Consider the following 72,089-nt stretch of genomic DNA (forward strand, 5'->3'; position numbering starts at 1 on the left):
AATTCTGTTGATGGGCCTACTGTTATGGATGAAGAAGGAATGATTGTTGATGATATTGGGTCCGATAGTAAAGAAAAATAAGTGGACCCAATTTTTTATATTGGACCAAAAGAGTCAACAATTATAGTTCAAAAAAAAATTTTGAATGTGGCAATGGCTCTCTTTTGGGTTGAAAGAATGAACAAAAGGGTGCTGGACTTTTAAAAAACTTGATCCAAGCGGGCCAACAATTTGGGGCTCGCTTATAATTATGAGTTGTCTAAGTTAGAATTGTCATGGACTTGGGATCCCAATGACACTACAATTTCTTAAGGAGATGATTTCTCAAAAGCAGCCAAAATTCGTCTCTCTTTCTGAAACTGCAATAAGGATCGTGTTGAATGGGTGAGGAATGTTTGAAATTCAAAGGTGCTTTTCTGTTGAAGCTCAACGGAGAAGGGGGGGACTGGCTATGCTCTGGAACACTAAAGAGGAGGTTGAGGTAATTAGCTTCTCTACAAATCATATTGATTTAATTACTAGAGTTCCTAGTTTGATTGAGTGGCAGTTAACTGGTGTCTATGGCGAACCTAAACGCTCACTTCGTGCTCATACCTGGGATTTATTTCAAAGCTTGAAGTAGGACTCTTCTTTACCATGGTGTTTGTTGGGTGATTTTAATAACATGGTGTCACAAGCTGATAAGCGTAGTGGTAGACCCTATCCTTCTTTGCTTGTTGAAGGCTTCCAAAAGACTCTCTCGGATTGCAATCTTGTGGATATAGATCTCTATGGGCATCAATTCACCTGGGAACGAGGTCGTGGTACTGATCGATGGGTTAAGGTAAGATTGGACTAAGGCATGGCTTCTGTTGCATGGTGTAATGTCTTTAGTTTAGCAAAATAATTTAATCTTGATTACTCATCTTCTTAGCATAGTGCTTTATTTTTGGATCTTGTTACTCATGTCTCTTTCTCCGGCCAATTTTTTTTTTTCATTTTGAGAATGCGTGGTTGTCTGAACCTATGTATTTTCAACTTGGTAAAGACAGCTAAGAATCCAAGCTAGGAAGTTCTGTTAAATAAAAAGTGGCTTATTGTGGAGAAATTGTAGCTAAGTGGCGGGATATAATTACTGGAGATTTTAAAGGTAGAATCGCTCAATCAAAATCTACATTCTAAAGGCTTAGAAAGCTAAGGGATGCTCACTCGTGTTCACTATTTTTGGAGGAAAAAAAGAAGCTGGCCAATATCTTCCATCAAAAGGAGGTGTATTAGAGACAAAGATCAAAGTAACTGTGGCTTAAAGATGGTGATCAAAACAGTAAGTATTTTCATGCTTCTGCAACAGCTAGAAGAAAGAAAAATTCCATTCAAAAGCTTCAAGATGATCAAGGGAACTCGACCAATTGGAATAATGGCTTGAATCAGCTTCTTTCGTTGATTGGCATGAGATTGTTGATTGGATCACACCCTCTATTACTCAATCTCAGAACAGTGCCTTATTGGAACCGATTTCTATGGAAGAAGTTAAGGGAGCTTTATTTGGTATGCATCCTGACAAAGCTCCTGGACCTAATGGTATGACCCTTGCTTTTTACCAAATATTCTAGTCCGTTGTTGGAACAGATATTGTTTTTGTGGTTCAAGATTTTTTAATCTCCACCTTCATTCCCAAGGGGCTCAATGATACTAATCATGTTCTCAGGAAAAGAAATCCTTCTGTTATGGGAGATCTCAGACCTATTCCTCTCTACAACATTCTTTATAAGATTATCTTCAAGGTGTTAGCTAATAGATTGAAGGGCCTTCTTGACCATGTTATCTCCCCCTTCCAAAATGCTTTCATTCTTGGGAAATTGATCTCAAATAATGTTTTGGTGTCTTTTGAAGTTTTACATAATTTGAAAAGGAATAATAAAGGGGGAAAAGGTTTTATGGCCCTTAAATTAGACATGATCAAAGCGTATGATAGAATCGAGTGGGACTTAGCTATGCTTTAAGGATGGGATTCCATCATATTGGGTTGTTTTAATCATAAGCAGTGTGTCTTCTGTCAATTATAATGTTGTTCATAGATGATAGAGGATCGGTCCAATCATTCCTTTGCGTGACATTAGACAAGGTGATCCGTTGTCCCCTTATTTGTTCATCTTGTGTGCTGAAGGCCTTTTGTCTCTTATTCGGAGTTTTGAGCAAAGAAAGTGGATTTATGGCTGTAAGATTGCCCGTGGTGTCCCCTCAGTCTCCCATATTCCTTTCGTAGACGATAGCTATCTTTATTGACAAGCCTCGGAGGATGAAGCTTCTTGTGTGATGTCTCTTCTGCATAAATTTGAAACTGCCTCAGGTCAAGAGATGAATTTTGAAAAATCTTTGATATTTTTTTAGTAATAATATTGAGGCTTCCTTGGTTAGAGAATTATGTCAATTATAGGTATGGTCCAAGCTCATGAGCATAGCAAGTACTTGTGTCTTCTGAGACTATGGGTCAAAATAAGATTGTTGTTTTGGGCTTCCTTAAAGAAAAGGTGAGGAAAAGAGTGGAAGGTTGGGATGGAAAATGCTCTCTCGAGCAGGAAAATAAATTCTTATTAAATTTGTGGCTCAAGCGCTCCCAAATTACGACATGAGTGTGTTCCTTTTACCTATCAAATGATGTCATGAAATGGAAAAAAAAAATTATCGAAGTATTTGTAAAGTTCTTCTTATAGACAGGGGAGTGGCATTATTTTGGAAAGTAGGGATAGGATTGTGGCTCATAAACATGCTGGAGGGATGGGTTTTCGTAACTTAAATGATCACAACCTTACTATGTTGGGAAAGCAAGCATGGAGACTCTTGACTAATGAAAAATCCTTGGTTGGAAAGATTTTTAAAGCAAGATATTATCTCAATGGTTCATATATTACTGCTTCTCTTGGGCAGAACCCAAGCTTTGTGTTGCACAGTATTTTTGAAGCTCAATCTCTAATCAAAACTGGGTGTCATTGATGTATTGCAGACGGTAGTTTGGTGAATGTTCTTGATCAAGCTTGGCTTCCTCATGCTAATAACCCATTTATCTCTTCAGACCATCCGACGTTGGATGGAATTTATGTTCAGCGACTGATGTTTTCAGGAAGGAGAGTTTGGGATGATGACATCTTGGATTAGCTTTTAAATGCTCGGGATAAAGAGCTTGTTCAAGCTATTACCTTAAGTGAATGAGTGGACAAGGATTCTAGGTACTGGATTCATGAAGCTTCGGGCCACTATATTGTCAAAATTGCTTACAAAGCTATGAAAGTATCAATGGTCATTGGTCTGAAAATGATAACTCTAGTTTGTGGAGGAATTTATGGAACCTAAAAATTCCATCAAAAGTTTTGAATATTGTGTGGAGATCTTGTTGTGATAGCCTTCCAACTCAAGCAAAGCTGCTTGAGAAACGGGTTGATGTCCCATTGCTTTGTCCCTTTTGTCAAGCTACACCTGAGACCGTGACACATTTGTTGGTGGATTGTGCTTTTGCAAGAATGTGTTGGACTCTTGTTCTGTATGATATTAAAGCTGCAGAAATGTGTTTTGTCAACTGGTTTGTATCTATTTTGCAGTCTTTTCCTTCAGCTGTTATATGTCATCTTGCCATGATTTGTTGGGGCATTTGGAGAGCAAGAAATGACCTGGTTTTGAACAATAAGAAATCTCTTGCTACTGTTGTTGTGTCTTCGACTCATGCTTATTTTAAGCAATGGAAATTAGCTAATGTTCGACCACAAGATGATAACTCTATTGTGAATGGAGTTGTTGAAAAGTATTGGAGCGTACCCAATGAGGATACGATTAAAATCAATGTTGATGCCTCGGTTTTCACTTCAGCAAGTTTTTTTAGGATCGGCTGGATTGCACGGGATCATTTGGGCTCCCTCATTTATGTTGCTGCTATTCGCAAACAAGGTCGGGTTGATCCAGTTTGTGCTGAGGCCGTAGGCTTGAAGGAGGGTTATAGTTGGATAAAAACTTAAAATTTTCAATAGGTTGTTGTGGAATCCGATTGTCAAGTTGTACTTAATTTCCTCCATAGCAATTCTAATATGCCTTCCCTTTTTGGTTCTATTGTGGCGAATTGTAAGTTTCTTTGCCAAGTTTTACCTCAAGTTTTTTGTATTTTTGTCAAACGTTCTGCAAATAAGGTGGCCAATTATTTGGCTCGCTCTGGTTATTTTTCCCCAACTCGTAGTTATAATGGGGGCTTGTCCTTATTGATTCGCAAGCTATTTTTTTTTTTTTTTTTTTTGCTGATTTTCATTAATAAAGTTTACAAACTTCCTTTAAAAAAAACAAAGTTAAAATATTAAAAGATAATAAATATTGGGCAACATCACGTGTAGCTTAGTTGCCAATATTACAATAATTGAACGTTATATATTAATCAATTCATTAGGATATGAATTATAACGCAAAAGGTAAACTTAATTAGTCAAACAAGTAGAGATGATGATATTGAATCTTTGTACATATCATACCAAAATGGATGATGTGTCAAATTTAAAGTATAGTGACCAGGAAATGAGTCATTTTCTTTATGGTGAGACGTGAGCATTTTATTCATTCCCACCTTAAATCTTTACACATTATATATATATATATATATATTTATATAAATCGCATTTGGTGAGTTTAGTTGATAGTAGCTCATTACCAATGTCGAAAATTCCATGCTTATAGCGCTGCCAAAATCAACAATCAAACTATAAAACATTCATTTGAGAGAAACTATTTAGTACAGTTTAGTACTTAAACCAATTCCCATTGGTGAGACTAGCATTTTTACAATTTTTTTTTTTTTTTTGAATAACATTTTTATTATTTATTCTCTTTTTTTTATAGAGAAAATGAATCAAAAATTGGCCTTTAACATTTTTTATCCAGGGTTTAGATTGTTTACTCTAATTCTCGTAATATGTTTGGTGCCTATAAATGATAGTGAGTGTCTAAAACTTCTATTGTTTAATTTGTTTAAAATGCTTATATTTCTAATAATGCTCTACCAAATAGCTCACAGTACTAATATATTTTTATCCTTAAGAGGTTCCAGCATCTATTCTCATACATATGAACTAGCTTATCTAAATCTTAACTACGAATTGAGTCGTGCCCAATTAGCATTGATAGATGTACCAAGCGCCAATTGTTATCATTTAGCATTGCAAGATGTAAGTATAGGTAAAATATGTTTTTCATTTCAAAAATAATTTAGAAACTATGGGTTAAGTTTGGTAATACTTTTATTTTTTTAATTTTTTAATGAATAAAGTAAAAGTAGACTTTTTATTTTTTAAAATTATATTTTTGAAATTCAAAAATATGGTATGTAACTATTTTTATTTTTAATATTAAAAAAAAGAAAATAAAAGTTTGTTTTGTAAATTTTATTTTGGTATTTTGTTTTTATTTAAGTCAAGTCTTGTGTCTGAGGCTGGGGTCCATAGTTGGGGCCGAGTCTAGAGAAAGGGCTAGGGCGAGGGTTCAGGTTCAGATTCAGTTCGAGTTTGGATTCGGGGCTCGCATTTAACTTCAAGGTCATGGTTCGGGTCCCGTTCCGTGTCCGAGTCTATGGTCCAGGGACCGGGACGGGAGTGGAGTCCATGACCTAGTTTGGGTCTAGGTTAGGGGTTCAAGTCTTGGTCCGGGTCTGGGATCCGGGGCTGTAGACTAGGTCCAAGTATGTGGTCTAGATTTGGGTTCGGGTCAAGATCCATGTCCGAGTCCAAGTTCGAGTCTGGGTTTGGGTCCAGGTAAGTTATCATTTTTATCTTTCATGGTTCACATGTTATTTTCTTGATTATAAATTCAATATATAAATTCTACTAAATTTCAAACATATAGTTACTCATGATTATAGTGTTTTCTACACGTGAAAAATAATCATGATTATATTGTTCAAACTATTTAGACTCAGGATTTATCATTGCACAAAATTTATATTGACATGATAATTAGTGATGTTGTTTAATTACACTTGGATAAGTAGAATGTATTTTTTAGGGCATTAGGAAAGTCAACTTGCATCAGATGTGTCGGTGATATATCGAATTAGACTGATATTGACACTGAAAAAGATTTAATAAACTGACAGTCAAATCTTTTTTAATTAAAGCTCACTTAGTTAATCTTTGATTAATTGATCTCTATCCTGAGATGGTTAACCATTAGCTTAATTATACTATACGGGTTCTTAGGCTTGTTCGTTACTAGTTTACACGTAGGACTAGCCAATACATACATGTTGGGAATTTGATAGTGCAATTAAGTGGGAGTGTTAATCATAAATATAGAATCTATAGCTTCAATAAATGTTTTGAAGTGAAATGATGGTTCCCTTAGAGCTTGGCTAAAAGATATAGATGGAAGAGCTCTTATTTTTGTATATATATAGTTCACCAAAATATTTTTTTTTTTTTGGCATAGAAATCTGGCCAACACTCGGTTGCTAGACTGGTGATAGGAGTAATAAGTTTCAGTAAAGTAAGTAGAGAGACACAAGAAATTTATAGTAGTTCACTCCCCGTGTCACGATGGTGATGGAGCTACGTGTACTTCGAGTTTTTATTTCACAAGAATTACCAGAAAACTAGCAAAGCCAAGACCTCCAATTTCTAGAGAGAAAATAGAGAGAGAAGCTCTGATCTTATGGGGAACTAGAAGAATGTGAAAAATGAACTAGAGGAGCTCTCCTTTTTAAGGGAACGAGGTCTTATTAAAATATTAATAAAATAATTTAAAAAATATGAAAAAATCACTTTGGGTTGATCTTGACCATTAATGATGATCTAACAGTGAAAAATTTACTTTTGATAAAATTCTCCAATTTATAGAGTTTTGCTCGTTGGATTATTTTCGGGTATTCTCTGAAAAAAAAAATTGTAATTATCTTGGACATGAATTTTAAATTTGAAATATTCATAATTGCAATATGAGATATGACTTGATAGAATTTTGAAATAGCTTCGAAACACAAGTTGAATCGTGTCACTCAGATCAATATTGAGTGTAACACCTTAATGATTAGGCATGCTATAGTGACTTTTTAATTACAATACACACCTTTGCCAATAAAAGGATTTTATCAAAAATTGTGACAAATTTAAACTTATGAAAACATTATACTTTTATAATCATAACTATATATACTCTTACAAAAGGGTTGCGATCCCATTTTTAAACTTATTTATACAACTAAAATAAACTTTATAAACATGTTGCACAACGACTACAAAATGAAACCCAAGTCGTTTTGAGACGAAACTTTCTAGGTTGTTCCTTCTGAACATGTACAATCATCTCCGAGCTCTAGACTCATTGCTGCTCAGCCTTATCCATTCCTTTACATACACATGCAAGCAATAACTGAGTCACGAACACAGTAAGAAAACCATATAACAAACAATATATTGTCGACTTATATTAAGGCACCCATACACTTATCCACAAGGCTTAACAAATGATTAAGAATGTTCTTAATGAAGGTACGTATGACCCCTTCACCACATGCACACATATCGCTACTGTACTAGTGTTGGTAGGGTTTGAACCTTATCCCGAGTACCACTAAGTGTTGTACCACATGCACTACATACCAAACTCTACTAGTTTTCGTAACACTGGGTTGTACTCTTAAATATCATAGGGTGTACCACATGCACTCAGTACCGTTAATGTACTAGTGTTGGTAGCATATGAATCATATAATACCATGTATACAAAATACATACACACATACGTATATAATGCTAGTCTTACCTCATTTTTGAATTTAAGCGTGTCGGTCGATCTGAATGGAAAATCACACGCTAAACGGAGGCCCTATGTCACAATCACATAAAATGATAAACAACCTTTTAAAACCTTTTTAGGGATCTAAACTCAAAATTATAGGTTTTTCTATCATTAAATAGCATGGCTTAGCCTTATGTATCGAGGAAACATGAGAAAAAAAAATAATGAAATAGGGAAACTACCTAAAAAATAGCAGGTCGTTTCAATAAAAATGGCAGGCCCTTTCTGGGTGTGCACCAGTAAAAATGGTAGGAAGTTTTTGCGAAAACGGACTGCTGTTTTTCACTGCAGAAAAACAACAACTCAAAAAACCACCCCAATTCAAGCTCAAACCTTACCACAAGCTCTAGAATACATATTCACATCATAATAAACTATTTCCAAGTGACAAAACTAGAAATATCTCAATGTTACACAATTTACCATTATTGAACCAAGTTTGAGTTGTTGAACTCAAATTGCTCAACTCAAGAATCAACCATCAAAATAACCTCAAACAAGCCTAAACAACCTCAAATATAACTCAGAAAATAACTCAAGACCAGCTAGGGTTCAGACAAAACCTATCTCTAAATCTTGCATGTTCAAACTAAAAAGAAGTCTTCAAAATTAAAGGAACCAAGTTCTAGGACTTTACCTTGGCTCTTGGCTAACTAATCTCCTTCAATTCTTTGCTATATTTTGCTAGGATTATATGAATTAAGGTTTGGCTCCTTTAGGTTTGGGGTGAGACCGAGAAAGAGAGAGATGAGGTGAGAGAGAGGTTGATAACTTTGATTTTTCTTTTAATGCTTATCCTTAACATAATATTATTTTATTCTAATATAATTATCAACCTAAAACAATAAGATTAGTTTAGGAAGTCTACTTAAAAAAGACTAAATCTTACCAATTGGAGAAATTCCAATTTTACACCTTTGCTTCACAAATAAGCAAATTCTAGGTCTACGGGTAAAATGGTATAAAACCATAACCCCGCCTAACTTCAATATTCCAATTATCAACATATGGATGCCCTACTAACTAAAAAGATTCTAAACTAACCCTTGTGATTAATCGGTCATCTGTCGCATTTTGCATCGTCACCGAGCGAAAATTATAAAAATAGTAAATTTTGCATATAGCATAAATAATACAATCAAAGTTTAATAAAATCTTCAAAATTTAAAAATTATAACTGTAATGCCCATTTTTTAAAATGGGAGCCACAATAAATATAAAATGATGTATAATCATATAATGTTAATAATTATTGCTAATTGTCTTTTCTAATCCATAATCTAATCATGTAGTCATTACAATTATCCCCCGTATAAAAGGATTTTGTCCTCGAAATCTAACTGGGAATTTTTTGGATTTTGAGTCCTCATGATGGACTCTATCTCCTAGATGGCTTCCTCCAGCTTTCTATTCCTCTAGAGTAGTTTGACCAAAGCTATGGTCTTGTTGTGTAGAACATTTTCCTTCCTATCAAGGATTTGAATTGGATGTTCCTCATAGGACAAATCTGATTGTAGTTCTAGGGTTTCGTAGCTCAAGATATGAGTCGGGTGTAACACATATTTCCTAAATATTGAAATATGAAATACATTTTGTACAACCAATAATGCTTGTGGTAAGGCTAGCCAATAAGCTGCCTGCCTGACTTTCTCGAGTATCTCGAATGGCCCTATGAACCTATGGCTTAACTTGCCCTTCTTCCCAAAGCGCCTTTTATTGGTGAATCCTGCAGGAACATGGTCTCCTACATGAAATTCAATATCTTTGCATTTAGGATTTGAGTAACTTTTCTTTCTGCTTTACAAAGCAAGCATCTGAGCCTTGATCTTGCTTATTGCTTCATTTGTCTGCCTGAACTAACTCAGGACCCAAATACTTTCTTTCCCCAATCGCATCCCAGTGAACCAGGGAACGACATTTCTTACCGTACAACATTTCATACGGCGCCATCCCTATTGTACTTTGATAACTATTATTGTAGGAAAATTCTATCAAAGGCAAGTATTTGCTCCATGAACCCTCAAAGTCCATAACACAAGCTCGTAATAAATCTTCCACTATCTGTATTGTCCTCTCGGACTGTCCATCGGTCTGAGGGGGAAAAAGTTACGCTAAACTTTAGCTTTGTACCCATAGCTTTCTAAAGACTCACCCAAAATTTTGATGTAAATTTCGGATCTCTCTCTAAAACGATAGATTTTAGAGCCCCATGAAGATGTACTATTGCTTTTACATATAGCTCCGCATACTAATCAACGGTAAAAGTTTTTTTCATTGGCAAAAAGTGTGTTGACTTTATGAAACGGTCCACTATAACCCATACTAAATCATACATTCCCATGGTTCTAGGTAAACCAACCACAAAGTACATAGTAACATCTTCCAACTTCCACTTAGGAAGTGTTAATGGTTGTAATGACCCTAGCAATTTCTGATGTTCTACTTTGATATATTGACAAGTTAAGCACCTTGACACGTTTTCAACCGTGTCTTTCTTCATTTTGCACCACCAATAATAAGGCTTCAAGTCTTGGTACATTTTGGTGATTCCTAGATGCAATGAATAAGGTGTAGTATGAGCCTCCTCAAATATCTCCTTTCTGAGCTCATCACTGCTCGGAACACAAACTTGAGCCTTAAAAAGTAATATTCCATTATTCAAGATTGAGAAGTCCTTAGGCCGACCCTCCAATACCTCCTCTCGAATCTTAACTAGCTTAGAATCTTCCAACTACACCTTTTTGATCCTTTCGAACAAGTCTGATTGAAGTGTCAAGTTATGAAATTTCCCAACCACCAACTCAATTCCAACTTTAATCATATCTGAAGCCAATTGAGGTACTATCATTATTGTACTAAAAACCTACCAGGGACCTTTTATGCTCAAAGCGTCTGCCACTATATTAGCTTTCTCGAGATTATATAAAATCTCACAGTCATAATCCTTGACTAGTTCTAACCACTGCCTTTGTCTTATATTTAGGTCTTTTTGAGTGAAGAAATACTTGAGACTCTTGTGGTCTGTACAAATCTCAGACTTCTCCCCATACAAATAATGTTCTCATATCTTCAGGGCAAACAAAACTGTAGCTGATTCCAAATCATGTGTCGGACAATGTTGCTTGTAATCCTTTAACTGCTAGAAAGCATAAGCAATGACTTTGTCAGCTTGAATCAAAACAAATCCCAGACCCTGTCTTGATGCATCACAATAAACAACAAACCTTTCTTGGTTTGATGGTAAAGCTAACACTGGTGCTATGATTGATCATTGCTTCAGCTCTTGAAAGCTCGTTTCACACTTGTCAGACCATGTAAACTGTTATTTCTTTTTACTCAATTCCGTCAATGGAATTGAAATCTTAGAGAAACCTTCTACGAAATGTCGATAATACCCTACAATCCCGAGAAAACTTCAAACCTAAGTAACTATTCTTTGCCTTAGCCAATTCTTAGCTGACTCAATGTTTCCCAGATCAACCATAATTCCATCCTTTCTGACAATACGCCCTAGGAAGGATACTTCTAATAAATAGAATTCACACTTTTTAAACTTTGCATACAACTTATGTTCTCTAAGTCGTTGTAAAACAATCCAGAGATGTTTCTCATGCTCCACTTCCGTCTGAGAGTATACAAGGATGCCATCGATAAATACTATAACAAAATTATTGATGAAATCCTTAAACACTCTATTCATGACATCCATAAAGGCTGTCAAAGCATTTGTCAATCCAAATTACATCACCAAAAATTCATAGTTACCATACCTGGTCCGAAATGCAGTCTTCTAGATGTCTTCCTCCTGATTTCTCAGTTGATGATAACCCTAACGTAGGTCAATCGTAGAGAACACTGCCTTACCCCGAAGCTGATCAAACATGTCATCAATTCTAGGCAATGGATACTTGTTTTTGATTGTCAGCTTATTTAACTCATGATAATCTATACACATCCGAAGAGATCCATCTTTCTTCTTTACGAACAACACCAGACCTCCCTAACGCATCAGACTCAACAACCACCGCATCCCAACCTTTACGCTTTATCCAACTAAGCGCCTCCTTAATGCCAATAACCTCAGCTATTTCTGCAGACACACAGCCCCATCTACTTTCAGAAATAGCTTCAAGTAGCTTGCCATGATTATTACGTGCAACACAACCAAAACTAAATTTTTGGTGAGCCTTAAAAGTCGCACCATCGACATTCACCTTGACCGTAAAAACATCAGGTTTACGCCAACAATTATTATGTGAAGTGTCTCCTATAGCAAATAACGCATTAGGGGTCTCAAACTTTGTAATTTTCCATTGGCCAAGGACATGTTTTGCCGACTTTACCACCTCCAAAGCAGTCTGAGATTTGTTCTGCCATTGCACTTCATTGCGAGTATTCCAAATACTCCAACATAACATAGCAGCTTCACCACCACAACCTCACTGCAGTCAGCAAGAAGGTCAAAAAACCAGCTGCTCAACTCGGCATTTGCACCAGCAGTCGACTGGTTTACAGCAGAAAGTGCCCAGCAAGATCGTGAAAAAGAACAGTCCAACAACACATGAAATATTGTCTCCACATGCATATTACACAAAGGACACAAGAGATCAACATTAACATGTTTAGATTGAAGTTGTACCTTAGTTGGGAGGCAACCAGAACAAGCTTTCCAAAGAAAATGATGAACTTTAGAAGGAATGGGCAGCTGCCATAAATTCTTCCAACAATTCTCATCTTGCATAAACAACCAATTCCCTCTAGATGATTGAAGGAACTTGTAGGCACTTTTAACCGAGTAAAATCCCAAAGACTCCATATTCCAATACCAACCATCCATAGCCCGAGAATGACTAAGTTGTATGCTTCTAATCAAATTTATATCTCTCTCTTCAAACATATCATTGAGAATGAAAAACTGTGTTTTTGCAAATGTCAGTTATATATAAGAAAATATAAAAACTGTAAGAGTTTGCAGCAGCAGAAAGTAATTCTGCTACAAAGAAACCGAATGTACGAATATAAAATATTTGCAGAAAAATAAATAACTTGACACAAGAGATTTGTACGTGGTATCAGTGTTCTCTCGAACACTCCTAGTCCACGGGGCCACGCCCAGAGAATGAAATCAATTAATAAAGTATCAAAATTACAAAGACAATTGACTTAAATAAGTTTAGACTCCCTCTAAAGTATTGCCGCAATCCTTTGTAATCCACTTTATGAATCTGACATCTTGAAACACCTTCAAGCCCGAACTCTCTTCGTCTTTGAAGTGTGAGTGCTTACTTCCTCCCGAAGTAAGGCTTTAACAAGTCTTCTCCCGAAGACCAAGTGCTTACTTCCTCCCGAAGTAAGGCTTTATCAAGTCTTCTCCCGAAGACCAAACTCTTGTTCAGTCAAGTAGTTCTTCACAACCTCTAGGATAGAGTAAGAACAGAAATAGAACAACTAGAACCTAGGTGAACAACTAGGCTCTCACAAAACAAAGAAACACTCTCTTCTCTCAAAAGATAAATGTAAAATATGAATAATAGAAGAGGTAATTCGAATGGTTGCTCTCTAGGCTCTATTTATAGATCATAGAAACCAAAGAGGCAACCACAAGTTCGAATTAGCAGCTGTACAAAAACTTTCCAAAAGAAACACGTCTGCTACATCAGATTCGGATGCTGACGCAAAGACCGCCCGAAACGGAAACTTACTAAAATCGGGTCCGATCTTCTTTCAATGCTTGATTCCTGCCAAAAACAGATTAGATATTCTGATTGTATCAAGATACAATCGAAATCAATAAGGAAAAGGCAATAAACAAAGTTTCCCTAAAAAAAACAACTTTCCAAAAGAGAATTCCTTCTCTTTTGAGAAGTTTTCAACAAAGGAAAGTTCAGCTGAAAGTGCAACTTTCCAAACAAGGAAAATGGCAACTAATAACCGAATAAAAGAGGTAAGAATTCGAAAATGAATGCATAGCAATCTTACCATAAAAAGGAAAAATTATTTTGTCACCTAACTTGCCAAAAAAGGACTTTACAATCTCCCCCTTTGGCACTTTAGATGAACAAAATAATTTTTACCATGAAGTACCTGCAATGCAAAGTTAGCAAGAGCAAAAGATACTACTCCTCTGAGTAACACAATTGAGTATCACAATAAAACCAAAGATCATGCTAACTTTAAACATTAAGTTCACACGTACTAACAAACCACAACTCCCCCTGGAAAAAGGGTCCAGAGTTGGGCAACAAACCAAAACATAAATATCTCTCCCCCTTTTTGTTTATCGGAGTGCCAAAGTAAACAAAGAACAAAAAATAGACCCAAGTTTAATTAAAAAAAACAAACTAAGAACACTTTAATCTTTGTAGAGTTTAATCAAAGTGGACCAGCAGAAGTGATATACACATTCTGAAGTTCAGACTTGACTTCCAGGAGTTCTGCTGCAGCAGAGCCTGAACTTGCACCAGCAGAAGCAGCAGCAGCACCAGCCTTTGGCCGTTTTTGAAACACACCATCAAAGTATTCTGAGGGTTGGAATGTAGGTCCAGTGATGGGAGGCTCAAGTGTTTCATGTGATTGGGCCACATTCTTCTGAGAAGATAAAACCTTATAAATTAGATTTGGAAATACAAGTTTGAAGGTTGGCTTTTTACCTCTTCGGAAGGAGACAATCTGGTTTAGAATGTGTGAGGCCAGATCAATGGAAGTTCCAGAAGTGATGCGGTATAGGAGTGTAGCCACTTCTTGAGACACCACGGTCTTGTTAGAATTTGGAACCCAATTGCTTAGTGCAAACCGCATAAGGGAAGCATGAGCAAAAGTGAGGTGAGTGATTCGAAGACTCTCCCCTGGTTTCAATTCTGAACGAGCACCAGTGAGTTCAGAGTGCATCAACTCACGATCCATGGACATCACAGCATTGGATACATTCTCAGGCAATTGCAAAGCTTGAGCAATGTCCTTTTCAGAAAACGAGAACCAATGACCCCTAACATAAACTTTTCGATAAAGTCTAGAGTTCTCATCAAGGAAATCATCAGTAAGATTAGCATAAAAATCCTTAACAATGTTCGCAATGTATCCAATGAAACCAGTAAGAGTGTTTTCCCATTGATGAAATTGAATGTACTTTACAATACCATAAACACGATGGGCATGCAAATCATAATTCCTCTCACTTTCAAACTTACGGGTTGCATATAGATTACAGTCACGCTCATTGTCTCGATAATAAAAACAAGGACAGCCAGAAAGAGAGGAAGGGATATTACCAGATGTAGGATCTTCCATGGGCTGCTTGCCTTTGGCAGCAGCAGAGGCCTTTCTTTGCGTGCGCTTTGAACGAGGAGGCTCTGGCTCGAGTTCTGTGTCCTCACTGTCCTTTTCAGTATGCAGAGATACTGATTTGTCTGAAGAGACTTCCATTGGATCCTCTTCTTCTTAACTGGAACTCGATGAAGCCGAGGGAGGATTATTCTTGAGTTTCTTCTTGGCTGGAGGGACAGTCTTCTCTCGAGATTGAGAGGCTCGAAGTTCTTTCTCAGCCGAGGCTTGCTGGGCTCGAGTTCGAGTGGAAGGGCCTGTTGGAGTGGAGCCAGCCATTGATGCAGCAGGAGGTGGAACAGCCAATGGAGGAGGAGATTCCTTTGAGGATTCAGACGAGGAAGTCCAGGTGCGATAGGGCCTTACCGATTTGCGAGCAACTTGCTTGGGTGGACGTTTTGGCTTCTCGGCTTGAGATTCACGCTGGGGAAGCGATGAATTTCCAGGCTTTGCAACAGCAGGAGGAGGAACTGAGGCAGCAGGGGGTGCACTAGAAGGAGTTGGAACGGTTTCTTCTAACTTTTTAGTGTGCCCTAGATTCTTGGTTCTCACCATTTTGGAACTGAAAGAGAAGATGAATAGTGACAGACAAAGAAACAAGAATGAGGGTTCGGGTAGGTGGTGAATTAAGTGTCAAAATTTGGTTTATATAACCTTGGAATCAAAAACAAGAAGAAGGAAACCAATTTTGAAAATTCAAATGGTAACCGCCAGCCCATGAACCAAAAAAGGAAACCGCCCACTTCTCAACTCCTTTCCCCTTTCCCTTTTTTTTAAAAAAAAATAAATAAAAGGAAACTAGAAATGCCAAAAAAATTTTCCAAAAATAAATCAATCTTTCAAGAATAAAGGCACATTACCATATAAAGATTAATCTTTACTTGGAAAAATATCATAATAAATCAAAGAAAGAATGAATGTTGATACTTACCATTTATGCACAAGATTTTCTTAACCCATGAAGCAAGTCACACGCCTCCCTCCTTTTTTTTTATTTAAATTAAAATCGAAAATAAAATATAATGTGTACAATAAATATATGTGATTCGAACCAAGCAAAAGAAATCAAATATCATTGACAATTGACAAAATAAAATACATGTTATGCTTTTAAGGAAAATAACTAATTAGTATCTCATGAAATAATCATACTTAATTGATGTTGAGGAAAAAGATATGCATGTTACTTAAAATTTTGAACCAGGATTATCAATTTACTTTTAATAGAGGAGACTTACAGATTTGAACACACTTGTCAGACATAAGTGTGTGCAGTGAAAATAGGATCATTGTCCTTGGCAAGATTTTTCATTTTCGCCTTTTTCAATTTGATCCCGCAACTGGATGCTTTCACACCATACTGAAGGTAGCCCTTTTCTATGGTAGTGCATCCTCATCATAGTTGCTAATTACAATGTTCCAGCTTACTCATCAGATGGCTTTCACACCTCAGTATGGGTAGCTCTATTCCAGCAAGGGGCCTGACAAGACTGAAACAAAAATTGCTCAACTCTGTATAAGAACATTATTTAATCCTAGACACACATAAAGAGTAACATGAACCTTTTAGCACAACATCACAAAGTATGATCAGACTGAGATCCTAACTAATTATAAACCAAAAGCATAAACATGATTTGTCAAAATACAATGATAGACGATTAAGAGCTAGAGATGAATCACATAACACTATTGTACAACAATTATGAACAGATAAAATTAAACAATGCAAACTCCCAAAGACTTTCTGAGGGAGTCAAAGCGACTTGCATCTAGGGCCTTTGTGAAAATATCAGCTAATTGTTTTTCAGTATCAACATATTCTAATTGCAATGATTTATTTTCAACAAGTTCCCTGATAAAGTGGTGTCTTATGTCAATGTGCTTTGTTCTAGAATATTGAACAGGATTTTTGGAAATATTTATGGCACTAGTATTGTCACAAAAAATAGTCAAAACACCCAATTAAAACCCATAATCAATCAACATTTGTTTCAACCACAATAGTTGAGTACAACAACTGCCAGCAGCGATGTACTCAGCTTCGGCAGTGGATAAGGAGATGGAATTCTGTTTCTTGCTATGCCAAGATACTAGATTATTCCCAAGAAAGAAACACCCTCCACTTGTGCTCTTTCGATCATTAGCATTTCCTGCCCAATCTGCATCACTAAAACAAGCAAGATTTGAATTGGTATCTTTCGAGTACCAAATTCCATAATCAGGAGTGCTATTAACATATCTAATAATCCTTTTTACAGCTGATACATGAGATTCCATAGGATTACTTTGATATCTAGCACACACTCCCACACCGTAAACGTATATCAGGACGACTAGCAGTTAAATACAAAAGACTTCCAATCATGCTACGATAGAGTGTAGTGTCTACCTTTACTCCATTCTCATCTTTTGTTAATTTCAGTGTGGTGCTCATAGGAGTACTTACCTGCTTAGCCGATTCAAGGCCAAATTTCTTGACAAGGTTCTTAGCATACTTGCTTTGAGATACAAATGTACCTCCTTCCATTTGTCTCACTTGAAGACCCAGAAAGAAATTAAGCTCACCAACCATGCTCATTTCAAATTCACTTTTCATTTGATCAACAAATACCTGCACTTCATGGTTAGATGTAGAACCAAAAACTATATCATCAACATAAATTTGAGCAATGATAAAATCAGATTTTATATGTTTGATGAAAAGAGTTTTATCCAAACTACCTCTGTGATAGCCATGAGAAAGTAAAAATTGAGTCAACCTTTCATACCAAGCTCGAGGAGCTTGTTTCAGACCATACAAAGCTTTTTCAAGTTTGTATACATGGTCTGGAAATTGAGGATCTTCGAATCCTTTTGGTTGCTCAACATAAACTTCCTCATTCAAAATACCATTTAGGAAGGCATATTTCACATCCATTTGAAACAATTTAATATTCAGAATACAAGCAATACACAAAAGTAAACGAATTGATTCTAATCTTGCAACAGGAGCAAAAGTTTCATCAAAATCAATACCTTCTACCTGTGTGTACCCTTGTGCCACCAAACGAGCCTTGTTTCTCACAATTGTACCGAACTCATCACTTTTATTTTTAAACAACCACTTTGTTCCAATAACATTTATACCTTTTGGTCTTCGGACCAAAATCCATACCTTGTTGCGAACAAATTGGTTGAGTTCCTCTTGCATTGCATTGAGCCATTCCTCAAAGGTCATGGCTTCCTTCACATTTTTTCGGTTCATATTGAGAAACAAAGCAAAGAAAGCTGATTAAGTTAATATACCTTCTGCGAGTTACCATGCTTTCTTCAGGATTTCTAAGGATGAGATTTTTGGGATGATTCAGTTTGACTCTGGTACTTGGTTCTTTCTGAATAGAGTCAGTGATGATGTTTGGATGAGTCAAGATAGACGGTTCTGGTTCTCCAGTTTCAGTTGCAGCAGCAGATTCGTCATTTGCAGCATCAACAATGGGTTCTGCTGCATCAGGATCTGCTGTTGCAACTTCTAGAGGAGTATCCATGAGACTATCCATCTTGGCTTCTGTGGAAAACTCTGAAAAATCTCTAAAATCATCAACAACCACATTAGCTGATTCCAAAACAGTTTGAGTTCTCATGTTATAAACACGATAAGCTCTACTGTTTAAGGAATATCCAATAAACACACCAACATCACTTTTAGCATCAAATTTACCAATATGCTCACGATCTCTATAGACATAACACACACATCCAAAAACATGAAAATGACTTACATTGGGGCGCTTACCTTTCCAGATTTCATAAGATGTTTTTGAGGTACCTGGACGAATAAACACTCTGTTTATTATGTAGCAAGCTGTGTTAATAGCTTCAGCCCATAAGCGCTTTGTCAACTTCTTGCTATTTAACATCACTCTTGCCATTTCCTGCAATGTTCGATTCTTCCTCTCAACAACTCCGTTTTGTTGAGGAGTTTTGGGAGCTGAAAATTCATGAGTTATACCTGTAGACTTGCAAAAATCATCATACACAGAATTTTCAAACTCCTTACCATGATCACTTCGAATTCGAACAATTTTCCCAATATTACAACCTTTCTCAACTCTTAATCTCAGACAAAGAGTTTTAAAGGCATCAAAAGTGTCAGATTTTTCTCTTAAGAAATCTACCCAAGTAAAACGAGAGAAATCATCAACACACACAAAGATATATCGTTTACCATTCAAACTTTCAACTTGGATTGGACCCATAAGATCCATGTGAAGCAATTCCAATACCTTTGAGGTATTGATATCAGACACAGGCTTGTGAGTGATTTTTAATTGTTTCCCAAGTTGACACGGTTCACACTTACCTTCACTTTCCTTACCAAGCTTGGGAAGACCTCGAACAATACCTGCATTTGACAATTTTTTCAGGTTTTTAAAATTAATATGCCCAAGCTTGGCATGACACAGATCTGTGGTGTTGTTGATAGCTGAATGACAAGTAAACACAGGGGTTAGAGTGTAACAGTTATCATTGGATCGAAATCCTTGCAAGATACATTCATTGTCATCATTCAGAACATAACAATGATCACTATCAAAAGAAACAGTAAACCCTTGATCACAGATTTGACTGATGCTAAGTAAATTAGCCCTCAGTCCTTCAGCTAACATCACATTTTTCAGTCTAGGTAACCCTTCAAAATTTAGAGTTCCCATACCAACAACTTTTCCAGATAGGCCATTACCAAAAGTGACTTCTCCACATAGCATAGGCCGAATGTTAGTCAAAAAATCCTTGTCACCTGTCATATGTCTAGAGCAACCACTGTCAAAATACCACATTTGAGATGCAGCAGTTTTATCAGAAAAACCAGCTAGACACTTCTTTTTCACCCATATTTGTTTCAAACCTTTATGTTTCTTTTGAGATTTTTTTAAATTATCAAAATAATTTGTTTTAAACAGATTGTTCAACGTGAAACATTTAGGTCTGATATGTCCTTTTCTACCACAAAAATGACAAATGGGAACAACTCTTTTTACCTGAGATCTTACACTTTTCGAAAATCCTGGAGATTTTGCAGCATCAGAAGCTGTTCTTGCTGCCACAGGCTGTGAAACTGTTACGGCAGAGTTTGTAGCCTCAAGATGATTCGTTGGAACACTAGATTTTACAAACTTCGTGACTCCAGAACTTTCCATTCCATTAGAACCAAGGCCTGCGAAACCTCTCTGACCTGCATTCTGAGCTTTTTCAAAAATAGAAGATCCAGGATTAAGCATTTGAACATTTTTCTTAAAGTTTTCAAGTTCCTTCTTTAATAGAGAGATTTTTTCATTTTTATCACAAAAACTTGTCTCATATTCTTTTATTTTCAAATTACACATTTCAATCTGATGAGACAATTTTTTATTCAATTTATTTAACTCTCTATTTTCAGAAGCAACCTGAATCCATTTTTCATACATGACTTTGTATGATTCAGCAAGAGATTCTTCACAGATTTCAGACTCATCTGAATCTGATTCCTCTTGTTTGGTGGTATTATTCAGACATACCAATCTATCTTTCACCTGTGAATCACACAACACATTAGTCATAACAGAGGTTAGGGCAATATTTTCAGCAATATCTTCATCACTTTCGGTTTCATCATCACTCCAAGTGACATTGAAACTTTTCTTATTCTTTTTCAAAGTGTTTGCACACTCAGCTTGAATATGCCCAAAACCTCCACATTCCCTGCACTGAATTCCCTTTTTGTTAGAGACAGATGGTTTAATGAAAGTATTACCTTTTGAACCTTTCGAAATATTCTTTTTATTTCCCATCTTTTTCATATATTTCTGAAAATTCTTAGTTAATAAAGCAATCTCATCATCGCATTCACTATCAGAATTTTCATTATCAGCAACTTTCAAAGCAATACTTTTACCTTTATCAGCAATGGACTTGGGTTTGTCCTTTTGTTTAATCTGTTGATTTAATTCAAAAGTACATAAGGAACCCATCAATTCTTCCACTTTCATAGTGCTAAAATCTTTAGCTTCCTCCATTGCCAAAAGTTTAGTATCAAACCTTTCTGGAAGAACTCTAACAATTTTTCTCACAAGAACAGAATCATCAAGCTTTTCTCCAAGAGCAAAATATTCATTAGCAATGTCAGATAATTTTTCATAGAATTCAGTTAAAGTTTCATTATCAGACATTCTAAGCTCATCAAATTTAGTTTGAAGCATGATAAATCTAGATCTTTTCACATCAGAAGTTCCTTCAAACTGAGTTTGAAGAATCTCCCAAGCTTCCTTAGCAGAAACACAAGATGATATAAGTTTAATGTAACCCTCACCTACACCATTAAAGATAGCATGCAAGGCTTTGCTATTGTAGGCAGATAGTTTATCATCTTCAATAGACCATTCCAGTTCAGATTTTATAATAGTATTACCTGAAGAATCTGTCTCAACTGGAGGAGACCAACCTGATAGAACCATTCTCCACGCCTTCTCATCTTGAGATTTGATGAAGGCCCTCATTCTAACTTTCCAATAAGGATAGTTAGAGTCATTAAGCAACGGTGGTCTAGAACTAGAACTTCCTTCTGCAAAAAATGACATTCTAACAAAAACGTTATAGGACCACACTAAGAGTTTAGTGTCCCGCTCTGATACCAATTGAAAAACTGTGTTTTTGCAAATGTCAGTTATATATAAGAGAAATATAAAAACTGTAAGAGTTTGCAGCAGTAGAAAGTAATTCTGCTACAGCAAAACTGAACAGAAAGAATATAAAATATTTGCAGAAAAATAAATAACTTGACACAAGAGATTTATACGTGGTATTAGTGTTCTCTCGAACACTCCTAGTCCACGGGGCCACGCCTAGAGAATGAAATCAATTAATAAAGTATCAAAATTACAAAGACAATTGACTTAAACAAGTTTAGACTCCCTCTAAAGTATTGCCGCAATCCTTTGTAATCCACTTTATGAATCTGACTTCTTGAAACACCTTCAAGCCCGAACTCCCTTCGTCTTTGAAGTGTGAGTGCTTACTTCCTCCCGAAGTAAGGCTTTAACAAGTCTTCTCCCGAAGACCAAGTGCTTACTTCCTCCCGAAGTAAGGCTTTATCAAGTCTTCTCCCGAAGACCAAACTCTTGTTCAGTCAAGTAGTTCTTCACAACCTCTAGGATAGAGTAAGAACAGAAATAGAACAACTAGAACCTAGGTGAACAACTAGGCTCTCACAAAACAAAGAAACACTCTCTTCTCTCAAAAGATAAATGTAAAAAATGAATAATAGAAGAGGTAATTCGAATGGTTGCTCTCTAGGCTCTATTTATAGATCATAGAAACCAAAGAGGCAACCACAAGTTCGAATTAGCAGCTGTACAAAAACTTTCCAAAAGAAACACGATCTGCTACATCAGATTCGGATGCTGACGCAGCACGGATACGCCGAAACGGGAGACTTACTAAAATCGGGTCCGATCTTCTTTCAATGCTTGATTCCTGCCAAAAACAGATTAGATATTCTGATTGTATCAAGATACAATCGAAATCAATAAGGAAAAGGCAATAAACAAAGTTTCCCTAAAAAAAACAACTTTCCAAAAGAGAATTCCTTCTCTTTTGAGAAGTTTTCAATAAAGGAAAGTTCAGCTGAAAGTGTAACTTTCCAAACAAGGAAAATGGCAACTAATAACCGAATAAAAGAGGTAAGAATTCGAAAATGAATGCATAGCAATCTTACCATAAAAAGGAAAAATTATTTTGTCACCTAACTTGCCAAAAAAAGACTTTACAGAGAAGTTCAACATCCCAAGACCTCTCCCCAACTACCATCAAACTAGAAACATATTGATCAACAAGGCCCGTATTATTGGACAAAACAAACGGATTAGAATCATTGGGTAACCAAGGATCGTGTAAAATGCTAACCGAAGAACCATTAGCAATGGATCTTCTAGCACCATTTTTTACAAGATCTTGAGCAGCCCAAATGCTCCTCCAAATGAAACTTGGGTTTTGTCCTAGCTCGACATTAAGAAATGAACCATGCGGATAATACCTTGCTTTATAGATTTTCGCCACAAGTGTGTCCTCCATAGTAAGCAGTCGCCAACCTTGTTTTCCCAAAAAAGAAAGATTATAATCACGAAGGTCGCGAAAGCCAAGACCACCAACATTTTTATGTTGACAAAGCTTCTTCCAACTAACCCAACTCACTCCCTTACTAGAAGAACTCGATTGGGATTTCCACCAAAACTTCGCCATCATCCCTTCAAGGCTCGACCAGATTTCATGAGTCAAAAGAAAAACACTCATTGCATAATTAGGTAAAGCCTGAGCTACTGACTTGATCAAAACTTCTTTGCCAGCTTTAGACAAAAACTTAGTCTCCCAACTAAAAATTTTCTTCTTCAGTTTTTCCTTCAAAAAGCCAAGAATGGCATTTTTATTTCTTCCCATGATGGATGGAAGACCCAAGTAAAAGCTATCATCCGAAGCCGCATTCAATCGCATAAGACCACACAAACGATCATGCACAGCCACAGTAATATTGTTGCTAAAGAAAACAGAGGACTTAGCAAAGTTTACTTGCTGACCAGAAGCAAGCTCATATCTATGCAAAAGCCGCAACACATTCTGAGCTTCATTCTCATTAGCCTTACAAAACACATAGCTGTCATCCGCGAATAGCATATGAGACACCATAGGAGCACCCCGAGCCACTCGACATCCAGTCAACCAATGATGCCGCTCATAATGTTTTAACAACAACAAGAGACCCTTCGCACAAATCAAAAATAAGTAAGGAGACAATGGATCTCCTTGACGCAACCCTCTGCTTGGTGTAATAGGCCCCATTGAATGACCTCCATGAGTAATATTATACGAAACCGTAGTCACACAGAACATAATCAAATGAACCCAATGTTGGTCAAAGCCCATAAGGATCAACATGTTCTCAATAAAACTCCACTCGACTTGGTCATAAGCTTTACTCATGTTAAGTTTAATAGCCATAAATCCCTCCTTCCCAACTCTCTTCCTCTTCAGATAATGCATAATCTCAAAAGCAACCATAATATTGTCCGATATTAACCGGCCCGGAAGAAAAACACTTTGATGATTTGAGATCACCATTGGCAAAACATCTTTAAACCGATTTGCCAACACCTTCAAAATAATCTTATAAAGCACATTACATAAAGATGTAGGGCGCAAATCTGTCATAGACTCCGGATGTTTTTTCTTAGGAATAAGCACAATGTTGGTATGATTTAACTCTCTTGGAAAAGAACCAACTACAAAAAATTCTTAACAAGATTGATAATATCATTACCTACAGTGCTCCAACACTTTTGATAAAAACCCAGTGTCATTCCATCATGTCCGGAAGATTTATCCGGATGCATTTGGAAAAGAGCATGACGAACCTCATCATCCGAAACCGGTTCCAACAATCTGTTGTTGTGTTCACTTGTCACAGCCGAAGGAACACACTGAATAACCTCATTATCAGCCACGGCTGTAGCTGTAAACAAAGTAGAAAAATACTCCACCATGACCGAAGGAAGCCTGCCTTTCCAATTAACCCAAACACCTGCTGAATCTTTTAGCTTTTGTATCGAATTTCTACGTCTTCTAGCAGTGGTCGATGCATGAAAATATTTGGAATTACTATCCCCTTCACGCAACCAAAGTTGCTTGCTTCTCTGCTTCCAAAAAATCTCACGCTGCAGCAACACTTTATTCAAATTAGTAGAAGCAGTTTTATAGTTCTCAATGGACACCCAATCACGGCGCTGTTGGGTTTTATGCCCTAAATAAAACTCTATTTCAATGTAATCCAGATTATTCAATATGAATAAAGTAACAGAAGTATTTTTCATTCATTTGTGTATGTTTTGGTTCACTTTATCAATTGTTTGTCTAGTTGATTTATAAATTCATTCAAACCCTTTTCACATACTTGATCATGTTTATTGTGTTGACAACACAGTGAAAAGTAAACATGACTATGTGAATAAAGGATTCCTAGATTTATCAGAACACTGGGTTTTACTGATATGACAATCTACAACAGAGTTTCCTTGCATTTGGAGAAATGCTATGTTCTTTCCAGAACATTGGTTAAAGTAAAGCTCAGGTTGGATGCATGGAGTATGCATTGGAATGGACCGATATTGAACTTTGAAATATATTTATAAAACTTACCGTAATATCTATTCAATTCAATATCACTAAGTTGATCCTAGATCAAATGATCTAAATCCTGATATGGTTAGGCTCAATCTCGAGAGTGTTATTCGTGTTCTTTGATTTGTTAGTTAAGCCTACTTTTGGGTCAGGGTGATACGTACATTTTGGGAACACGGTAGTGCAATTGAGTGGGAGCGCTAACATAAACATGGAATCTATTGTTGGAAATTATTTTACCAGGATCTTAGATCTACTCACAAGTATGTTTATTAACATCCTAAATATGAACTTTCTAAAACGATAAATTAAACACATATAAAGTTTAGGAAACCTTACATTGGGTGCAGCGGAATATAATGACTCCTTCCGTTCAGATATCTAGCCCTTGATTCCTTTCTGTAGCAGAGCATTATCAATATCTGAACCTGGATCTCTTTCTCTGAATCTTTGATGCTGAAACTCCTTTGCTGATGATCTTTCTTCACGATCTTCCTCACTATGATTGAGGTATCACTTGATGTGTGTGGGCACTACTCATACACTAAGGATTTCGAAATTCTAAGGAAGAACAGAGAGAGTGGTCAGCTAAAGATAGGGAGAGAGAAGGCTCAGGTTTTTCTCTGAAGGAAAAATAGAAAATTTTAGTGTGAAATTTTAGTGTAATTTTCCTGAAGCCTTCACTATCTATTTATAGCATTCCACTAGGGTTAGGTTTGAATTATTTGGCATTAAAATAATGAAAATATCAGTTTAAATTTCCTACAAAAGTGGCTGGCCCTATACTAGTGGATTGGGCCTTGCTTTTTGCAACTTTGCAATTTTAACACCTTTTGTATCTGATTTTCTCAAAAATGCCAATTTCCTAATTCAACCATTTAAATGCCAATTCTAACTATTTAATAACTATAAATAATTATTAAATAATATTGTCATTTATCATATTCATTAATTGAACCATACAAAGTATCATAATTAACAAATATGCCCCTATAAACTCTTTCTTTACAATTTCGCCCTTACTTAGTGAAAAATTCACAAATAGACATAGTCTAATTTGAGAATTATAATTGATTAATCAAAACCAATTACATGAGTCTTACAAGCAATATTATCTCAACTAGTGGGGGGACCATGGGTCTATATAACCGAGCTTCCAATAAGTAGATCAAGAATTTAGCACTAAAATTCACTAACTTATTAATTCTTCGTTGAATCCACGCATAGAACTTAGAATTGCACTCTCAGTATATAGAATGCTCTATATGTTCCACCATATAGACACATCATTAGTTATCCATTGTTATAATCCTAATGTGATCAATGATCCTCTATATGAATGATCTACACTGTAAAGGGATTAAATTACCGTTACACCCTACAATGTATTTATTCCTTAAAACACTTGACCCCGTATAAATGATATTTCGGCTTATGTGAAATGAGTACTCCACCATTTATGTTCGTTTGGTCAAGCTCGAAGGAGATCATCCTTTGCTTACTATTCGCCAGATAGAAGCTATAGATTCCATGTTTATGATAGCGCTCCCACTCAATTGTACTACCGTGTTCCCAAAATGTACGTATCACCCTGACCTAAAAGTAGGCTTAACTAACAAATCAAAGAACACGAATAGCCTTTCAAGATTGAGCCTAATCATATCAGGATTAAGATCATTTGATCTAGGATCAACTAGGCGATATTGACTTGAATAGATATTACGGTAAGTTTAATAAATCTAAGTCAAAGTTCAATATCGGTCCCTTCCGATGCATACTCCATGCATCCAACCTGAGCTTTACTTTAACCAATGTTCTGGAAAGAACATAGTATTTCTCCAAATACAAGTAAACTCTTGTTGTAGATTATCATATCAGTAAAACCCCGTGTCTGATAAATCTAGGAAACTTTATTCGTATAGTCATGTTTACTTTCCAATGTGTTGACGGCACAATAAACGGGATCAAGTATGTGAAAAGGGTTTCAGATGAATTTATACATTATGTACATATAATCATGAAATAAATCATGTGAACCATGCAACATTAAATGTTATTTCTGATCTATATTAATAAGTAAATCTGATTATATTGAAATGAGTTTTATTTAGGGCATAAAACCCAACAAACTCCCACTTGCACTAATATAAAACAAAAAGTGCGTTTCAAATAATCTCAACACCTCGATATGCAAATCAAGTGTAGTAGTAGTAAACTCCTCGTAATAGGATCTGAAAGGTTGAATTAACCACAACCTTTTCTCCACTATTACTCTTCCTTAATCACAAAATCATTGATAATGTGAAATTCCTCTCTATATGTCTACTCTCTTGGGATACTGCATTCTATATCTTTGGCAACTACTTTTGGTTAATCAGGAAATTAACACTAGTAGTTTAAGGCAATTTGGAATGGTGCCAAAGATGTATAGAACTTTCCTTAGACTGAATAAGTACCTTTCCTGCAGCTTTAACATTCAGTCTCTCTCTGGTAGACCTAGAGACTTCAGATAGGTTTTTACACTTCTCCAAAATCACTATTCCACCCCCAGAGTAATCACCATCTTATCAGAAAGATTTACTAGCACAAAGGGAAATTTCGAAATCTGATATGGTGTAGTCTAAGAGTTTTAAACACACCCTTATAGACTAACATATAGTTCCTCTTCTTTATCTTAAGATTTACTTGATTGTCTTCCAATGTTCTTCTCCTTGATTAATCTGATACCTACTCATTACTCCCACTCAACAGCAGGTTTCTGGTCTAAGGCATACAAAAGCATATCTAAGACCTCTCACTGTTGATATACGAAATTCTTTCATGGCTTTATCTTTTCTGGAATAGTTGAGACTTTTCCTTAGATAAATAAAATCTATACCTAAGAAGTTGTGAAGCTTCTATAGATTTCCATTAGAAAGAAAATGCTTCAGCATTTTACTAAAGTAAGTTGCTTGCATTAGAGTAAGTAATTACCAAGTATACCACAAGCCATAGGTTTAGATAAACTCAAACCTGTAATACTAGGAACAGGAAGTTTTGTTAAGTCCATTGAATAGACTTATAAACGAAAATTTCCTTTTATGTCCTTGTAATAGAAAACTTTAGGTTATTCCATGTGAATGGATTAAACCATAGTTCTATAGGCTTTCTTCTTAGTTTCTTATCTTGACAATCCATTACTTGTTTAAACTCACAATGGATTTTAATCACTAGTGTCTCCCAAGTCATAAGAAGGTGAGTTCCTAGAAACTCTCCCACTACGACAAGGTACCGCGAATTATGTCGAAGAAAACTAAATGGTATTAACCTCTTTGGTTGTGACAAGACAACAGAGGCAGTGGGATCATCATATGTAAGATGATAGAACACTTTTGGAATCAAGAATTAAATATCTCCTTTATTTGCTACTTGTTTTTCAGACTTAGTCATTTTCTTAGAAAAGTAGTATTTGTTTGAACAAACACTTTCTTATCTATTGACAATGGGATGGTCCACCCCTAATCACTTAGAATAGCTAACAAACCATGGTTAACAGTTCTAGCTTTTCTTAAGATTTTGATTAGGTCATCCATGAATCTAGTAATGATTTACATTAAGTATACAACCATTACATCATTCTGAAATTGTATTACCATAGAAGGAATTAGGCAACGACTAGTAACTAATCATCAATATGCAACTCGAAATTTCTGGGGAGGTAAGTTTGGATATAATTCAAAAATCAATTTAATGATCTTTGAACTGCATATCTACTAACTATTTCTCCACCCCTATCAGTTCGCAAGATCTTTAACCACTTACCTTTATGGTTTTAACCATTGCTAGAAATTAATGAAATTTTTCAAACATTTCAAATTTCTTTGCATAAGGTATAATCTAGAGTGATCGTTTTAAGAATACAACGAAAAACTCATATTCACCCCTGAATGTACATCCATCTGCGAATGAGATGAACTTACTTTCACTGGATATAGGCATATTAACTCTTTGCAGAGATTGATCATGTCAAATTCACTATGAACAAGATACAAATGCCATAGATTAAAAAAAATGGTAGTGTCTTTTGATGACATAGGTTTAGTTACATCAAAGAGTTCTTAGAATAGTGCAAGTGGATCCTGGTCACAGAATACCTAACTCATATTCCATACAGTTTGAATCCATTAATAAAAGATGGATATTTAAACACTTGAGAAAGTGTAACTGTATTGTATCTGGAATTAGAAATATAAGAAAATTTCTGTTTGGATTCTAAAATTAAAGTCAAAGACTTAAATTCAACCAAATATAATGAGTAAATCTTTCTTGGACCACCACTACTAATACAAACTCTAAGTCAGATTTGCCTAACAAGTAGGAGATTTCTAAGATTGAGGATTTATATCAATTGGGAATAGAATTTCGGGATTATAATCATATGCGTCATTTAATTTCTTAAGAGAAAATATAGAATGACATGAAATGATTTATAGACAATTCATCCAATGATATGTTTTGAAGCTAATTCGAAATGAATAAGCTAAGAGGAATTAGGATAATTTCGTTTAAAATAAGAATCCAACGATGCTTCGATTAGCGAAAGTCAAAGTAATCTTATTTATATAATCTTCTTGTTTCATATCGTAAAAATACTAGTCTAAGGTGTCATCAATTGATGAACAGCTAGATGTCGCATATACAATATTTATCTTTCGAGATCTAACACTATTATGAATGTCTAATGGTGAAAATCCACTAGGGATTTATCTCATTAGATAAACAAGCCAAGTTAGACCAACAATGAAGATTCGAAATTAAACTACAACTTAATAACAGAAAATAACATGGTTCAATATAAATTCATACATAATTTAGAAATTATAAACATATAGCAAGTAGGAATGACAAGTGAAAATACTAAAACTTACAATCCTAAATAATTTCCAAGGTTTTCAACAAACTGATATCAGTGTCCCGTTTAGGCGAGAGTCAAAGCTACCATTCATTGAATAGAGTTGTCAGCTCGTCTAAAATGTTAAACATTCTAGCAACCTTTTATTCGATCAAGATTGGAATTCAGCGTTGTCCCGTTTAGGCGAGAGTCAAGGCAATTCTATCTTATGAGCTTCCACCATTGTTTCATAATTTGCAAGTCAAGTATGGTCGCCACCATTAGGGTGATCCATACCATACAAAACACTTACAAACTACTTATCATGCGAGGTTAAACGGTGCGAAATTGCTAATGAACGTTCCTCCATTAGGGAGGATTACTCACTAAAACAAACGCGGTGTAAAACCCACAATGGAGATCGAATATCTTAATAATAAAGCTCATTATTTAAAAAGAGTTGTATTTTCTTTTATTCTCTTTATTTATTCTATTTATTTTAAATATATATTTATTTAATTAAAATTTCCAATTTAGAATGAAAAATTCCAAATATAAATTTTAATTTAATATTTATAAATTTTACTTAGATGGATATGAAAATAACATGAATTATTTCCATCTTAGTAATAATTTCCAATAAATATTTAGAAAAATATTCAATTTAAGTTGTTACAAAATTAATTTAAATTAATTTACAACTCAAATTTAATTTTCTATAAATATATATTGCATTTCGAAAAATTAAAGTATATAAGAATACAATTTTCGAAAAATGCATATTAAAATAAAAAATAAAAAATAAATCCTGGAAAAATTATTCTAATTTAATGTTGGCCCAAAATTAATTAATAAAATTAATTTACAACGAAAAATATAATTTTCCTATTTAATTAAATATATAAGAAAAATTTAAATATTTAAGTATGATGATGAAAATCAACTTAAATATTAATTTTCTATTTAATTAAATACACTAGAAAAATACTTCAAGCAAAAATATCATCTATCTAGATTTTCCTTTGACTAATTAATTCAATTTCTAATAATATACTTTAATTCAATTTATTTTAAATTAATCAATAAATGAAAAAATCATTGATTTAAGTTGGTCCAAAATTAATTAAAATAAATAATTAATTTACAACTTAATCTATTTTTCAAGATAAAATTCGAAATTCTAGCATTTAAGAAATGCAATTTCGAAAAAAATTGATTAATAAAATAAAGAAAAAATATATTTTGAAAATTATTTAAATTTAGTTGAAAAATTAAATTTCAACTAAAAATAATTTTCTATTTAATTAAATGTCATGAAAAAGAAATATTTAAGTATGATGATAAAAATCAACTTAGATATTTAATTTTCAAATTAATTAAATGTATTAAATTCAAGAAATAAATAATTAAGTGTAGAGAAGACTTAATTATTAATCTCTAGTTTAATACTAGGAAAAATATACTTAAAGTAAATTGTACCAAAATTAATTAATAAATAATTAATTTCACAATGTATAATATTTCCTATTTAATATTAGAAATAATAAGTAGTCTAGAAATAACTATCTAGAAAATATCTTATTTGACTAAGTATCTTTTCCACAAAATTTGAAAAAATATCTAATTTAAGTTGACTAGAAAAAATCTAGAACTTAAATATTTTTCAAATTTAAATTTAATTAAATATCAAAAATTAAGTTGTAACCACTTAATTTGAAATTATTCCATTTTAAGTTAATATTCGAAAAGATATTAACTTAAAAAATATCTAAAGAATCTTAATAACCAATGCCTAAAATTCCTCAACTTAATTTTGAAATTTTGAATTCAAAAGATATTCGCATTTAAGTTGGTTAGTTGAAGATAACTAAATATCAACTTAAATAGGAATATTTAATGAAAAATTTAAATTAAGTTCCAGAAAGAATCTAGATGGTTATAATTCTATATTTAATTAAATACAAGAAAATACATATAGTTTAGCTTAGAATAAAAAATAATTCTTTAAACTATATTTTTCTTAAATTAATTTCAAAATAAATGAAATTAATTATGTTGCTAATCAATTTTAATTAGGTTAAACTAGTGTAATTAACCTAGTACAGTCATTCAAATCAGGCAAATGGGCCTTCACAATTGGGGTGGTTTGTGTGAGGGGGTGTCGGGTTCAAGATGTCGTACCCACTTCTATGGCTCCCAACTCTCACACAAGGCCCAAAAGAGAGGAATTTAACCTTAATAAGAACAACTGTTATTAATTGAATAAGCCCAATAACTAAATGGGCCTAAATAAATTCTATCAAGAACTATGATAATTTATTTTAGCAACAACAACCTATATGCATCTATAATGAAATTAAACACATAGGCTCACACAGGCACACTTTGGATGGGTCCTATCATGTTGCTAGGTTATACACAGATGAAAGAAGATTGTAAATATACCGTTACAAATTATTATCTTGACTAAGGGAGCCATCGCATCATTAGATCCGGCAAAAAGTAACCATGGCTATTTGCAATCAAGTAATAATAGGTTTTAAAAACTTACACATAAGCTAAAACACATACTCCTGCAACAAGGTTAGTTGGATAGTTGGATGTAGGATTTATTTAATTTTAAATTAAATATTTAATTTCGACAATAATTAATTAAATAAAAAAATAATTTTTCGAAAAATTTAAAAAAAAATTTGAAAAATTCGAAATTTTTTTAAAAAATTTAAATTTAAAATTAAACCTACAATTTTTGAAAAATTAGGTTTCAACCAACCTAAATATCATTTCAAAAAAAAATTTGCTAACTACTTTTAAATTTTAAATGTTATTTTATAAATAAAAATTAAATAAAAAATTAGAAAAGATAAATAAATATCTTTTTCAAATTTTAAATGTAATTTAAATAAATAAAATAACAAAATTTAAAAAAATTAGCAAAATATCTTATATCATTTAAAAATTACATGATTATAAATATCTTATTTTAAATTTAAATATGGTCAAAATATCTAAAAAGATTTAATTAAAAAATCTTAAAAGATAAGATATTTTTAAAATATCTTAAAAGATATTATAAATATCTTAAAAGATATTATAAATATCTTAAAATATCTGACCTTAAATTTAAAAAAAAATATAATCAAATTTAAAAATAAGATAGATTTTTAAGCAAAAAGATAAATACTAATTCTATTCAAATTCAAATTACACTAATATCTTGAATTAAATTAAAAAAAATTAAATTAATTCAAAATGATAATTAGAATTGAATTAGGAATAGTAATAGTATATATACAAAACCATACAAAAAATTGGAAGTTAATTCCATGAAAAAGTATGAAAAATTGAAGAAAATTGAAAAAATTCGAAACTGTACGGACAGTTCTGCGATCGTAGGAAACTATCAAGACAAAATTTCCGATTTTGTCAAATCTTCAAAAAATCATAACTAATTCAAATAAAATCCAAATTGAGTTCTGTAAAAGGCTAACTTGCTTAATTTTTTCCATACTATCCAATAAAAATAATGCCAGAACCGAAATAACAATTATTTTTCACGAAAATTTCACAATCATCAATCAATCATCAAATAACACTCAATACAACATGATACCATCCAAAGAACATACAAACAATCGTTTTAAAGTCCAAATTACATGTAAGTAAATCAATTACCATGGCTCTGAGGCCAGTTGTTGGAAATTATTTTACCAGGATCTTAGATCTACTCACAAGTATGTTTATTAACATCCTAAATATGAACTTTCTAAAACGATAAATTAAACACATATAAAGTTTAGGAAACCTTACATTGGGTGCAGCGGAATATAATGACTCCTTCCGTTCAGATATCTAGCCCTTGATTCCTTTCTGTAGCAGAGCATTATCAATATCTGAACCTGGATCTCTTTCTCTGAATCTTTGATGCTGAAACTCCTTTGCTGATGATCTTTCTTCACGATCTTCCTCACTATGATTGAGGTATCACTTGATGTGTGTGGGCACTACTCATACACTAAGGATTTCGAAATTCTAAGGAAGAACAGAGAGAGTGGTCAGCTAAAGATAGGGAGAGAGAAGGCTCAGGTTTTTCTCTGAAGGAAAAATAGAAAATTTTAGTGTGAAATTTTAGTGTAATTTTCCTGAAGCCTTCACTATCTATTTATAGCATTCCACTAGGGTTAGGTTTGAATTATTTGGCATTAAAATAATGAAAATATCAGTTTAAATTTCCTACAAAAGTGGCTGGCCCTATACTAGTGGATTGGGCCTTGCTTTTTGCAACTTTGCAATTTTAACACCTTTTGTATCTGATTTTCTCAAAAATGCCAATTTCCTAATTCAACCATTTAAATGCCAATTCTAACTATTTAATAACTATAAATAATTATTAAATAATATTGTCATTTATCATATTCATTAATTGAACCATACAAAGTATCATAATTAACAAATATGCCCCTATAAACTCTTTCTTTACAATTTCGCCCTTACTTAGTGAAAAATTCACAAATAGACATAGTCTAATTTGAGAATTATAATTGATTAATCAAAACCAATTACATGAGTCTTACAAGCAATATTATCTCAACTAGTGGGGGGACCATGGGTCTATATAACCGAGCTTCCAATAAGTAGATCAAGAATTTAGCACTAAAATTCACTAACTTATTAATTCTTCGTTGAATCCACGCATAGAACTTAGAATTGCACTCTCAGTATATAGAATGCTCTATATGTTCCACCATATAGACACATCATTAGTTATCCATTGTTATAATCCTAATGTGATCAATGATCCTCTATATGAATGATCTACACTGTAAAGGGATTAAATTACCGTTACACCCTACAATGTATTTATTCCTTAAAACACTTGACCCCGTATAAATGATATTTCAGCTTATGTGAAATGAGTACTCCACCATTTATGTTCGTTTGGTCAAGCTCGAAGGAGATCATCCTTTGCTTACTATTCGCCAGATAGAAGCTATAGATTCCATGTTTATGATAGCGCTCCCACTCAATTGTACTACCGTGTTCCCAAAATGTACGTATCACCCTGACCTAAAAGTAGGCTTAACTAACAAATCAAAGAACACGAATAGCCTTTCAAGATTGAGCCTAATCATATCAGGATTAAGATCATTTGATCTAGGATCAACTAGGCGATATTGACTTGAATAGATATTACGGTAAGTTTAATAAATCTAAGTCAAAGTTCAATATCGGTCCCTTCCGATGCATACTCCATGCATCCAACCTGAGCTTTACTTTAACCAATGTTCTGGAAAGAACATAGTATTTCTCCAAATACAAGTAAACTCTTGTTGTAGATTATCATATCAGTAAAACCCTGTGTCTGATAAATCTAGGAAACTTTATTCACATAGTCATGTTTACTTTCCAATGTGTTGACGGCACAATAAACAGGATCAAGTATGTGAAAAGGGTTTCAGATGAATTTATACATTATGTACATATAATCATGAAATAAATCATGTGAACCATGCAACATTAAATGTTATTTCTGATCTATATTAATAAGTAAATCTGATTATATTGAAATGAGTTTTATTTAGGGCATAAAACCCAACATCTATAGCCTCTATCTGGTGAATAGTAAGCAAAGGATGATTTCCTTCGAGCTTAACCAAACGAGATAAATGGTGGAGTACTCATTTCACTTAGCTGAAATATCATTTATACAGGGTTAAGTGTTTTAAGGATAAAATACATTGTAGGGTGTTACGGTAATTAAGTCCCTTTACAATGTAAATCATCCATATAGAGGATCATTGATCACATTAGGATTATAACAATGGATAACTAATGATGTGTCTATATGGTGGAACATATAGAGCATTCTATATACTGAGAGTGCAATTCTAAGTTCTATCTGTGGATGCAACGAAGAATTAATAAGTCAGTGAATTTAAGTAGTAAATTCTTTATCTGCTTATTGGAAGCTCGGATATATAGACACATGGTCCCCCCACTAGTTGAGACAATATTACTTGTAAGACTCATTTAATTGATTTTAATTAATCAATTATAATTCTCAAGTTAGACTATGTCTATTTGAGAATTTATCACTTATTAAGGGCAAAACAATAAATAGAGATTTTGAAGGGCATATTTATTAATTAGGAAACTTTAATTAGTTTTATTATTAATAAATAAATGACAATATATTATTTGATAATTAATTTTAATTATTGAATAATTAGATTTGACATTTATGTGGTTGAACAAAGGAATTGGCAGTTTTTGACAAAACAGGAAACTAGCAATGTAGGAAAAGGAAAGTTGGAAAAGTGGCAAGCCTTGTTTCCACAATGCCTAGGTCGGCCACCTTGCTTACCTTTTCACATTGATTTTTCAATTTTTAAATGCCAATTAATTCAACCATAGCCCTAGGTGGTCTTCTATAAATAGAAGGTAAAGGCTTCAGGTTTTGTACAACAACATTTTGACAGAATTTTCTCACACAAAAACTCTCTCTAAGCCGCCACCCTCTCTCTCTCTCTCTACCTTCTCTGTTTCGAAATCTATGAGTGATAGAGTAGTGCCCACACACATCAAGTAATACCTCAATCATAGTGAGGAAGGCTGTGTAGAATTCAGAGACAACAAAGAAGGACTATCGGGCTCAGATCTTGATTATACTCTGTGATAGAAAGGAATCAAGGGTTAGAGATCTGAGTGGGAGGAGACATATATTCCGCTGCACCCAATGTAAGATTTCTCTTACTTTTATGTGTTTAATTTTCCATCGTTTTAGAAGTTCATATTTAGGTTGTTAAATCAACATACTTGTGAGTAGATCTAAGATCCTGGTAAAATAACTTCCAACAGGCCCCTCTTCCATCTTTGTACTTCCAACTTACACTCTTTGATTCTTTTAGGAAAATTCCCTGAGTAGTCCTTTCCCCAACGCCAAAGCACTTCACCACAAGTGTTTATTTTATCAATAATACCATTTGGTTCAGCACTATTCCAACAACTCTTAACAATTTCAAAAACAAAGGCTCTTTCAACCAAGAATTTTCAAATCGAAAGACATGACTCCTAGCAACCACCACTTCATTAACCAACACCAAATTCAAAGGAGTATGATCTGAAGTAGACACCTCTAAATTAAAAAGTTTGGCTAAAGGAAAGAAATCTAACCAAGATTGATTCACCAACGCTCGATCAATTCTAACCTCCACCCGATCTGCCGTGCCTCGACTACGCTCCCAAGTGTACGGGTAGCCATACAACTCAAGATCATGTAAACCACAATCCACCAAAGTATCATTGAAGACCTCCACTAACCACCTCGGATAAGGATGACCACCTTTCTTGTCATCTTGGGAAGTAACATTGTTAAGGTCACCTATAATACACCAAGGCAAACTAGACTTACTTTTCAACTCCCTTATTAAATCCCAAGTTCTTTTTCGTAAATTCCTATTCGGCTCACCATATAACCCCATCAATCGCCAATGACCTTGATCACATCCACAAATTACTACATCAATATAGGACACCCCATAGTCCAAAACTTGAACATCCTCCTCATCCTTCCACAAAAGAGCAACACCCCCACTCTTCCCCTGACAATCAATTGCAAGTGCACCTTCAAACCCAATCGCCACACGTACCCGTTCAACCATATCCTTCTTAGCAAGAGTTTCACACAAAAATAAATAATTGGGCTTCTTTTGGACCACAAGATCCTTCAAGAATTGTTGAGCCCATGGGTTCCCAAGCCCATGAAAATTCCAAGATATAATACTCATGATTATGGGTGGGCCTGCATACCAAGGCCCACCTTTGATTCATTTTTTGACCCAACAAGTCCATCAACTCCACTAACCAACTTAGCCGTAATCCCCTCCCCACCAAGAACGACACCTTCCCGCTCAGTCCGCCTCCTTTTACTATCCAACAACATAACCAAATCCTCCTCATCATTAATTTCTTCATCAGATGCCATTGATTGAGTATCCCCATCACCACCAGGCTGTCGAGTATCCTTCCCACTTTCCATAAATATTTCCTTCTTTTTATTCTTTCCTAAACTCATGGGATCATGATCACCACCATGGTCAACACAATCAACATCCATGATTTTTGGGGAAGCATTAATACCATTGCCGGCACCATACGACCGACCACTGCCTCGACCAGCAGCTGCTCTGCCATCATCATTCCCAGTCCGAAGCCATTGAGCACCGACTAAATAATTTTTCTTTCTCAAATCCGCACGCATAGCAGCATCATACGGCTTGGCCAATTGCTCTATAGGTTGGTCAAATCATTTCGGACAAGAACGATCCGAATGTCCAATTATTCCACAAACAAAGCAAAAGGTAGGAAGATGTTCATATTTAAAATTTGCCTAAATCCATTCTCCATTCTCCTTACAGAGTTTCATCCTCCTCTTTAATGGTTTTTCAATATCAACCACCGTACGAATACGTAAATATTCTCGCCAAATGCCATTAAAATTCTTAGGATAAGATTTTACAAACGTAGCAATATAGCCACAAGCACTCCTAACCACCCTCTCCAACATGAAACCAGATTTCAGATCGTGAATCTCAACCCAGAAGTCGATCTTGTGTAGTGTCACAACCTTAGGATCTTCTCCCTTCTTCAGTCGATGAAAGACAAGAGGACACCTATTAAATGTCCAAGGGCTCCCGTCTATAACAGTTTGGACATCCAATTCATGGAAAAACTGAAAGAGATATCTATTCATACCCAACTCTTTGATGAAAACACCCTTACCCGGCTGCCAAAGTGAGGCCATCAAATGCCTCATTGCATTAAAATCCACCGCCCTACCCGTAAGAAATTTCCCCACCAAGCACCATCGATCATCAAATAACGTTTCCTCAGCCTCATCATCCCCACCAATCAAGATTCCTTCTTCCTCATCCTCCAGACTTATCAGAGCATATTGCTCGTTCAAATCAAACGTAGCATGACTACTAGAAGCCATGAAGAACAAAAGACAAACAAAACAATCTTAAAAACTTGAGAGAACTTTTACCAACATGTGAAATGACAAGACTTTCATGTATCCTTTTTATTTGCTATTCTTTATTCAATCACTTTATATTAGAGACATATCGTTATATTAAAATTACAGTTTGATTAGATTAGTACTACTACTAATCGTGATTAATTAGGCCGAACACAACAACAAAAAAAAAAAATGGCTTCAAAAATTAATGTTTTAGTCATCGAAGAAATTAGCTCATGGCAAATCATTTAAAGTATTATTCTCTTTTTTTGTTATACATCAAAATAGTTCATGGCATTCTCTCAAAAAAAAAAAAAAAAAAAAAGAAAAATAGTTCATGTCATGTTAATTGTGATCAAACTGCATCGTTACTATAACATGATCTTAGTTTATACTTTTTTAGTTGCTCTCCCTATTACATAATTTAAAATTTTTTAAACAAGTAGTAGATATGTTTTTTAAAATCACTTCAAACCTAAAATCTTTCAAACCTATTTATCTATTTTTACTTTTCTTTTCTAATATTTTACACAAAATAAATAAATAAATAAATAAGTTAAAATTCACAAAAAAAAAATATTTTATGTAAAGCCAAAATTTTACAGTACTACCATTATAAATTTAATATTTCTTTTTTGAATAATTAATATCTCATTTTTCTTTTAAAATAATTGTGATTTTCAATTTTTTTTTTCTCAAAAAAAGAAGTTACTGTAAGACGGTGACATCTCTCTAGAATCTCCAAATATTTCCCCTTAATTTTTTTTTTTTTATTTTTTATTCAATTTATAAATTTTAAATTGATTAATTTATTTTTAAAAAATTATTCATATCTATATACTTATATATAAATTAAATACATAAAAAACAAATATCCATAAATTACCGTACATATATATACTAAAGTATTAAATTTATTGAACAATAAAATAAATAAATTAAATTAAATATTTTAAACAAAATAACTAATAAATTTTTTATAATTTATTATTATTATTATTATTATTATTATTTAGGGTATAAAATTTCTAGATTGGTGTTAAAATCATTACTTATATAAAGCCAATTTGAATGTCTCACAGATTGATTACTATGTCTCCGGAGAGGACATATTCTTAACTAATACAATGAGATACAATTATAACAATAGATAAAATATGGTGAAAATTAAAGGTGAAATATACTGGAACAACGGATGAGATACGGTGTTAATGATCGGATATAACAATAATGCATTACTCTATTTTTTTTTTTCTACACCACCCTATTTACTTATTTTTATAATAACAATTTTTTTAACAAAGCAATTTAAAATTCTCTATATATACATTAGGATAATTTCAAAATTCTTAATAAATAAATAAATTATAAAACCCTAATAAATTTTTCAATAATCCTCTAAATAAAAATAATTAATACTGTTGTGAGTAGATATAACTTTTCCTTATTTTATGGAGTTTTATTTTTGATAAATTTAATTAGTAATATTAATATATAATTATATGATATAATTTCAATATCACTATATATTAAAATAATTTTTAAATTATTATTTATTATACTAATAATAATTATTTTTTTTTAAATAATTAAATTAGCCGCGTGAAGAGCGGCTCTATTGCCTACTTTATAATAATTTTTATAATTGAAAGCAATTTTGGCAATGACAAAAAAAATTAGTGGGCAAAATTATGCCAAGGTTATAATTCCGAGAACAAATCCTATTAATTTTATTTAACAAGCTATAAAAAAGTTGTTTTCTAATTATCCGATAATATTGTTAGTGTTATAAAATAATATAAAATAATATAAAATAATATAAAGTAGATGAGAAGAAAGAAGAAGAAGAGAGAAAGTGAATGAGAATTTCTGAGTTGTTTATTCCAATGGGGTGAACCCCTATTTATACAAATATAAAAGTGAGATATTAAGAAACTAAGAAAAAGGGAAACTAAGAAAAAGAGGAATATTGATTACAATTAATGGTAATAAATAAAAGATTTGGACATCCACATAATTATTAATATTTATAACACTCCCCCTTGGATGTCCATAATAGCTGCCTTATTAAAAATCTTGCTGAAAACTTGATCAAAGGAAAAAGAGTATAGTGTAAACTAACTCCCCCTCATTTAGGCATTTGTGGAGATCTTCTAATCGACGAATTTCGATCTTAGCTGCCGTCTTCTCAAATGTTGATGTTGGTAATAACTTTGTGAATAAGTTTACAAGATTGACACTTGATTAAATATGTTGAACACCAATATGTATTTTCTTGAAGCGTATAAAGAAGAATTTCGTGAAATGTGTTCTAACTCTATCTCCTTCAATGTACCATCCTTTTAGTTGAGCGATGCAAGCAATATTATCCATAGAGAATTGATTGGGTTGATACTTCTTTATTGAGTGCAATCCATATGTTTCCCGAATATGCTATGTCAATGATCTCACTCACACACATTTTCTACTTGCTTCATAAAATACAAGTATGTTAACATGATTTATAGTTGCCTCGTTAAAAACCTTGCCAGAAAAATCCAGTGGGACAAAATCTGAGCTAAGGAAAAAGAGTACAATATATATTTCATATTCATAACTATTTGCAAGTTGCCTCGTTAAAAACCTTGCTAGGAAAACCCAGTGGGACAAAACCTGAGCTAAGGGAAAAAGAGTGCAACATGAATATGTCTCCCCCTCATGCACATATGATCCATAATTCTTTTGGTGATAATAGATCTCATAAAATTATTATTATCACTTTTAAAATATCACCATATACAATCTTTGATCATATATTTTCTATAAGTCTTCCAGAGTATGTATGGACTTCTAAATTATAGATGAGGGGTTCGTGGAACATTAATCTTTATCCAACTAATTGTATCATTCATGTGTATATACAACTTTGTTCATACGAAAATTTAAAATTTCAAGTAGATATGAACATAACACATTAATGATACTACAAATTTTCATTTGTGACAATGATGGTACTCCAAGACCATATATTTATTCCATCTTGTTTTATGATCTTAATTTCCATATCAAATGATCATATATCTATAATTCTTGATACATATGAAGTACTTCAGGACTTCAATACTAATGAACAAACTTTATACATTAATATTTCTTGAAATACAAAAGAAATAAAAGTTTGTTCTTTAATTAATCAAAAACTCTTCAAGAGTCTATCACAACGTATAATTTACGTATTTATATTGCATAGACAACCATAAGTATTTTTCAAATAATAATTTACTTACATGTCTTTATTTCATACAAAGATCTTTGTCATATAGTGCGCGCGACTTTGAATTTATATCACTTAAGACATGTATTAAATTCTTCTAGAATTTTTAGATAAGGCTTATTTTAAATTCTCACTATATTAGGAGCTCCAAATAAATAATCTTTTGTTGCAACATTTATGTGACGCTTATAAATCCTCATAAAATATATTCCAGGCTATAATCAAATCATGATTATATTTTCTCAATATTTAAGCCTTACTTCAATCAATCTCATGTCTATGCAAACTTTGTACAACAATTCATTATGTACAAATACATATATGCAAATTTCTCATTAGAAATATTTATTTGCACACCCTACAGGTCTTACTTCACTTTATGTGAGTAAATTTGCCTGGATTGCGTCATAATATTTTGGCCAAAAATCAAAATGTATGTCGATGATTCTCGACAAATCTAATACCATGATCCTTGCTATCTCATGTTAGTTTATTGCATATGCAAACATTCAATATTTATTGTCGAAAAAAATTTCAATAAATGATAATTTCCTCCCATATTGACATAACTTATAGAGATCTCTTTAAATTACATATTTTTTAAATATGTTTATCATTTATAGGTACCTATATAGAATCACTTCAGGGATTCAATTATGATCAAATGTGTTATGTCTAACTTCTCTTGGGAGTCTTTTCGAGTACCGTTTTCATCACGGTTATCATTTTAATACTTTATAAGATTAAGGTATCTCCATGAGTACCTCTAGATTTAACAACTTCAGGGCAAATCAAATGAACATTTATTAATAATTTCTGCATTGTTCATTTACGCTTAAGGCGTTTTCACTCATTCTATCTCAACTTTGAATAATATTGATTTGCAGTTGGTATATATCATTTTGAACTATATTGTTCTTATATACTTTGTGCAAGGATCATTTTTCAAAAATTATCATCGATCCCAACTGCTTCTCTCCCCCTGATCGAGAGAATTTTTTTAAAAATTGTGATATCTAATAATATTAATATACCTGTAGGGATTTCAGTATATCACAATGAATCAATATTTGTTTAAACTCATATATACTATATGACATTGAACTTCAGGTTCAATAAACTTCAGTTTCAAGTTCAATCCTTATGAACTTAATTCATTTCTAAGAATGAGTCATACGTGTATAATTAGAAATACATAAATTTACACATTTTGTAAATGCATGATTATATAATCTTATCACATCGATAAGAAACTATGCAATAAAAATCTAACAATGGCTCAAGATTGTTAAGAAAATATAATTTAAATATTTTCTATGTGCAAATATATGCACATTCTTCTTTTGAGCCTTATAAATAACAATGAGAAGAATCTTCTGGTTCTTCAACAAAATTTAGTCAAATTCTTTGACAATTTATTGCATATGATTGATCATGTCAAAATAATTCAATTCATGAACTTCAGGTTCACTATAATTTGTATTTCAATGAAACTTTCAAAATGTAATGTAAATTCATTACAACATAATCATTACAAGTTTCATTTTTATATACACGAATAATATAATTATATTATTCTCCAAAACATATACACTCTTCAGGAATCACTATCATCAATTCAATGATGTGTATAATTTAAAAGATACATGACAACTCCATCATGTTATTGTAATGGTCAAATAGATATAACCATAACATATCATTCATTTTTCCTGATATCTTTCTAACAAGTCGTCTAATTTATTAATAGACTATTCATCAGTCTAATTATCATGACTTGATATATTATATATTTAAATGTACAACAAGTACATATAATAAGTTATTTATTATCACTTTCATAACTAGATAAAAGTTACACATTTAGGTACATACAAAGACATTTTACTACTCAAAGCAGCAATTGTATGTAAGACTTCTTCAGGAAGCTTTTCAACTAATCATTTTGTGATTCTTTATCACTTTGATTATATTGGATCACTAACAAATATTAGTAAATTATATATCCAATTTTGGGAATATGCAAACTGAATTATATGGTAACTATATATTTACATATCATGTACCAACAATAGTTTGAAACTATTGATTTCAAGAAATAATAAAATATGTATATATTAATTTGCTTCTAGCATTACCAATATATGTGAAATCTATATTCTTTGAAATAGAATTTCATGCCTATTCATTCTCTTTAGGTAATGATATTTAAATATTCTAAATGTACAATAAGTTTGTACAATTCACATTCTATTAAATAATCAAGTATACTTTTATCTTGATTATAAGTGTGTCCGTACTACAAGTATGCGACCACTATTATTCAATTCCACACATGATATATAGATTTCATGCACTTTGATTGTGTGTGGTATCTCATCTTTTGGTTGTTTCCACTTTTTTCTGGAAATATTTGAGTAGTAAATAATGTCATTGATTATTTAAAATCATTACATTCACTTCGGGGAATGACGTTGAACAAGTAGAACATTATTATAAATTTCTTAAAAATTTATTACTTGTTCATCCATAAAAATATAAGAAATTATTCAACAATTTCTTTTACGATATTTCAAAGAATATATGAATGCAATTTTTGCATAGTCTCCAAGATGTATGTAAAATTTAATCTTTAATATATGTCAGATTTAATAATTTCCAACATTGCAAGTAATAACAATGTATAATAACATGACTAATAGGAGGAATCTTTAAAAGTAATTGACTTCAATTCGTATCATTCTCTGCAGGGAATGATGAACAATAAATACATGCCTCATGTATTTAAATAACATTAGTCATGTTCATTGTTATTCTTATACTTTGATGTTTCAATGCAATTTTCTTAATATTCTTTTTGGATATTCAAAACCCACTATAAAATTGCATCAATAATAATCATTTTTAATGATTCTTTAGTTGTATTCACATAAATACAATTATTTTTTTTTTTTGACAAATATAAAACATTTACTTCAGGAAATGTTTGTCAAAATCTATATCGATATTAGATTACTTTTCATTGTCCTCAAAGAATACAAGAACATATATATAAATATGTATTCATCTCTTTCATTATATATCCATCAACTATATAATGAATATTACGTTTGCATAATCTTCAGGATATATGCAAGATTTTATTGAGGACGCATAATCATCAGGATATATGCAATATTTTATCGAGGATGCATAATCTTCGAGATATATACAATTTTTTTATCGATGATGCATAATCTTCAGGATATATGCAATATTTTATCGATGATGCATAATCTTCAGGATATATGCAATATTTTATCGATGATGCATAATCTTTAGGATATATGCAATATTTTATCGATAATACATAATCTTTTGGATATATGTATAATTTATATAGATTTTCTCTATCATATCATAGGCACACATATATTGTAAATATTATGAATGATAAGAACATAATATATATATGAAATTAATAATAAATATATAAAAACATATACATACATATATAATATATAGATATATAGATAAAAAGAAAAAGGAAACCAAATGATTCTTGAAATTGTTTCAGTCAGATGAGTATATATATAAATATATATTTAGTGTATCGTAACTTTGAAACAATTCAAGAACTTTAACAAAATACTTACATTGGGTCTTAGGCAGAGATTCATGCTTGAAGCTTGGGCAGAGACTTGTGCTGATAACGTGTTATAAAATAATATAAAATAATATAAAGTAGATGAGAAGAAAGAAGAAGAAGAGAGAAAGTGAATGAGAATTTCTGAGTTGTTTATTCCAATGGGGTGAACCCCTATTTATACAAATATAAAAGTGAGATATTAAGAAACTAAGAAAAAGGAAAACTAAGAAAAAGAGGAATATTGATTACAATTAATGGTAATAAATAAAAGATTTGGACATCCACATAATTATTAATATTTATAACAGTTAGAATATAATTGAGTATTTAATTCATAATACAATATGAGTTCTGTTTCACCCAAAAGTTTCTCGAGCAGCTAACATATACATCCACTCGATCATTTTCTTCACCTAATACATTGACTTCTTCTCTTTTTCTAATCTTTTTGTTATAATATTCATTCAAGTGCCATATTATTTATTAGTATACCATACTTTTTAGATTTCCACACAAATATATACAAATATTTGTTTTTTCTATGTATCAAACATTCAAAGAAACGAAATAAATACCAAAGTTGTAAATGTGAGTGAGGAAAAGTCTACTATTAAGTAAATATAAGGGGTACCATGCCATCTTACACTTAAAGGGGCAAATCGTCCCTGCTTTACACAATGTCGTGCTCTATTCACGCCATTACATTTTGCAAATCTATACTCAATTAATTATTACTAAAGAAATATGGTAAAAGGGATTTGATTCCCAAGTTATCCATACAGAATGATTAATATTTTAAAATGGCATTTAGTAACATTTTTATTTTTAAATTTTTTAATCACAAAAATAATAATAAAATTTTTATTATTAAAATTTAATTTTAAAAAAACAAAAATGTGTTCTGTAACTTGTAACATCCTACTTAAAGGAACGTTATGTATCATGATCCCTAGGGACGGACGTACACTTTTGATAATTTGTATATAGTGATCTCGTTTGACAAGATCAAACATAAATTATGAATATGATATATTTTATAAGAATTTACTTTTATTTATTTATTTTTATAAAAATCTATTTGTTTCCTTTATTCTTTTTAAGATATTTATTTTCTTTTTTAGTAATATTAACTCACTTTGCAAGATATGCTTGATTGTTTATAAAATATAATATAAACAACACAAATTATTATAATTTTATGGGGTTAAGGCTTAGTAGCTACTAAGTGTAATATAAATACTACAAATTACTCACACAAATTATCGTTTCTATAGATGTCACAAAGTGATCTTTTTCAACTATGAATATAGTGAAGACTACACTCTTCAACAAGATGGAATGAATTTTTAAATGATTGTTTGCTAGTATATATTGAAAGAGAAATCGCCAAAAATTTTAGTAAAAATTCACTTATTAATGACTTTTGTAATATGTAAGAAAAACATTTTGTATTTTAATTTTAATTATGAATTTAATAAGGGATATTTACGGTGAAATCTCCTTAACATTTGCAGTTGTTACACATATGACCATAATAAAAAAATAGTGGTAAGAATATGTTAACTTACAATTTTGTTGCAGTCTTACTTTTAAGTGCCAACTTAGAAACACATAGCAACATATTATTAGATCACGTACTAAATAATTATTATTTATCCTATTTTTAATTAAAAATATACAAATTTGAATAGAAAAATAAAACAAGCTTTTCATTAATTAAATAAATAAATAAATTAGAGAAAAACGTTAAAGTTTTTTTTATTTAATAAATGGTCTAATAATATATTATCACGTGTTTCTAGGTTGGTACTTAACGGACTTAGTTGACACTAAAAGGTACAGCTACAATAAAATCGTAAAATAAAAAACTTTTTCCGTCATTTTTTTTATTAGGATCATATGTGTAACAAATGCAAATATGAAACGAGTTTTGTCGAAAATATCTCATTTGATAAAGTCTTTTCAAAATATTTATTACCAAAATTTATAATATAGTTTGGCCCCCTCTAATTTCTTATCCTGGCTCTGTCCCTACTAATCCTGTTAATCGAGGTTCATAAGCTAAGTGATTTGAAATAAATAATAAATTTAATTAAATATATAACTTGCAATAAACATACTTTAATATAAACCAAAAACATTTAAAGTTACGTAACCGAGATTTTGTAAAAAATATTTTAAAATATTACAAGTTATTTAGTACAGGCCGACCTAAGCGGCAAGAGTGGAACTTCTATACAATTCCCTGTTGGACCCAACCCTCGTATTCTAGCTTGGCCGAAACATGTACAAGTCATCTTGAAAACCCTCAAACTCATGGCTTGCCCCATACTGCTTTTCCCTTTCCTACACACAAGAGCACCCGTGAGCCAAGACTCTGCAAGACAATAAAATAATACAATATGAACAGTTATACCAATCATATATCATATGTAACGCCTCTGTGTATAATACCGTGCTTTCGCACTATATATCACATTATTTATATGTAATAATGTCATCACACTTATTGTCTATATAACATAGGCCTACGTGTTACACTCATACATCTCGTTTATATTTAAGGCCTTAATGGGGTTTATCTTGTTGGAATATATTTTACCAGGATCTAGATTTACTAACAAGTATATTTTTTAACATTCTAATATGAATTTCTAAAACGATGAAAATAAACACATAAAAGGTATGAGAAACCTTACAGTGGTTGCAGCGGAATTAAATGACTCCTTCCGCTCAGATCTCTAACCCTTGTATCTTTTCTGTAGCAGAGTATCACCAAGATCTGAGCCCGATTCTCCTTCTTGTTGATTGGATTCTTCACAGTCTTACATACTATGATTGAGGACTCACTTGATATGTGTGGGCATGCACTCAATCACTAATGGTTGAATTTGTTTTGTGAAGAATAGGCCATGGTAATTTTTGAATTCAAGAGAAGAAAGGAAGAGGTCTCATCAACCTAGAAAGAAAACTAGGTTTTTAGCTTTTGAGGCATTAGTTGGATAATGAGACCATAGCTATCCTTTTATACTAATTTCCATAGGGTTAGGGTTGAATTATTTTGGAATAAAAATTTGATAAAAATAGAGTAAAATAGGCACATATGGCCGGCCACTTAATGGGCCCCAAACAAGTTTGGTTTTTGCCATTTTTCTCAACTACTTTATCTATTTTTCACAAATACCACTTTTTGCAACTTCAACCATATAAATGCCAAAACTATTTATTTAATAATTAAAATAATTATCAAATAAAATTATCATTTATAATATTATTAATTAGACTCCACAAAGTCTTTTAATTAATAAATTAACCCTAAAACACCATTTATTCACAATCAAGCCATAACATAGTGAAAATTCACCAACTAGACATAGTCTAATTTTAGAATCAAAATAAATTAACTGAGTCTTACAAGCAGTTTGTCTCAACTAGTATGGGAACCATGGGCCTATATAACCGAGCTTCCAATAAGCAGATCTAGAATTTACCAAGTAAATTCTCTAACTTATTATTTCCTCGTTGAACCACTATAGAACTTGGAATTGCACTCTCAGTTATATAAAACGCTCTATATTTTCCACGATATAGATACGCTATTAATTATACATTGTTATAATCCCAATAATCAATGATCCTCTATAGATGATTTACATTGCATAGGGACAAAATTACCATTACACCCTTTCAATGTATTTTATCCTTAAAACACGTAGCCACCTATAAATGATACTTTAGTGAACTAATATAATCACTAAAATGAGCGCTCTATCATTTATCTCTATTTAGCCAAGCTCGAAGGAAATCATCGTTTCACTTCTATGTCCGGATAGAAGCTATAGATTCCATATCTATGATTAGCGCTCCCACTCAATTGTACTATCGTGTTCCCAAAATGTACGTATCACCCAAACCAAAATATAGGCTTAGCTAACAAATCAAAGAACACTAATAACACTCTTGAGATCGAACCTAACCATGTCAGGATTAAGATCATTTGATCTAGGATCAACTAGGTGATATTGAATTGAATAGATATTACGGTAAGATTATCATATCTAGTTCAAGTTCAATATCGGTCCCTTCCGCTGCATACTCCATACATCCAACCCAAGCTTACTTTAACGAATGCCCTTGAAAGGACATAACACTTATTCAAGGTGTAAATAAACTACGTGTTGGAAATTATTTTACCAGGATCTTAGATCTACTCACAAGTATGTTGTTTAAACACCCTAAATATGAACTTTCTAAAACGATAAATTAAACACATATAAAGTTAAGAAAACCTTACATTGATGCAACGGAATTAATGTCTCCTTCCACTCAGATCTCTAACCCTTGAATCCTTTCTGTAGCAGAGTATAATCAAGATCTGAGCCCGAATGTCCTTCTTCTTCAAGTTTGATCCTTCACAGTCTTCCAATCTATGATTGAGTTACTGCTTGCTGTGTGTGGGCACTTACTCTTTCACTAGGGTCACGAAATTGATGAAGGGAAAAGAAGAGAGAGGGTTTCGGCCAAGTATAGAAAGTGGGGAAGGCTCAGTTTTTCTGAAGAGAGAAATTTCTGTCAGAAAGGCTTGTGAAAACTTGTGATTTGACTGAGCCATCACTTTCTATTTATAGGCAACTACTAGGTTTAGGTTAGGATTTATTTGGCATTAAAATAATGAAAATATTAATTTGAAAAACCAACTTAAGTGGCCGGCCATGGTGTAGTATTGGGCCTCACTTAATTTTGCAGTTTTATCAAATTTTATCTCTATTTTCTCAAAAACGCCAATTTTCCAATTCTAACCTTTTAAATGCCAAAACTAATTATTTAATAACTAAAATACATTATTAAATAATATTGTCATTTAATTTAATTATTAATTAGACATATAAAGTCCATTAATAAATAAATAAACCTAGAAAACTCTTTTCTTTACAATTTCACCCCTGCTTAGTGAAAATTCATAAAATTAGACATAGTCTAACTTTAGAATTATAATTGATCAATCACGAATCAATTAATCAGTCTTACAAGCAGAATGTTCTCAACTAGAATGGGGACCATGGATCTATATGCTGAGCTTCCAATAAGTGAACCAAATTTACCAAGTAAATTCCTACTTATTAATTCTTCGTTGAATCCACTCTTAGAACTTAGAATTGCACTCTCAGACTTATATAGAGCATATTGTATGTTCCACGATATCAATATACTATCTCATTTAACCATTGTTATAATCTTATTGTGATTTAAAGATCCTCTATATAGATGATCTACATCGAGATGGGATTTCTTTACCGTTCTCACCCCTCAATGTATTTTGCCCCTTAAAACACTTAGCTACCTGTAAATGGTGTTTAGTGATCTAATAATTAGTCAGTTAAACAAGAGCTCATCCATTTACTTCTATTTGCTAAGCTCGAAGGGAATCATCACTTGACTTCTATACACCAGTAGAAGCTATAGATTCCATATTTATGTTCAGCACTCCCACTCAATCATACTATCATGTTCCCAAAATATACGTATCACCCTGACCCAAAAGTAGGCTTAACTAATAAATCAAAGAACATGAATAGCACTCCTGAGTTGAGCCCAAGCATATCAGGATTTAGATTCTTTTAATCTTAAGATCAACTACTGATATTGACTTGGAAAGATATGTATAACGGTAAGTTTGTAATATCTTAACTTAGTTGCAATATCGGTCCAGTCCAATGTATACTCCATACATTCGAAACTAGTATACTTTACTAATGTCCTGGAAAGAACATAACACTTACTCCAAGTGTAAGTACACGTCATCGCTGATTATCACATTAGTGTAAATCCAATAAAACTGATGAAACAGGGACCAAAACTTTTGATTCATATGATCACAATCACATTCCACTGTGTTGACGATACTGTAATTGTGAATAAACATATGATCTGGATTTAACTGATTTTGTGTGTATGAATGTAACAAACATATTAAACCATTAGCATGTAAAATTCATGAAAACATCAATCACTTCAAATTTCTTATATTGATAACTAATCAGATTGTAAAGAGTTTTATTTAGGGCATAAAACCCAACAAACTCCCACTTGCACTAATATAAAACAAACTGTGCAAATAGGTCAATCTGATGTCTTGATCTTCAGATCAAGTGTAGTATATTTGAATCCACCCAAACTTCTGGAAACTAGTTCATAAATACACTTATGAAACATCCTTTACTATATGCTTTACTCATCAAGGGATACTGAAATTTTTACTGTTTTAAAAGTACATCTGAATTAACAGAAGACGTATCTCTCATATTTTAAAATATGTAATTGAGATAATACAGTGTAGACTTTTCTTCAGTGATATAACTTTCTGGTATTTTCGAATAGACCAAGTTATAGTTCTTCTCTGGTAGAGCTTGAATTATTATACAATAATTCCTCCACCCCCAAAGTAAGCACCATCTCATAGAATTTTGAAATTAGATGGTAAGATACAAGGATAACTGATACACAGTTCCTTAATATATGACATATAGATCACTTTCATAAATCTTTCTTGAATATCTTCTAATGTTCCCTATTTGATTACATCTCAGATAGCTCCCACTCAATAGCAGATGTCTGGTTAAATAATACTTTTAACCTCGGATTGTTTAGAGAGTTACCTAGTTGTGACTTTTGTATTAGTCTGAAACTTTAAGTTAAGACTAAGTCATCGACATGGCAGACTAGTATTTTGAAGTGAAATATACATGCCAGAGATAAAGTAATCAAAATTGAGATACCAACTGTAATGACCGCTCTAGTAATATGATTAGAAAAGGCAATTAGCACTAATTTTTATTATTTTATTATTATTTGTGAATTAATTTATTTGTGGATCCCAATATTTAGAAATAAATATTTGAGTTATAATTTCTCAATTCCGGAGATTTTATTAAACTCTAGGGGTATTATTTAGCTTATATGTGAAATATGTTAATTTTGTAATTTTTGCTCGGCGACAACGGAAAATGCGATGGATGGCTAGATTGATCACATGGGTAAGTTTAGAACCCTATTTCCTAGTGGGGAATATTTTAGAAGAAATAAATTATCGGGATTGAGCGGGGTTGTGGAATTGACCATTTTACCCCTAGTTTCAAAGAAATACCTTAGTTTTAGTCTAAGGGCATTTTTGTCATTTGAAAGGGATAAGAGTTAGGTGGCTTTTTGGTGGATTGACACCTAGCAAGGATACTTTCAGCCAAGGTTTAGTTAGTCCATTTCCCAAATTAGAAAATCAAAGAAAAGAAATTAAAAAGAAAACTTTTTCCTCTTGGAACTCTCTCTCTTTCTATTCGGCTGAGGCAATCAAGGAGCAAACTGGGGTTTTTTCTTCTTTATTCTGTGAATCTAAGCTAGGATTCAAGTGGTTTCATCTAAGGTAAGCCCTAGAATTAGTGCTTTTGTATTTTTGAGCTTTTTCCTTAGTTTGATCATGTGATTTTGTGAAATTGGGGCTGTTAAGGTTAGGTTTGCTTAGGGTTTGGTTTTCTAGGTTTATTTGAATTGGTTTTAACCTCTTGTTGTTGGTTTTAATGATTTGAATTGGTATTGTTCAAGTTTGAGCTTTGAGTTCAAAGTTTGATCTCTAATGGCATATTTGTTTACACTGAGTTTTTCTGTGAAATACTGGCTGGGTTTTATTGTGTATGCCTTGATTAGGAGCTCTGGAGAGTTTGGTAAAGATTGGGCTTGATTTGAATCAAGGGGGAGAAATTTTTGGGTTTCTGCAGATGAACCGGAATTCCGGTTCTGGATGGTCTATACCAACCGGTCGACCGGTTGGTGACCCAGAACCGGGATACCGGTTGGATCCGGTCTGCCTGTTGGGGGTTTTTCCAGAACCTTAGTTTTGGCCAATTTTGGGTAATATAGGGTATTGCCATGAGGTTTATTGATAGGGGAACATTTAGTTTCGGGTTTTAAGTCCCGGAAAGTGATTTGGCGAGTCACTCATCTGTGTTACCGTTATTGTGATTAGGGCATCCATCTAGCACGTGAATTCCGTTCAGGTCGGCCAACACACTTGAATTCGGAAAACAGGTAAGAACTGTGTGTAATATATGATGTGATTATCTGAATGTGTGTATATGTGTTTATATATGCATGCTTGAAATATGTTAAACACTACCAACACTTGTGTGAGTGTATTGGTACAGTGATTGTTGTTAATTTGAGTACGATGCAGTGATACCAACACAAGCATAGAAAATGCTAAGGTGTGTGGTACATTACTCAGTGATACTCAGTGATTGGGATAAACCCTACCAACACCCGTACAGTGAGGTACGTTGTGTATGTGGTATAGTGGTTGTACCCTGGTATTGAACGTTCATGCTCATCTGTTAAGCTCTGTAAATAGGTGTATGGGCGCCTATTTACAGGTCGGAAATTATGTGGTATGTTATATGCATTTCTTCGAGTCCGTTGACTCACGGTTCGCTTTCATGTGTAGGTAAAGGAAAGGCGAAGGCTGAACAGGAGTGAACCTGAGCTTGGGTGAGATTGTACATGTCAAGCAGCGCGACCTGGAGTGTTCGGTCTCGGGACATCTGGGAGTTGTATTTTGAATGTCGCTGTGCGATCTGTAAAACTGCATATTTTGGAATGTATATTTGTAAAGTAAAGTTTGTAAAGTTTTAAAAATCGGGATCCCGGCACTTGTAAATATTTTATTAAATTACAAAGTTTCATGTTTAAAGCAAAAATTTTAATTTGACACGTTTTTCAAGAAATTACTTTGATTAGCAAAGTTTGCACAATAACTGAAAAAGCACTGTAGCGTGCCTTAGCATTAGGGCGTTACAATTTTGGTATCAGAGCCGCCAGGTTTGTCTACCGAAGCTTGCTATGACATGTACAATCTTCATCAGAGAAAGCTCGGTTCACGGTTCAGTAAGCCCGTACTTGTTTAGTATTTTAAATAAGTGTGATATAAAAGCATGTTAGGAAGTATATTAGATTTAAATTAAATATATTTCTTTAAAAAGAAAAGAAAGTGTGTTGCCTTTTTGCTATTAAGAGCGGTGTTAATTTTGATCGCCGTCTAACCTGCCTACCTTATGGATTCGCAGGCTAAGTCCTATTAAATGGACGCCCCGCGAAATACAAGAAGTCAGGGTGGCATGGTTGAGGCCGGAGGCGGTCAGGGGAATCCTCAAAATCCCCGTGGTCGCGGCCGTGGCCGTGGCAGAGCTCAGGGTGGTCGCCCTGTAAATCCACCTCAAGCTCCCCCTGATTGGGAGCAAAGATTTGCTGAAATGCAAGAGAGGATTCGTCAGCAAGATGAAGAGATCCAAAGATTGAGGCAACAGGGTCCTCCTGCCGTGCCTCCTCAACAAGTTCGGGCGGGTTGCAGTTCCAGCGGTGCCAGCAGAACAACCTGTTGTTGGCAACCGTATGGAACCGTTGTACGAAAGATTTCGAAAACAGGCACCTCCAGTGTTTCTGGGAGGCCCTGATGTGATGAAGGCCGAGCAGTGGCTTTCGGTAATAGAGCGCATCCTCAACTTTATGGGAGTGGTTGGAAATGACCGGGTAACCTGTGCCACTTTCCAGTTTCAGGAAGATGCCCTTGTGTGGTGGGAATCGATAACCCTCACACGGGACGTCACGCTGATGACTTGGGAAGAATTCAGGGAGTTATTTAACTCCAAGTATTACAATGAAGCGGTCCGCAGTGCAAAGCGGAAAGAGTTCACTGATCTAGTTCAGACTGAGGGTATGTCAGTCACTGAGTATACAACAAAGTTTGATCGGTTGGCTAAGTTGGCGGCAGGAATTGTACCCACGGACTTCAGTAAGAAAGAAAAATATTTAGCGGGTTTGAGTGCAAAGATCCGGCATGATTTGGTTATTACTACTACCGAGGCAACCACTTATGCGGAGATGGTTGAAAAGGCTTTGAGAGCCGAGGGTGCGGTAAAGTTTCTTCAGGAGCCTCGAGTGACTCCGGGTGTTGGTGGAACCCCCACTGTTCCTACTCCTGTTTATGGTAGGGATGGTGGTGACTCCACCATTGAGCAGAAAAGAAAGGTTGTTCCAGCTTCTGGTGGCTCGGGGCAAAGCAAGCGGTTCCGTGGGAACCAAGGCAGAGGAGGACGCCAGGGTTACTCTTATCCTGAGTGTCCAAGGTGCAAGAAACATCATCCAGGAGAGTGTAACCGGAAGACATGCTTCTTATGTGGCATGGTGGGGCATTTCAAGAAAGATCGCCCTGTGCAAAGAAAGAGGAGCCAAAAGTTGAGGTGAAACCGGTTCTGCTCGTGTGTTTGCCATTACCCAAGCCGATGCCGCGGCCGGTCCTTGTTGTGACAGGTCAGCTTCCCGTCAACAACTTGTTATTTACAGTATTATTTGACTCGGGAGCTACACGTTCATATGTGGCTACAAGGGTGATTGATCTTTTGGGTAGACCTTGTGACATTTTAGAAAGAGGGTTTGGAACCCTAATGCCTAGCGGGGAACTGGTTATCTCTAATAGGCGCATTAGGTCTATGCCGATTAGGATCGAAGATAGGGAATTGAGTACTGACCTTATAGAATTGAAATTAACTGAGTTTGATATTATACTGGGAATGGATTTTCTATCTAAGTATTCGGCCAGTATAGATTGTAGGCGTAAAATGGTGACTTTTCAGCCGGAAGGTGAAGATCCGTTTGTTTATGTCGGATCGGTTCAGGGGTCTCGGATCCCAGTTATTTCTGTGTTGAGAGCTAGGGATTTACTATGCAATGGTTGTGTAGGATTTCTAGCGGTAGTATTTGATTCCAGCAGACCTGAAACCTTTGGGCCTGAGGTAGTTCGGGTAGTGGAAGATTTTCTTGATGTGTTTCCCGAGGAGTTGCCGGGATTGCCGCCACAACGAGAGATTGATTTTGTTATTGATTTGGCACGGAGTCGAACCCGTTTCTAAAGCTCCATATAGGATGGCTCCAAAGCAGAACTCAAGGAGCTTAAGTTGCAACTTCGGGGGATGCCGGATATTGGGTTTATTCGACCCAGTGTATCGCCCTGGGGAGCTCCGGTTCTTTTTGTAAAGAAGAAAGATGGTTCCCTCAGAATGTGTATTGATTATCGGGAACTAAACAAGCTGACGATTAAGAACAAGTACCCGTTGCCTAGGATCGATGATCTGTTCGATCAGCTTCAGGGAAAGACAGTGTTTTCGAAGATTGATTTACGGTCTGGTTATCATCAACTCAGAATTCGGGAGGAGGACATACCAAAGACTGCTTTTAGAACCAGATATGGGCACTATGAGTTTCTGGTAATGTCGTTCGGATTGACCAATGCTCCTGCAGCCTTTATGGATCTCATGAATAGGGTGTTCAAGGATTTCCTCGATAACTGCGTTATAGTGTTTATCGATGACATTCTTGTATACTCTCAGTCAGAAGAGGAGCACGAGCATCATCTTCGAATGGTGTTACAGCGACTTAGGGATCACAAACTGTATGCCAAGTTCAAAAAGTGCGAATTCTGGTTGTCCGAGGTGTCCTTTTTGGGTCACATAGTTGGGAAAAATGGAATTATGGTTGATCCAAACAAGATAGAATCAGTGAAGAATTGGCCGAGGCCCAAGTCTGTGACAGAAATACGAAGTTTTCTCGGGTTAGCAGGGTATTATCGACGTTTCGTCGAAGGATTTTCTAAACTTTCTATGCCCCTAACCGAATTGACTAAGAAAAATCAGAGATTCGTGTGGTCAGATAAGTGTGAATCAAGCTTCCAGGAGTTGAAGCGGCGTTTGATAACGGCTCTCCGTGTTAGCTTTGCCATCGATCAAGAGAAATTTGTTGTGTATTGTGATGCATCCGGAGTGGTCCGGATGTGTTCGATGCAAGCTGACAGAGTTATAGCCTATGCCTCTCGTCAACTGAAGGATTATGAGCAGTGTTATCCAACTCATGATTTAGAGCTCGCTGCTGTGGTTTTTGCTTTAAAGATTTGGCGACATTATCTTTACGGTGAAAAGTGTGAGATTTATACGGATCATAAAAGTCTTAAATACTTTTTCACCCAAAAGGATCTGAATATGAGGCAGAGAAGGTGGTTGGAGTTGGTTAAGGACTACGATTGTGAAATACTGTATCACCCCGGGAAAGCCAATGTTGTGGCCGACGCTCTGAGCAGAAAAGGTCCCGGTCAGGTGTGTACTACGGTTATGATAGCTCCTCAACTAGCCTCGGAAATGGTTAGTGCAGGAATTGAGTTCGTGGTCGGGAAATTGCATAATTTAACACTCCAATCTGATCTGTTGGAAAGAATCAGAAAGGCGCAACTGGAAGATCCCGAGCTAGTTAAAGTTCGAGATGAAGTGGTGGCCGGTCGGCCTAGAGGTTTTTCAGTCTCGAACAGTGGAATGTTGTTATATAAGGCTCGAGTCTGTGTTCCTTGTGTGAATGAACTTAAGAAAGAAATACTGGATGAAGCTCACACCACTCCATATTCATTGCATCCGGGAACCACCAAGATGTATCAGGATTTGAAACCCTACTTCTGGTGGTATGGGATGAAAAGAGATGTGGTGGACTATGTGTCTAAATGTTTAACTCGCCACAGATTAAGGCCGAACATCGAGGCCGGCGGGGTTATTACGGCCTTTAGTCCTTCCGTAATGGAAGTGGGAGGACATCACAATGGACTTCGTAATCGGTTTGCCTAGAACCACGGGGATGTATGATTCGTTTGGGTCATTGTGGACGGATTCACAAAGTCAGCTCACTTTCTACCTGTGAAAGTTACATATTCAGTGGATCAATATGCTGAATTGTATGTGAAGGAGATAGTTCGTCTCCATGGAGCCCCTAAATCTATTGTATCAGACAGGGATCCAAAGTTCACATCGAAGTTTTGGGTGAGTCTCCAGAAGGCTATGGGTACCAAGTTGAAGTTTAGTACAGCCTTTCACCCTCAGACTGATGGTCAGTCAGAAAGAACTATCCAGATTTTAGAAGACCTATTACGAGCCTGTGTCATGGACTTTGAGGGTTCATGGGTTAAGTACTTGCCACTAATTGAATTCTCCTATAACAACAGCTACCAAAGTACAATAGGGATGGCTCCCTATGAGATGTTATATGGTAGAAAATGTCGTTCTCCTATTCATTGGGACGAGACAGGAGAAAGGAAGTACACGGGTCCCGAGTTAGTGCGTAAGACCAACGAAGCTATTGATAAGATCAAGGCTCGGATGCTTGCTTCTCAAAGCGTGCAAAAGTTATGCCGATCCGAAGCGCGAGAGATGTCACATTTCAGCAGGGGAACATGTTTTCCTGCGAGTTTCACCCATGAAGGGTATTCGGCGCGTCGGGAAGAAGGGTAAGTTAAGCCCTAGGTTCATTGGGCCATTTCAGAGACTGGAGAAGGTCGGGCAGGTAGCGTATCGGCTAGCCTTACCACCAGCATTGTCACGTTCATGACGTATTTCACATTTCTATGTTGAGGAAATACGTGTCAGACCCGACTCATGTCTTGAGTTATGAAGCCCTTGAACTACAACCAGACTTATCCTATGAAGAGCAACCTGTTCAGATTTTGGATAGAAAAGAAAAAGTTCTTCGGAACAAGACTATTGCACTGGTTAAGGTGCTCTGGAGAAATAGTAAGGTGGAAGAAGCCACCTGGGAGTTGGAATCAGATATGAGGACTCAACATCCAGAGCTATTCAGGTTAGATTTCGGGGACGAAATCCTATTAACGGGGGGATAATTGTAATGACCGCTCTAGTAATATGATTAGAAAAGGCAATTAGCACTAATTTTTATTATTTTATTATTATTTGTGAATTAATTTATTTGTGGATCCCAATATTTAGAAATAAATATTTGAGTTATAATTTCTCAATTCCGGAGATTTTATTAAACTCTAGGGGTATTATTTAGCTTATATGTGAAATATGTTAATTTTGTAATTTTTGCTCGGCGACAACGGAAAATGCGATGGATGGCTAGATTGATCACATGGGTAAGTTTAGAACCCTATTTCCTAGTGGGGAATATTTTAGAAGAAATAAATTATCGGGATTGAGCGGGGTTGTGGAATTGACCATTTTACCCCTAGTTTCAAAGAAATACCTTAGTTTTAGTCTAAGGGCATTTTTGTCATTTGAAAGGGATAAGAGTTAGGTGGCTTTTTGGTGGATTGACACCTAGCAAGGATACTTTCAGCCAAGGTTTAGTTAGTCCATTTCCCAAATTAGAAAATCAAAGAAAAGAAATTAAAAAAGAAAACTTTTTTCCTCTTGGAACTCTCTCTCTTTCTATTCGGCTGAGGCAATCAAGGAGCAAACTGGGGTTTTTTCTTCTTTATTCTGTGAATCTAAGCTAGGATTCAAGTGGTTTCATCTAAGGTAAGCCCTAGAATTAGTGCTTTTGTATTTTTGAGCTTTTTCCTTAGTTTGATCATGTGATTTTGTGAAATTGGGGCTGTTAAGGTTAGGTTTGCTTAGGGTTTGGTTTTCTAGGTTTATTTGAATTGGTTTTAACCTCTTGTTGTTGGTTTTAATGATTTGAATTGGTATTGTTCAAGTTTGAGCTTTGAGTTCAAAGTTTGATCTCTAATGGCATATTTGTTTACACTGAGTTTTTCTGTGAAATACTGGCTGGGTTTTATTGTGTATGCCTTGATTAGGAGCTCTGGAGAGTTTGGTAAAGATTGGGCTTGATTTGAATCAAGGGGGAGAAATTTTTGGGTTTCTGCAGATGAATCGAATTCCGGTTCGGATGGTCTATACCAACCGGTCGACCGGTTGGTGACCCGTAACCGGATACCGGTTGGATCCGGTCTGCCTGTTGGGGGTTTTTCCAGAACCTTAGTTTTGGCCAATTTTGGGTAATATAGGGTATTGCCATGAGGTTTATTGATAGGGGAACATTTAGTTTCGGGTTTTAAGTCCCGGAAAGTGATTTGGCGAGTCACTCATCTGTGTTACCGTTATTGTGATTAGGGCATCCATCTAGCACGTGAATTCCGTTCAGGTCGGCCAACACACTTGAATTCGGAAAACAGGTAAGAACTGTGTGTAATATATGATGTGATTATCTGAATGTGTGTATATGTGTTTATATATGCATGCTTGAAATATGTTAAACACTACCAACACTTGTGTGAGTGTATTGGTACAGTGATTGTTGTTAATTTGAGTACGATGCAGTGATACCAACACAAGCATAGAAAATGCTAAGGTGTGTGGTACATTACTCAGTGATACTCAGTGATTGGGATAAACCCTACCAACACCCGTACAGTGAGGTACGTTGTGTATGTGGTATAGTGGTTGTACCCTGGTATTGAACGTTCATGCTCATCTGTTAAGCTCTGTAAATAGGTGTATGGGCGCCTATTTACAGGTCGGAAATTATGTGGTATGTTATATGCATTTCTTGCGAGTCCGTTGACTCACGCTTCTGCTTTCATGTGTAGGTAAAGGAAAGGCGAAGGCTGAACAGGAGTGAACCTGAGCTTGGGTGAGATTGTACATGTCAAGCAGCGCGACCTGGAGTGTTCGGTCTCGGGACATCTGGGAGTTGTATTTTGAATGTCGCTGTGCGATCTGTAAAACTGCATATTTTGGAATGTATATTTGTAAAGTAAAGTTTGTAAAGTTTTAAAAATCGGGATCCCGGCACTTGTAAATATTTTATTAAATTACAAAGTTTCATGTTTAAAGCAAAAATTTTAATTTGACACGTTTTTCAAGAAATTACTTTGATTAGCAAAGTTTGCACAATAACTGAAAAAGCACTGTAGCGTGCCTTAGCATTAGGGCGTTACACCAACAAATTTTATGAGGATTAAGAATTCTTGGTTCAAGTCATTCGAATGGACTGAACTAGAGTTCTTTATCTTATTCTCATAATTCTGATAAGCTATACCTATCCATGTGAATGGTTAGATTTGCTTTTCAGTAGTGTTCTTAAGTACCTATCACAATTATCAACCTAATGAAGATGGGTATAGAATTTTAAAATTCTCCCACTCAATTAAGGTAGTGTGAAACTTTAACAAAGAACTTTCAAAGGTATCAAACTTTTACTTACAACAGTAAAAACGAAATGGAACATACAATCAAGATCAAGAATTTATATTGACAATAGCTGACTCATTATATTACTTCCATGTTTAAACAAGATATGTGTTTCATAGGGAATTGTGGAATAGACTCCACCCCTAAGAATATACATATAGGGTACTTGTGGATAACCTCCACCCCTAAGTATATAGAGATTAGGATCCACCCCTAAAGGTTGTAAAGATCATGATTCTCTTAGTGTGATAGAGTTTATGTGGAGTTGAATACTATCCAGAGTTCATTAGATATAAAAGATCGTTGAACTGCATAGTTTTCTTAACTTTTCTCCACCCTTATCAGATAATAAGATCCTTTTATTAAACAAATTCTTAATAATTGTATTAGAATTAACAATTATTGATAAACATAGAAATAATTTCTAGTGTTTATTTAATATAACTCTATGAAGAGTTGTAAATATTATAGAATTTGCATCAATAATAAAAACACTTACACATACAAACATACAAATATAATGTGGTAATAATTGATGAAGATAAATTAAATGAAGCTCAATCTCATAAATTGCAATAGTAAATTTCAAAAATTAGAAACTTTATTAATAAAAAAATTGTATTGCAACAATATGAGAGAAACAGGGATAAATATCCCGGACTAAAATTTGAAATCCAAATTGTCTTTAAACTAAAACAATTAATTCAAAAAATTGAAGAGCTTTATCTTCATCTGGACGATTTCACCCTTGGTCCAGCTTTCTGATCCAACTCAATTGAGTTCAAGTAGCTTGGCCTATAAGAAGAAGAAAACAAATAGACAAAGTTAGTCCAGAATCATAAATCCAATTGGATAATAATTCACTAAAACTCTTAAAGTTTATAAATGGAAATACCTTGTTTCTTTGCAAGAAGTTTAGGACACTGGGGTTTCCAATGACCTTTCTCATTGCAGTAGAAACACTTTCCTTTAAGTGTAGCATCACCGGAAGGAGCAGCCTTTTTATTGGCTTTTGTTCGCTTCTTGGTGTTGTGCCACTTCCTCTTCGATTTGGGCTTTGAAGCAGAGGCAACATTTGCTTCAGGTTTTATCGTCCCATTACCATTCCCAGGATTGTGAGGTTTACTCCCTTTCTTCTTGGGTCCTCCAATCAAATTTTCATAAGTTTGAAGGTTATTGACTAATTCATGAAAGTCAATTTCCTTCTTATTCATGACATAATTTGATGTATATGGTAGAAATGCTGGAGTCAGGCTATTCAAGATAAGACTAACTTGAGTAGCACTGTCCATTTCAGCACCATGATCCTGGGCTTCTTGGAAATAACTGGACATTAGGAGAACATGGTCACGCACGTTTTGATGAGGTTCCATCCGTGCATTAATGTACTTCTTAGTCGCGTCAAAGCGTGACTGAAGTGATGCCTTACCGAATAGCTCATTTAACTTCGTCATAACTTCACAGAAATTTTCTCAGTCTTAGAAAACCGAGTTTTGAGGGTGTCAACCATGCTAGAAAGCATAAAGTATAGAGCTTTGTCATTTGCTTTCTGCCAACGCTCATACTTTTCTTTCACAGCTTTGGAAGCATTGTCCCCAGGCACTTCAGGTGACGGCTCAGTTAAAACAAACAAGGCACTTTCTCCTATGAGAGCAATATTAATGTTCTCATTCCATTTATTAAAGTTAGATCCATTCAGCTTGTTTTCAGTCAACAGTGATAACATGGGATTCATTTTGATAATACAGGATACTACAAAATAATAGAAATCAACAAATAGAAATTAATAATGGTTTAACACAAAATCAATTCAGAAATTATAAGCACATAGCAAGTAGGAATGATATGAGAAAATACTTAAAAATTCAATCCTAAATAATTTCCAAGGTTTTCAACAAACTGATATCAGTGTCCCGTTTAGGCGAGAGTCAAAGCTACCATCCATTGAATAGAGTTGTCAGCTCATCTAAAATGTTAAACATTCAAGCAACCTTTTATTCGATCAAGATTGGAATCCAGCGTTGTTCCGTTTAGGCGAGAGTCAAGGCTATTCTATCTCATGAGCTTCTACCATTGTTTCGCAATTTGCAAGTCAAATATGGTCGCCACCATTAAGGTGATCTATACCATATAAAACACTTACAAACCACTTATCATGCGAGATTAAACGGTGCGAAATTGCTAATGAACGTTCCTCCATTAGGGAGGATTACTCACTAAAACAAACGCGGTGTAAAACCCACAATGGAGATCGAATATCTTAATAATAATAAAGCTCATTATTTAAAATGTATTTTCTTTATTATTCTAATAAATAAATCTCATTAAATTCTAAATTAAGAATTAAAATTCAAAAATAAGAATTTAATATAATATTTATAAAATTATACTTTGATGGTGATTGAAATAAAATTAATTATTTCCATCTTAGTAATAATCTTAAATATAAATATTAACGAAATTAATTTAAGTTGAATTAAATTAAATAATTAGCAATTTAAAAATTTCCTTTGAGAATATATTTATTGGGTTTGAAAATTTAAAGTATATAAAAATACAATTTTCGAAAATAATAAAAATAGGAAAGAAATACTTCAAGCAAAATATATCACCTATCTAGATTTTCTTTTGACTAGTTAATTCAATTTCTAATAATATATATATATATATTTAAATTCATTTATTTTAAATTAATCAATTAAATGAAAAAATTATTGTCTTGAGTTGGTCCAAGAATTAATTAAAATAAATAATTAATTTACAACTCAATCTATTTTTCAAGATAAAAAATTCGAAAATATTGCATAATTAAAATGCAAATTTTGAAATTGATTAATAAAATAAAGAAAAAATATATATTTTGAAAATTATTTAAATTTAAGTTGAAAAATTAAATTTCAACCTAATAATAATTTTCTATTTAATTAAGTGTCATGAAAAATCAATAAATATTTAAGTATCATGATGAAAATCAACTTAGGTATTTAGATTCTTCAAGTTAATTAAATGTATTAAATTCAAGAAATAAATAATTAAGTGTAGAGAAGGCTTAATTATTAATTTCTATTTAATACTAGGAAAAATATACTTAATAAAATTGTACCAAAATTAATTATTTAAATAATTAATTTCACAAAGTATAATATTTTTCCTATTTAAATATTAGAAATAATAAGTAGTCTAGAAATTACTATCTAGAAAATATCTTATTTGACTAAGTATCTTTTTCAAAAAAAATTTGAAAAATATCTAATTTAAGTTAGATAGAAAAATCTAAAACTTAAATAATTTCAAATTTAGATTTAATTAAATATCAAAAATTAAGTTGTAACCACTTAATTTGAAGATATATTTTAAAGTTAATATTTGAAAAGATATTAACCAAAAAAATATCTAAAATATTCCATTTTAAGTTAATATTTGAAAAGATATTAACTTAAAAAATATCTTAAGAATCTTTAATAACTAATGCCTAGGATTCCTCAACTTGATTTAAAATTTAAATCAAATATTCAAATTTAAGTTAGATAAGAAAAATCAGTTGTACAACTAATTTATAACTTAAATAGGAATATTTAATTAAATAAGCTCCAGAAAGAATCTTAGTTAGTTAAAATTCTAAATTTAATTAAATACAAAAAAAATACAAATAGTTTGTCTAGAAATAATATCTAAGCTAAAAGTGTTTTTCTTAAAATTAACTTTAAAATATTAAAATAAAAATAAATTTTCATATATTTTAAAAGTTAATTATGTTGCTAATTCAATTTTATTAGGTCAAACTAATATAATTAACCTAGTACAGTTATTCAAATCAGGCAAATGGGCCTTCACAATTGGGGTAGTTCATGTGAGGGGGTGCTGGGTTCAGTATGTCGTACCCACTTCTATGGCTCCCAACTCTCACACAAGGCCCAAAAGAGAGGAATTTAACCTTAAAATAAATAACTGTTATTAATTGAATAGGTCCAAAAACTAGATGGACCTAAATAAAATCTATCATGGTGTGACATTTTATTTAGCAGCAATGTTTATATTAAAACAAAATAAACATATAGGCTCACACAGGCACACTTTGGATGGATCCTATCATGTTGCTAGGTCATACACAGATGAAAGAAGATTGTAAAATTTACCTGTTACAAATTATTAACTTGACCAAGGGAGCCATCAGATCATTAGATCTGGCAAAAAGTAACCATGGCTATTTGCAATCAAGTAATAATAGGTTTTGAAAAACTTACACACAAGTTTAAACCATATACTCTTGCAACAAGGTTAGCTGGATAGTTGGAAGTAGGATTTATTTAATTTTAAATAAATAGATTTCGAAATTAATAATTAAATAAAAAAATATTTAATTAAAAAAAAATTAATTTTTCGAAAATAAAAAAAAATATTAATTTCGAAATTATTTTTAAAAAAAATATTTAAAATTAAACCTACAATTTTGAAAAATTAGGTTTCAACCAACCTAAATATCATTTCAAAAATTTGCTAACTACTTTTAAAAATTAAATGTTATTTTAAAAATAAAAGTTAAATAAAATTAGAAAAGATAAATGAAATATCTTTTCAGATTTTAAATTTAATTTAAATAAATAAAATAACAAAATTTAAAAGTTAGCAAAATATCTTACATCTATTTAAAATTACATGATTATAAATATCTTATTTTAAATTTAAATAAGGTCAGAATATCTAAAAAAATTTTAATTTTTTTAAAAAAATATATATATAAAATCTGACCTTAAATTTAAAAATAAGATAGATTTTTAAGCAAGAAGATAGATACTAATTCTATTCAAATTCAAATTACACTAATATCTTGAATTAAATTTAAAAAATATTAAATTAATTCAAAATGATAATTAGAATTGAATTATGAATAGTAATAGTATATATACAAAACTATACACAAAATCAGAAGTTAATTCCATGAAAAAGCATGAAAAATCGAAGAAAAACGAAAAAATTGTGAGCTGTACGGACAGTTTTCGCGATCGCAGGAAAATTTCAGCACAGCCCCGATTTTTTCAAATCTTTAAAAATTCATAACTAATTCAAATAAAATCGAAATTGAGTTCTGTAAAAGGCTAACTTGCTTAATTTTTTCCATACTATCCAATAAAAATAATTCCAGAAACAAAATCGTAATTATTGTTCACGAAAATTTACAAACATCAATCAATCATCAAATAACACTCAATACAACATGATACCATTCAAAAACAAACAAACAATCGTTTTAAAGTCCAAATTTCATGTAAGTAAATCAATTACCATGGCTCTGATACCAGTTGTTGGAAATTATTTTACCAGGATCTTATATCTACTCACAAGTATGTTGTTTAAACACCCTAAATATGAACTTTCTAAAACGATAAATTAAACACATATAAAGTTAAGAAAACCTTACATTGATGCAGCGGAATTAATGTCTCCTTCCACTCAGATCTCTAATCCTTGAATCCTTTCTGTAGCAGAGTATAATCAAGATCTGAGCCCGAATGTCCTTCTTCTTCAAGTTTGATCCTTCACAGTCTTCCAATCTATGATTGAGTTACTGCTTGCTGTGTGTGGGCACTTACTCTTTCACTAGGGTCACGAAATTGATGAAGGGAAAAGAAGAGAGAGGGTTTCGGCCAAGTATAGAAAGTGGGGAAGGCTCAGTTTTTCTGAAGAGAGAAATTTCTGTCAGAAAGGCTTGTGAAAACTTGTGATTTGACTGAGCCATCACTTTCTATTTATAGGCAACTACTAGGTTTAGGTTAGGATTTATTTGGCATTAAAATAATGAAAATATTAATTTGAAAAACCAACTTAAGTGGCCGGCCATGGTGTAGTATTGGGCCTCACTTAATTTTGCAGTTTTATCAAATTTTATCTCTATTTTCTCAAAAACGCCAATTTTCCAATTCTAACCTTTTAAATGCCAAAACTAATTATTTAATAACTAAAATACATTATTAAATAATATTGTCATTTAATTTAATTATTAATTAGACATATAAAGTCCATTAATAAATAAATAAACCTAGAAAACTCTTTTCTTTACAATTTCACCCCTGCTTAGTGAAAATTCATAAAATTAGACATAGTCTAACTTTAGAATTATAATTGATCAATCACGAATCAATTAATCAGTCTTACAAGCAGAATGTTCTCAACTAGAATGGGGACCATGGATCTATATGCTGAGCTTCCAATAAGTGAACCAAATTTACCAAGTAAATTCCTACTTATTAATTCTTCGTTGAATCCACTCTTAGAACTTAGAATTGCACTCTCAGACTTATATAGAGCATATTGTATGTTCCACGATATCAATATACTATCTCATTTAACCATTGTTATAATCTTATTGTGATTTAAAGATCCTCTATATAGATGATCTACATCGAGATGGGATTTCTTTACCGTTCTCACCCCTCAATGTATTTTGCCCCTTAAAACACTTAGCTACCTGTAAATGGTGTTTAGTGATCTAATAATTAGTCAGTTAAACAAGAGCTCATCCATTTACTTCTATTTGCTAAGCTCGAAGGGAATCATCACTTGACTTCTATACACCAGTAGAAGCTATAGATTCCATATTTATGTTCAGCACTCCCACTCAATCATACTATCATGTTCCCAAAATATACGTATCACCCTGACCCAAAAGTAGGCTTAACTAATAAATCAAAGAACATGAATAGCACTCCTGAGTTGAGCCCAAGCATATCAGGATTTAGATTCTTTTAATCTTAAGATCAACTACTGATATTGACTTGGAAAGATATGTATAACGGTAAGTTTGTAATATCTTAACTTAGTTGCAATATCGGTCCAGTCCAATGTATACTCCATACATTCGAAACTAGTATACTTTACTAATGTCCTGGAAAGAACATAACACTTACTCCAAGTGTAAGTACACGTCATCGCTGATTATCACATTAGTGTAAATCCAATAACACTGATGAAACAGGGACCAAAACTTTTGATTCATATGATCACAATCACATTCCACTGTGTTGACGATACTGTAATTGTGAATAAACATATGATCTGGATTTAACTGATTTTGTGTGTATGAATGTAACAAACATATTAAACCATTAGCATGTAAAATTCATGAAAACATCAATCACTTCAAATTTCTTATATTGATAACTAATCAGATTGTAAAGAGTTTTATTTAGGGCATAAAATCCAACACTACGTTGTAGATTATTATATCAGTTAAACCCTGTGTACTGATAAATCTAGGAATACATTTAATCATACAATCGTGTTTACTTTCCACTGTGTTGACAACACAATAAATAAGAATATCAGTGTGATAAAGGTTTGGATGAATTTATAAATCAAATAAATAAATAAATAGATGATCACATGAACCAAATAACACATTAAAGAAGTAATGAAATTAAATCTGTGTCTTTATTGATAATTGAATAGAAAAGATTACATTGAAATAGAATTTTATTTAGGGCACAAAGCCCAACATATCTCTATAACGCCCAGTGTCACGTGTGTGTACTTTTATAAATTAGTGTATAATAATAAATTAACGGTTTAAGAAAAAAAATTGATTTAATTAAAACTTTAGAAAATTATTTAAAGTATAAGTTAAACTCTTTTTTAAAATATTACTGGATTCAGGGATTCCCTTGGTTACAAACTTTTAACTAAAAGGCCATTATACTGGTCATTAAAAAATATTGTTACATATTCAAAATATACAAAAGATGGATCTTGTCAACTGAGCACAAAAGACAAAGAGGCTGATATGTACATTCACTAGGACACTTCTGACTCATGGCTGATCTACTTTCTCATTTCCCTTACCTGCACCACTAAGCACCTGTGAGTCACAAAGACTCAGCAAGAAAAGCAAGAAAAACACAAATATCATATATAACATAAAATTCTAAGCAACAATGAACATAGATTTAAACATATAACTTCAATAAATATTCACAATATAATCAAATGCTAGTAATCAATTATTTGTCAAATAAGATAAGCCAATTGAAATACTTTATAAAGTATCCTTAACCCTTATGACCAACGAGTTACTAATGTCACTATCATTGCCTTGTTTCGTATGAACGATAATTATCATATCATAATTTTAACATGCTATGTGGTACAGTTCACTTTTTTACCTCAAGTCCAAAGTCAGATGTGCGGGCCAACCTAAGTGGAGTGATGCTCGACGATCTTGGGCCCTATGTCACGACAACAAAAATTTGGTAAATAACTTAATCAATCTTGTTCTAAGATCTAAATGTAAATCAGACAAATCCTATCGATAAAACACAAAACCTAACTGCTAGAAACACCCCAAGACGGTCCATCATTTTCTAAAAATGGACCACCATTTTTCTGGGTTTTGCCCTGTAAAAATAGTAAGCCATTTTTTAATGCAGAATAGCCCTACTTTGAGTTTTTCACGTCAAACTCCTCCGGAACTCCTCCAAACCGAATGAAACCTTCCAAAATAGTTTATCAACATACAAATATTATATTCAACTATTCAAACCACAAAAATACTTCAAGAATGCAAACTCACCATTGTTGTGTGAGTTCTTGAGTTCTTGAGCTCAACTCACCCAAACAAAAGTATACCAGCCAATAAAATTTGAAATTAAAGCATAAACAACCTTAATTTGAACCTAAGAGCAAACTCTAAACTTACCAAAACCTATAGACTTGAAATCATATAAAATTCCCAAAATAACTCAATTTTAGAACCTAGAAATTACCAAGAACAAGGAAAAAGGGGCTTACTTCAAGTTGAACAGCTCCTAGAGTTTATTTATAGCAAGGAAAAGATTGAAATTGAGGGTGGTTTTGCCATAGTTGTGCTGGGTTCTAAGGGCTGCGAAGAGAGAGATAAAGAGAGAAGAAGATGATGACAAAGTCTTTATTTTTTAAAGTAAATAAAATCAAACTTATCTTAGTTAATTAATATAACAAATCTCTTAATTTTATTCTTGTTTCAGCCTAGAATCTGCTAGGATCAACTAAAAACAAAATCCTCAAATAACTAATAGAAAGACTATTGTGCCCCTAGTGTAGCCCTTAAATAATTTCCAACCAAGGGTAATTTGGTCATAAAAAATTACCCCAAGATATCTTGCCAACTCAGAAGTTCACTAAAAATATTTTAGCACAACCAAAACTCATTCTATCATTGTCATGATATCTTTGACAGATCAATCGAGTTTTTACAATCGTCGAGCTCAAAAATATTTTATTTAAAAAATGGTATATATAATACCCATATGTTCTAATAAAATTTTGGTAATTAATAAATTATGTTGATTTAATTCTTTTTTCAAAAGTTACTAATTATCTCATAATTGGATTTAGTAGGATTATAATCTTACTCTAATATTCATATAACTACACATTTAATGAAATATGTCCAATTAAACATAATTATATTTTTTAAGATATTTCAATCTCAGTTTTAGTTACCGAGTCTAACCTTGTTATGCCTTACTCGCATAACTCTTCACATGCATTCACATAATAAATTATCGCATGTATATACATAGTATACTTAGGGTAATAACTCTAATTTCCACTTAATAACTATATAATAAATAATTGCGCCACTAATAAATATTATTTATTTGGAGCTCCTAATATAGTGAGAATTTGAAATAAGCCTTATCTAAAAATTCTAGAAGAATTTAATACATGTCTTAAGTGATATAAATTTAAAGTTGCGCGCACTATATAACAAAGATCTTTGTATGAAATAAAGACATGTAAGTAAATTATTATTTGAAAAACACGTATTGTCTATGCAATATAAATTCGTAAATTATATGTTGTGATAGACTCTTGAAGAGTTTTTGATTATATTATAAATGATTGAAGAACAAACTTTTATTTTATTTTTTTGTATATTGAGAAATATTAAATGTATAAAGTTTGTTCATTAG

General features: G+C 33.3%; 1 protein-coding gene across 1 annotated transcript; it reads right to left on the reverse strand.

Moving 5' to 3' along the window:
• Nucleotides 1–11,735: 11,735 nt before the first annotated feature.
• On the reverse strand, nucleotides 11,736–37,962 carry LOC115695103 (uncharacterized). Its single transcript, XM_061118059.1, has 6 exons — nucleotides 37,644–37,962; nucleotides 37,384–37,556; nucleotides 24,453–24,842; nucleotides 22,885–24,282; nucleotides 12,239–12,715; nucleotides 11,736–12,170 (listed from the first exon to the last, which is right to left on the reverse strand). The coding sequence occupies exons 1-6, from the start codon at nucleotides 37,960–37,962 to the stop codon at nucleotides 11,736–11,738; spliced, it is 3,192 nt and encodes a 1,063-aa protein (XP_060974042.1).
• Nucleotides 37,963–72,089: the final 34,127 nt, after the last annotated feature.

Source organism: Cannabis sativa, chromosome 6 (assembly GCF_029168945.1).
Source record: "Cannabis sativa cultivar Pink pepper isolate KNU-18-1 chromosome 6, ASM2916894v1, whole genome shotgun sequence".
NCBI classification, from domain to species: Eukaryota; Viridiplantae; Streptophyta; class Magnoliopsida; order Rosales; family Cannabaceae; genus Cannabis; species Cannabis sativa.

Bases quoted from the DNA above. Each gene is read 5' to 3' on its own strand.
- LOC115695103 (XM_061118059.1), bottom strand. From the start codon at position 37,962: ATGAGTATTATATCTTGGAATTTTCATGGGCTTGGGAACCCATGGGCT. The intron at 37,557-37,643 runs GTGAGCCGAATA...GGTGTATTATAG, and splicing joins GCGATTGATGGGGTTATATG to GTGACCTTAACAATGTTACT. The intron at 24,843-37,383 runs GTTAGAATTGAT...GTGTTGCTGCAG, and splicing joins GCACGGCAGATCGGGTGGAG to CGTGAGATTTTTTGGAAGCA.